This window comes from Helicoverpa zea, chromosome 4, assembly GCF_022581195.2.
Source record: "Helicoverpa zea isolate HzStark_Cry1AcR chromosome 4, ilHelZeax1.1, whole genome shotgun sequence".
NCBI lineage: Eukaryota > Metazoa > Arthropoda > Insecta > Lepidoptera > Noctuidae > Helicoverpa > Helicoverpa zea.
This window is the reverse complement of record NC_061455.1, coordinates 10,880,547-10,941,741: the sequence shown is the minus strand read 5'-3', so window position 1 is coordinate 10,941,741 and position 61,195 is coordinate 10,880,547. Positions and strand designations below refer to the sequence as shown.

The 61,195-nt window shown below is 35.4% G+C and overlaps 1 protein-coding gene and 1 long non-coding RNA gene across 7 annotated transcripts; one reads left to right on the top strand and one right to left on the bottom strand.

The window, feature by feature from the left end:
* Nucleotides 1-7,012: 7,012 nt before the first annotated feature.
* Nucleotides 7,013-38,139, bottom strand: LOC124629918 (neuroendocrine protein 7B2). Of its 6 annotated transcripts, XM_047163590.1 has the most exons (7): nucleotides 21,656-21,881; nucleotides 15,469-15,491; nucleotides 12,164-12,254; nucleotides 11,655-11,878; nucleotides 10,069-10,226; nucleotides 9,487-9,671; nucleotides 7,013-9,173 (listed from the first exon to the last, which is right to left on the bottom strand). In XM_047163590.1, the coding sequence occupies exons 1-7, from the start codon at nucleotides 21,707-21,709 to the stop codon at nucleotides 9,099-9,101; spliced, it is 810 nt and encodes a 269-aa protein (XP_047019546.1). In that variant the 5' UTR covers nucleotides 21,710-21,881; the 3' UTR covers nucleotides 7,013-9,098. The 6 variants fall into 6 exon arrangements, with proteins under 6 accessions (XP_047019546.1, XP_047019544.1, XP_047019541.1 ...); XM_047163588.1 differs by lacking the exons at nucleotides 15,469-15,491; nucleotides 21,656-21,881 and adding an exon at nucleotides 38,121-38,139; XM_047163585.1 differs by lacking the exons at nucleotides 15,469-15,491; nucleotides 21,656-21,881 and adding an exon at nucleotides 34,939-35,458.
* LOC124629921 lies at nucleotides 12,981-14,175 on the top strand. Its single transcript, XR_006984359.1, has 2 exons — nucleotides 12,981-13,228; nucleotides 13,867-14,175. It is a non-coding gene; the product is annotated as an uncharacterized LOC124629921 (long non-coding RNA).
* Nucleotides 38,140-61,195: the final 23,056 nt, after the last annotated feature.

Here is a 61,195-nt window from a genome sequence, read left to right as displayed (position 1 = left end):
GTACAGCTCTTATTTAATTTTTTTTTAATTAATTTAAAAAACGCACGACGGACACACGTTATATATTGTTTAAACACATATATAAGAAACACAATGAACGAATAACAACAACATAGTTACTCCATGCCTTAGGCACCCTCTCATAACACCTTTCGTTTTTGCGAAACCTCTAAAATTATGATTAGGGATTATTAAATAGGTACATAACGAATTAGGTTACACAAATAAAATAATTACAGGACGTAATTATAAAGCGTAAAAGCCTTTTTATAACTACAAATGTAACAAGTTCAACTACTCAATTTTAAATATGTATTCACAATCGCCCATGACATTCAAAAACTTATTTCAAGAAATAAAAATCAATATTTTTGGAGAAATATTGAACCCGTACCGACTATTGCAAAATTTCGATAGAGAAAAATGTATAGGATAGTACATGGTAGGGGTAGAAAGAGGAAAATTTGAAAAATAATATTGAAAACGATCACTTTCGCATTCATTCACACTCATTCGATAAAATAATGGACGAACCGGTTCTGAAATCAAATTGAAGTGAATTATATGTTGTTGTAACTGCTTGATGGTAAGTTTTATCTGGCTTGCCTGAAAGTTTTATTCTGTGAGAACGTTCGAAATAGATTTTTTGATGTGATGGGCAAACAAGCAGCTAGACTGTCCGATGGTAAGGATGCTATATTTTGAAAGCTGTTCAGTATTTTTTGATGTTACTGTATATGATATTGGACTCTGGTAAGTCACGTATTTATTGGATGTTGTTCTTAATCGAGTTCTCATAAATTCCCATCAATTTGATATCAATACCAGAAATTAAAATGACATCTTAGGAAAGTAACTTAAGAAACATATAAGTAAATAAATATACAGAAGGAATCAAGGCGAGCTATAAATCCCTAGAGTCTTTCTAGCGGAGTGCTCTGCCCTTGATACTTGACAAAATAAAATATTTCACAAAAACTATCCACTCATTCAACTTAGGAAAGTAACGCAAGAGACAAAGTAAATAAATATACAAAAGGAATCAGGGCGAGCTATAAATCCCTAGTTTCTTTCTAGCGGAGTGCTCTACCCCTGATTAAAAAAATATATTTCACAAAAACCATCCACTCTCTCTTACATTATTGCAATACTTTCGTCCTTCAAACCTGGAAATTATATACACAGCTTAAATAATACCTACCTCACTACGTATAGGATATAAACCAAGTGTTTTTAATTAAATGACTGATGGTTCAATTGTGGTGTTTCAACCCAGTAATGGTGCTATCAATTGTTTTACAAGGCTTGAGGAAAAATCCTGACAATTTGCGCCCACTGGTGTGCTTGTTAGCACCTATCAAATCAACTAATCGTTCTGTAGTTTGATACAAATCTTTTGTTGTTCTTTTGTTTACTATTTTCTTACTTGACTTTAGAATCCAGATACTGGCAGTTGACTAGCGATATCTTGTTATTTTACTTTGTTGATTTTATTCCAATTTTGAAATTTTTCTTCTTCTTGATCTTCAAATTATACGGATTCTGCACTTTCTTTGGCTGTTTAGGTACTTTCATCAAATTTAGGTATTTATGTTGACGAGGTTAAAAATGGTTAAACAATTTAATCGTTAAATTCTCAATGCAAGTCGAAATCACATCATAAGAGACATACTTTCGTTCGTTCAACCCTCGCAAATAAAAGTTATCTTTGGTTTAACTGTACTTTTGTCTGAATATATTATCTAACTTAAGCTTAATGTCTTTTAGACTTTCTAGGCTATTTATTAAATACGGCTCGCGACCTCATCAGCGATGGCATATAATCCTAATTCAGTGTCTGTTACTAAATGTTTTATTATTTTATTCCGCGACATATTTACAGTTTCTTATTCGCCCCCTTATGCTTACAAACTATCTTTGGATCATGCTGTTTGTTATTTTTTTTAATACGGTACACAGTGTGTTACATTTTATTAAGGTATGTCTATTCTGTTCTGCTGAACTGTTTTTATTAACACGGGTTGTTTTAAGTCCGTAATCGTCTGATATTACCATTCGCTGCACCCTTAGTTGGGAAATTATTTAAGTCCAAAAAAATGGGTTATTTATTTTCTCAAAAATGTTTGGATTTTATTTAGTGTCTGAAAATTTGTTTTATTTTTTTATTTTTTAGGTATTCTCCATTTAAACGTCCCTTCAAACATTGATGATAAATTAATTTACAAATGAACTTTCCGTTTGATAATTACAAGTGTAAAGGTAATAATTAATGTCAAAAGGTCGACTTGTAAAAATTAATTGTTGCTATCTTCATACTTGTAATTAGTCGCAAGGTAAGTTATGTTAGTAGATTTTCGATTTTTTTATTTAGTTTTGTTAACTTGTGTGAGTTCGACCAAGCTGTTTTGGTCATTAGTGCATTTTTTTTGGTTGGTAAGATGTTAGTAGAAAATTGCACAAAATCTTTCATTTTTTACGATAAATATTTACGTTTACGAATACTTGATTATAATAAGTCGCATAATCTTTCAAAATATACTTTTTATGCTATGAGGGGGTATCACAGTACTGATAAAGTAAACGTACATCGTAAATCTTGGAACATTTTTATGCCATTTCAAATCTATTGACAATCAAACATTGTGTCGAATTTTCCGGTGGTAAAATCGATTCCGAAAACAATTCGAGAATCGATATTTCTACAATCGAGAACTTCAAACATCTCGTTTAAGGAAGGTCTCGTCTTTGTCACTTTGACATCGCATCTTGCAGCCATTTGAGCGCTGTGCGAGTCGTCCTGTGACGTCACTGGCCAGTTAGTACCACTTGTTAGAGCCACAGTGCAGTGCCTCAACGACCAAGCCTGTCCAACTCTGCAATAATAAAAATCTTGGCATCTCGGCTTGCGACTCAACAATTCTGTGGTGTACTGCCTTCGAGGACCTTCCAGACGTTAAGTTTCGATTTTGGGAGTCCATACAGCGCTTGCACAGGTTTCTCAAAAAGTCATCCGCCTTGTTTTTTTTTTTTTTTTAATTTTATGCCGATCGTACCAATGAGAAGAGATTACTGTTGGATTTGAATTAACTGCGTCAGCCCATATAGTCGTCCTATGTAATTTAGGATTGTAAGTGTAGCTAAATCCTGACTTTGGAGACACAATGTGTAATTTTGCTGATTTATTTTTTGGGTGCGTTACTTTCTTAGGAGATTTTTTATTATGACATCTTTGCTAGCTATTTTGTTTTCTGTGGAGGCTAATGTATGCTTCTATCGGCTCAAGATCCTGTGCCTGTCTATTGACAACTAAAATTGTACAAGTCTGTTTATATTTCTGATGTGTCAAAATGCTGTTTTTACTAGGAATATGTAAAATGTGGGGTGCTTTTTGTTTTTGTACATTGGTTTTGTACTCCTGAATTTTTTTATTAAAATGTTATGTAGTAGAAATGTACCGTTAATAGAAATGTAACAACTGCTCATCCGTTTGTGTCCTAATAACTAACTTAATTAATTTTATAACTAACTTATAATCCATATGGGCTACCTATATTCGACCGACTTAATAGTATTTTTCTATGACTAGAATATTCCTAGGACTAGAATATTAAATGACTATTTTTATTTCCTATTAGATCTTCGCCCAGCTAAACTTAATAACTACATATTTTACCTATGCTAGATTTTTTTGTTTCTTTTTTTTCTTTTTATTTTATGTTTTTTTTTTTTGTTTTCGTTTTATTTTTTCATTATTTCTAATTACAAGTAGGTAGGCTTAATTATATATACTACCGATGGGTGCTTGAGAAGTCGCTGATTTTAAATTATGAAACTTATAAACGTGCTTTTTTTTACTATTGCAGTATTTTTATAACTAAATTCATATAATGTGTATGTGTGTTGCGTTTGTACTAAAATTCAAAACTTACAAAATATTCCTACATGTTCTTAGCTTGTATTTGAAATTATTGCATTTTAAAAATAATTTAAACTGTTAAAAAACGTATAACACTATACTTATACTTGACCATAAAAAATATACTGACTAGAACATGTTTAACTAAAAATACGAAACCGATATTTTAAATACGCCACGATAATTATATCATAAATTTTAAAACAATATTATAAAACTGAAAAAAAAAAACACAATTGACAGAACTTATATAAATAATGTTTAAATAAACCTTGCGTTTCAAACTGTTTGAGAGGTATCGAGGTTATATTAATAAAACTGTTTATATCGACAATTTATTGTATTATTAAATGCTATATTATTACCCGTTAAAATTGCTATTGTCTCTTATCTGCTTGAAAATTACATATTTTAGTTATCACGACATTTTTTGTTTAAATAAGTTAATCTAGTATGGGTATTATGAGACCAATCTGTTACCCACTGTAGAAGTTTTGAGGTAGAATTTGAGATCAGTTTGGGTTGCCAGACATATTTTTTCAGAACGTCTTACTCTTCAGTTCTTATAACATATCTCTTATTCTCCTCTTTTACTTACCAATTTCTCTCAGACCTTATTTTAAAGTCCCAGTCCTGATGGGTAAAAAATGTGTCTGGCAACACTATTAGTAAACTAAGAACCACGATAGACATATTGTAGACCGCGTCTCGTCTCGGACATCGTTTTTATTTCGACAACTATTGCACACATTTGACAATTTCACAACGATAAATAAGCAATTATTTTTGCAATCTTATCTTTCAAGTTGGGATACTTTATTCTGTTTTTTTATAGGGGTAAAATTTATTTGAATCAATATTTTTTTCTGTTAATCTTTTTCAGTGAAAACTATATGTTACCACGCAATAAATAAATATTAAACTATTAATTATTGCACTTGTAATTCATTCAATTTCATATTTTGATACTTTATTCTGTTTTTTTTTATAAGGGTAAAATTTATTTGAATCAATACAATTTTTCTGTTATTTTTTTTCAGTGACACCTATGTGTTGCCACGCAATAAATTAATATTTAATCACGAATTATTGCACTTGTAATTATTAACAATAAACTCTTAGCGCCATCAAAGTTATTAGTATTTTAAATAATATTATTGCACGCGAATCGAGATATATAATTAAAATATAATAATAAGAAAATTTATAACTCTATAAATTATTACTTTTTATATACTCTTTAGTTCGAAGAAGTTCCAGCTGGGTACATTATTATTTTACATTTTTTTATATTATATAGGTAAGAGATTTTATATATATATATTTACTTGAAATTGTAGTCAGTTGAGATATAACTAGGAACTAGGTGACTCTGAATAATGCCAGTCGGGATATATACCGTTCTTTCGAAAGGTATTTACATTATATTGACCTAATTTACAAGATGAAAGTTACACCTCAACGTATAGAAAGACAGGCGTATGGAAAAATATATCTATTTGTTTATAAAAATATAATCCTTTCTTGTGTTTATTTGCTTTTCTGGGTTTTTTACAAAAATATATTTCTGTCAACTTATTTCTAAGATTATATTTAAACTATTTATTTACTTAAAAATAGCATGTAAAGTTCTGGTATTCTGTAGTAGGTACTCGAAACGAGTTCTCCGAAAGAAGTTGACATAGACTTTTCATTGTTATTTTCATAGTGAATATTCCTACTCGCATTAAGCTATTATTTCTCGATTTTATTCCCTATAAATACACGCTATATCAATGACTAGAGATACTCCGAGGATTTGGCCTTGAGGCTCGCATCTTAAAATCTAGAACTACTGAAGTAAAACTGTATTTATGTCGATATACTTAATTTATTTTATAGTTATTTATATTAATATATTCTAAGCTGTGTGCGTCGTATCTATGCAAGAGAGGTGATTGGTAATATGCGCCTTTTGATTCTAAATTATAAATTTAAACTTTTATAATAAATAATTTGTATTTCCAATATTTTTGATAAATAATTTTGTATCTGATTTTTACTTGAATTTTTTGTTATTTCTGTAACTAATATATACCATAATAATTTTATTTATTTGCATAAAATGTGTTTATTTTTCTCAAAGTCTTCTTTTAATATAATCTTGTTGATACTTTTATTTATAAATGCGATAGTTTCATATAAATAAATTGTATATTTTTTTATTCGAGTTTAATACTTTAATTTATAAATGCGATAATGTCAGATAAATAAATTGTATATTTATTTTATTCGTTTGTTTAATATTTTTTGACTAGATTTTTATTATTCTGAAGTTACGGATTTCCCGATGTTATCCGTAATTATGTTTTGCGCGCAAGCCTTCTAAGATTCAGAACATGAAAGCCGTGCTTTTTGCGTCTTCGAGGCGACTCTTTTTGGATTATGATAAAGTACACATAAATATATAACTACTTATTACTAACATTTCTATATACATGCTACTGAAACTTGGTACCAATCTGAAGTACCGATTCAATTCTAAACCTATATACTATAACCTATATATAATATATATATCAGATTTTTATTTTACTATAATATATTTACTCGATAGTATTTTTAAACGTCCGATATTTAAATTTTGCAAAACATCTCAGTTATTTGGTTCAAACTAAAATGCAATCTATTGATTTTGGAGCCATCAAATTATAATCATCACTCTTCCGACTAGAAAAGATTCCTAGAATTAATTTTATATGTTTAAAATATAATAAATAAATATGTACTATTTTCAAATAATTATAAATATAATTTAATAACTGTTTTATATTCGAATTAAATGATTATTTTTTTAAAGTTATAAATACCTATATCTATAGAAAGGCGCCTGTATGTACATGCCTTTCGCTTTGTCTTAAAAATCTATGTTAACGCTCAATGATGCTTTTTTGTTGGATATTAGCCATTTTCATGCTCACCAAAGTAAATTATAGCTAAGCTTACATATTAGTAATATAGTTAGTGCCAAAACTCCCTAGGTTCTGATATTTGAAATGACTTTTTATTAGAAATTAATATACTATGTGTTGTGAAACAAAATTCTTCTTTTTTCTCTTTATGAAATATTTGGTTTGATAATCTTTTTGATAGTTGTATTTTAGTAATAAATGAATAATATTTGTTTATAATACAATCTTCATCTTTTTCTGAAGTTGGTTAACTAGGGAGCACCTATTAACGTATTTACAGCATACTTTGTTTTCGTGAACCGGTTGCGATGAAAGATTTTTTTACAAATTAATCCTAATCTATAAATAAACTTAAGTTTTAATAACTTTAAGTAGTTTATTTTAAGCTTATGTTTATATCTAAGTGCAATCCTTGTACATCCGTAAGGACATTCTACGTAGGACACTTCAACAAAACTATTGCAAATCAATATATGAAAAATAATAATTATAATGAGTGTCCATACGACTAAGGATATTAACGATTATATATATATATATTACATATATATTTTTGAAATAATTTCTTCACAATATATAAATACTAAGGAAGACATTTATTGGAATTATATCTATAAGTAGTTATTTTTAACCGTTATGACGAAATTTTCCCTATATTTTTTGAGATATATAATATTGATTATTGTTTTGTGATCATGGGAATTTAATTTTTTAAATAATATTATATTCTAATTATTAAGTCTAAACTACGGTTTTCGATAGTATGTAACTATGTATATGAACTCTAGCTGACGCGCTCAATATGAAAAATAAGTTATATACCTATTTGCTTTTTATATAATTTTAAATTTTCATACTGTCTGATACATTATAATTTGAAATGAAGAATTCAAAATCTCATCACAGCTTACACTGGAAATAGATATTAAATTATTTCATTTCTATGATTAAAAAAAAAAAATCAGCAGCTACTTATGAATTGCGCGCCAGATTGATTACATTAGGTATTTTTAAATAATGCAATTAAATTGCTAAGGTAGAATCATATATACATGCACAAATGTTTATTCTTTTTACATCAATAATTTTTAAATTATATTAATTTCAATGTTTGGATATTATTTATTATATTTTAATTAACCTAATGTTGGCGCCGTATGGGAAAGAAAATCCATCAAATACCTCATTATTAGCTCTTGTCTTTAAAAGGCAATTTTGTCCCACATCAAAACCACAAATTCCAGTGTATATTATGTGGCATTCTAAATTGTATTACTTCAATACTTCAATAACACTATTTTTATGTTACCAGGTACCTTTTGATTTCAAACTACTTCTTGCTGTAGAAAGCAGTGGATGCGGGTTTCTGAAGGTCGAGCAAAGTGACAATCCTTGGGGGAGACTTTTGTCATGCAGTGGAAGTCTTTCAGCTGACACGAAGACGATTTACGTAGGTTGTTGGTTCCAAATAGATACCACTTTTTACATGAGCTAATAAATGTGGTACATTTTTGTACATAATATACTAATTTGACTTAAGATACTAAAGTAATAAGTGCTCTTGGAATCCATATGTAATAATTATATATATACACGAATTGGCCCTTAATTAAATTAAAAAAATATAATTGCACAAAAAGGAAATGCTACTTAATCGAAATTGTATTGGTGTCATTAAAGAATCAAGGCCTAAATAATATAAAAAAAGATATATTTTATTTACCGTGTAATAAAAATAAAATATAATTGTAGCTTGAAATTAATATTATAATACAGCTTAGTAAAGAGTAAAATGACGTATGTACAACTAACGAAATTCACAGCTTCAACGTTTATACTTATTATGACGATTTTCACGAATCACAAGAATTTATCCAAATTATTTATTTCATTTTAATACCGCTTGAAGGATTTTACCTCCAAGAAATCAAAGAAGCGAAAATAGAAATTTAGGAGACAGTTTATATTTGGATTACAAAAATATAATTTTATATATCAATCGTTTTTTTTACCAATACCATTTCCTTTCTCATGTCATGTCTATCCATTTGTGTGTCTGTAAAGATGTTTCAACGACATACGTCCGTTCTAAATGAGGTTGTAACAGAACTTACTATTAATATAAAGACAATAATTATGCCAAAAAGAGTGGGCTAAAGGTGATACTACGCCCACATTCCCAAAAGGTAAATACTAACTAATATAGTATACATCTATTTAAGACTAGAGACTTAGTACACATTGACATCAAAACCTTTTTTAGCTGCGATCGGTAAACGTTCGCCCGTCAGATAAGGATTTTCTTCCTGGAAAAAGAAAAACAATATTAGAACAACGAAGCCACATAACACACATATGCACGTAGCTACAGCTCATGATAATACATTTTTAAGACTCTCAAAATACATTTTGTGAAAATTATTTTGTATAATTTCCATTTAATCAGTAAAGACAATAAATATTTGCTGATGTATATATTTTTTTCACTGGAATAATGTCCAGTTAGAAAAAGACTAGTCTTCACGTCTGTATGTCTATGGTAATAACCTCAAAAAAAAAACAACTGAAAATGTCTCAAGATTCCTTGTAAAATTATTCCAAAAATCGAGTCATACTAACAGCAGGCTTATACTTCTTCGCGGCGACACTCTTGTGGTGCTTCGGGAAGGGGAGATCGAGGTCTGCGCCGGAGTCGGGAGGGCAGCTGAACATGTGCTCTTCGTCACACATGCATCGCTGCGCCAGTTGGTACTCCCGACTGAATGCGGCGGTGTTCTCGAACTCGCTGATGCAGCCTTGGTCTTCTGGTAGAAAAAGGTGATGAGTGAAGAATAAGGAGTAATGTGAATTACTGTACCATTTGCGCCTTGATATGAACTTGAAATCACAAGTTTAGTATATAGGGCCTAATATGTCAATATCGAAAACGAAGAAAGCAAAGTCGAAGTAGGAAATAAGAGTCTAACATTTAGATCACGGTCAGGGTACCATAGGCAGTCAGTGAAGACATGTACCTATAGGTATAAGAAGGTTCTGAGGGGAGACAGTTACAGTAGACCATCCGTCTCTATACTGTTACCAGACTCATAAAGACTCTTCGTCACCCGAATATCTGACCCAAGGGTCACTTCCTGACCCAGTCACACATAAGATTCAGGTGGGTAACAATCAAATATTCATGCCGTAAGGCGAGTGACCTACCAGAATATCCAACGGGGCAAGGATTAGGCGGGTTGCAATAGGCCGGCAGGACTGCATCAGTCTTCACGCGCTGCCGGTTGGCCACCACTCCTGAGGGTTGAAGGCGCTGCTCACCCTCACCAGCGCCGCCGGTCACGTACTGATGGCCCCACAACGAACTGCACAAGTATGGAGACGGTGATTGGGAGATCTACAACGCCAGCTTTTCCGGCTCAGTTTTTCTCGCATAGCAAAAGTGAGCGCATACGAGCGACATATACCGATATGCAAAATTTGTCGCTCGGTTTTTAACGTTATTTTTTGTACTGATAGTTTTAATTGTCACCCGCCCCTAAGAATCGAACGGTGTGGCTCTGAAAACTCGATTGGAAGATCCGCCAGTGTGAAACTGCTGTTAAGGTTCAATATGTTTTCAGTAGCCTTACTTATAGTTCTAAAGCATTTTAGGTTTATGCGAATGCATGAAATATTTCTTTGGTGAATTTTAGTACAATAAAGAGGTTATGGAAAGCTTGATTGTTTGTATTATTTATTAGTATTTTAACAAAATAACACTAAAGTAAGATACCTAGCTCGGCTATTGTTTAGCTGGCTTGCTTTAACTACAACCTTATAACATGTGTTTTAGTGCCTACATAAAGAGATAAATAAAGAAGAATGACATTGTACTATGAAACGTCGTATAAATGAGTAATTGAGGTTAAACATTTTACCTAAAGATATAAACAATTGTTTAAACGATTGTTCTATTTACTAGCTATATTTAATAGGATCTTAGCACAGTTAAGTTTATGGTCAGAGCTAAAGGTCTTATTTCAGTGTCAGAAGAGATAATATTCTTTTCATTTGCTATATTTATCCAAGTGATGGTTAGACGATTTCTCGATTCATCAAAAGCAGACATTTCGACTACTTTATTCCGACCTCTTTCGCGATATCTCGACTGGCATACGCGATAAAGTCTAATGTGAATGATGAAGCCGCTGCCAAAGCGGAGAAATAAATGTCGATACTCGTAAGCTATAAATAGCTTAGCTTGCGGTATTACCGTACCTCAATGGGATTGTCTAATCGTGTTATCCGTCAATCTTAATGTTGTTAATTCGTTCTAATTTCTTCGTCTAGACTTGATTTGTCTTTTTAAATTAGGACAACTTTAGATAATGGACCAGTTGTATTGTTATTGAGTGTTTGCACGTTAATAGTTTGTTAGTTTTCAATTGTTCTTCAAGATGGTTTAAATACAAAACAATTGAACCACGAAAGGTTAAAAGATTTTTAGGTGCACTATGAAGAAGTAGGTATTAGTTGGTTGTTGGATTCTATGTTCAAGTGCAAAACAGCTTGGAGTTTGAACTCTTACACTAAATGATAACCCTTATTCCTACCTTGTTTTGGAACCAAAAACTAAGATAGTAAAATATTGGTGTACAAAGAAAATTATCAAGCTATCAAATACTTCATACAGACCTATTAATTAAACATACCATACAGCACATCGCCTGTTAATGTGTCAAGCTCAGAAGCGATCGAAGTGGCCAAGTCCGCGACACACACACAAATATAGTTCCATATCATCAACAAACCTGTGCTGCAGATACTCCTGATCACGAAGGCTCGGATTCGGGTTCCCATCGATAAGCGAATCATAGTCCAACTGCTCATTCTCCAGGTCTTTACTGGCGCGGGCCATGAGCGCTAGATGGCGCTCACTGGCTGGATACTCCAGGTAGCTGGAAGCGGCATCGTTGAACTCCTTGCCCATACGTTCCACCACTTCACGAAGCAAAGCCTCCGTTAGCATATGATCCTGGGTGAGTGGAGGTGAGGTTAGTATTGGAAGTTTTTTAGAATGAAGGTTAGTATGGAGTTTTATGGAACTCTCCGGTTGGATTGCTGTCCTATCCAGCTATAGGAGCAAAGGACCTCTGGAGAGGGCCTGTGTCTGCGCAAACGTGTTTAGTAAATTCAATGTTCAAAGTAATATTAATTAATTATCTTTAATGCGTTAAGGACTGTTAAACAAATGACGATCAAAGTATCATTCGCTCTTATTAATAGATTGACTATTAATAATAATTGATGTCTCACAAACCTTTTCCCCAATAGAACCATGGGGGATAAAGCCCATGGCCCCTACGATGCTTATCGCCATAATTAACACTCCTTGCCGGTCCATTGCGAATCTGCAAAGAAGGAAAACATATCAAGCAAAAACATTAACATTAATCATGTTCTCATAAACCCAGCGATGACTTTCAAATGTTTCGGAAATCGTGTAAAAAACATTCATAATCCATCAGTATTAGCAATTAGTCATCTTTAAAATGCAAATTAAGAAGGTTTTTATTAATGATTTTGAAGTACAATTCATATCAATCAAACGATACATGACATAACATTATTGTTTGGTGATTTTGTAAATAAAAAACGAGTTGGTCCATTGTGTGAGGCTGCGTGGGCGGCAGATTAAGATGCTATCAAAATGTTTATACCGGCGTCCTTTGATCCGCTTAGCGTCAACTACGTAATTGATTTAATTATGTTTTAATTAGAATTTTGTGCACGTGCTTCTTATGTTGAATGATATTTTTTATCGAGGGTTTCTATGTGCTTTTCGTGCATAATCCATATTATGTCATATCACCAAGAAGAAACCAGTAATTTATAAACATCACACTTTGAAGACTTACTAAAATATTGTAGCAACAATAATGCAGTAAGTACCTATACATACCATTTAACCCTACATTGTTCTCTGGCATATGAGTAAAAGAGCGGCTACAAGGGAATCATCATCTACGAAAAGGCTAGACAGATGATGAAAAAAATACACTATCGGAACAAAAAGCATTGGTCACAATATTATCACTACATGTATAATCTATTTGCATATTATTCTGTTCACTTGATTCATTTAGATTCAGGTTTTGTCTTCCCACCGTCAGTCTAGTCAATTATTGTTGTTAGATCAATTTATTATTCATAATGTGTTCATTTCAATCTGTATATCGATGTTCTAATTACTTTATGTTATTTGAATGCTATTTTTTTTCATTTTTGTCTGCGCTTCCGAATAAAGCCGATAGCTTCCCTTGATAAATGGGCTACGTAATACTGAAGATATTCAAAACGGCATGTAGTTACTGAAATTATCACGGTAAAGCAACCATGTAAACCTTCATCGTAACTTATTTACAAACGCAAGTGAAACCCCGGAAACGACATCACACTTTCAATAAGCAAATAAAATCGTTTTTAGAATTGCACCAAACTGCAAGAAAGCAACGTTATAATAATACCAATGCATATGGCCTAAGCGCAGATAAAGTACCGGTCTGGGCCAGCCGACGAACATGGCAGACATGGCCTAGGCTCGAATCAGGCCTGTACGATGTCCATTCACTAGTGTTCATTCAAGCTTTCTACTGGCAAAGAGTAGGTGTGCAGAAGCGCCAGGCCATATATCTTGCCAACTACTCGAAAGCTACTTAGCTTATTCAATGATATGGAAAATATCCTTTCATTACTTAAAGAAGAGTAAACGTAAAATGTAGTTCGCACTTTAAAAAATAATGAATTCTATAACTTGTTTTGGATTGTCTACTAGATTGTCTTTGTCACTCCAGTGCTTCAAATTGATGAGTCTAAAAAATAAATTCAAACTGGGGTTATTTCTTCTAAGTGATTTAGTGTCTCAATATTTCTTCTTCACTAATTACTAATCTATTTTAAAAGTTGCTACTACCAGAAAAAGTAAAACTATATTATTTATTCTATGGTCTTTGCGGGATGTAGGGGGGCGGGGCGCACCTGCGCGGGCGCCGCTCGTGGGCGGACGATCAGTCGCCGCGTCCACGCGTCCACCGCCCGCGGGCCACAAGCAAGATTTATGAGAAAAAGGTTCAAGAAGCTAATCAATTAATTAGTTAAAGCCCTTTGGCGAAAATATTGTGATAAATTGAAGAAAAAGTTGGAGTCGAATAAAATTAGATATAATGTGTGTGTGTGTAATGTATAATTCTTGTCATGTAAAAGATACTTTTAAATAGTAAGAAGAATATTTTTCTGCAAAAATAAAAGTGATTTTCTAAATAGGACAATGTATTATGTCTTTCCTTAATACAACCTTCATTTTTAACTCGTAAAAAAGGTTGAAATAATAAAATGTATTCTTATTTTATTAAGCTTATTAATTACTTGCTATTTACTTGCAGTTAACCTTCTGCGATAATATCCTGTCTATTGTTTACACCTTTATCATTGTCAACCTATACTTGCATTTTGTTTTACATTCACTAACACGGACGATGCACCGATCACGATTTATTTTCACGAAAGATTTTTAATTTATTTTGAGAAAAGTAAGGAATTAATTAACGACAGGTTTTTAAGCGTTTTTTGTGTAGAGGAAAACATATTTTGTTCTAAGTATCTAGGTTGACCCTGCCGAAATAACCTATCTCTAGCTAACTGTTTCCTTACTACCATGATAACATTTTGTAAAGGGGTATGGCAAAACAACATAAAACATTTGAATACCTAAGTAAAGTCGTAATATTTCTTTTAGAATCGAAACTAAAAAGAATAATAAATCCAAAAGTATCTGAGGTCTTATCGCAGCATAAAAACTAAATATGTAGGTGCATATTTACCCTTATTTAAATTTAATATTAAAAGATACTGATCAAAATCAATAAGCTATAAAATGTACATAAAGCTACAAAAGTGTGCTTGGACCAGGGATCTGGGTAATGAGTGTGGGCGGCGTACGATTTTGCAAAATAAAAAAAGTAAAATCCTGTAAAAATGGATATCAGATTTTTTTTATTTCACGATAACCCTATATTTATAAGGTGAAGTTTTGTAGCCAGGTAGCTTTCTGAGTTTTTATGACATCAGCAAAAAAGAAGGTTTAAGTTTATGTTTTTAAATGGGATAAATTAGAAGTTACAGGTACCTATAGCTATTTCAATTGAACTGTGATCTACTGGTATGTTTCAAAAACCAAAAATCCATAAAACCAGAGTAGTGCATTGTTCAGTGTAAAACTAGGTCGATAAACTCAACGAACAATGTCAAACCGTTTAATCGATTGGAGCTTCCATTTCTAGATCGAATTAGATATAGCAATGCGGGGTTACACTCGATGAATGTCGGTGAGGTTTACAAATTGCAAAACTTCTATGTGAAATACTAACTTAGGATTTTCACCAACCAAACTAGCCTTCAAAATAAGAGGCTCTTAATGTATTTTCAATTCTTTTTAATGAATAATAGTTAGGATTATAATGTAGGGTTTAAGCTTACTGGATTCGTATCTAGCAGTTGTTATTTTAGCTTCACACAATAATTAAACAAAAAAATATCTAGCGTTCTACTGTCAAATGACAGACTTACGATTTAGGTAAGACAGTTGAAATCTGAAAAACAATATAAAAATTAAGTTCAACAAACTGCACACCACAAAAAATATTTTGTTATTTTCTTTTCTAATTGTTCTTAGTAAGTAATTAAATAATCTTGATAATTATTGTTATTGATTTGTAAATTCAATTACCTCCCTATTTCATTTCTGTCTCCACTCAAAACTGGAGTTTGTTAAATAACTTACACATTTTGGTTTACATAATTCGTTTAACACCAAGATCAATACCAAATACATAAATTACCGCAACACAAATATACATACATAACTCAAGTAAAAATAGAAGTGACAGATTAAATTAAACAATTGATCCCGGATCCCGGAGCTGAACGAGCGTAGTTCGCAGCCTGAATAATGATTAGATCCGCCAACTGATACACATCGATGACAAATAATGTGCTAAACTTTAACTCTTTGTAGAATGAAGATGATAGATAACAGTTTGGGAGAATACTGAGGTGTTACGTGATGAAAGCTGTTATGAATACGTAATATCTACTAATATAATTTTGATCCACAAGATACAAGCTGCGCTTAGTTTGTGGCTCAACAACAATGCAAGGTATGTAAAGTTACTTTTTGTCAATAAACATTGTTTTATTTAATTTATTTTTTAAAATAAAGTAGGAGAAAGTAAACAAGTAACATAAAAAAATATTAATTTTGATTTGATTCCAATCATTGATTTAATATCTAATGTTTCTTCAAGCCAGAGGTTGAATCCAAATATCTGAAATAATTACTAATATTCACGAAAAATCCAAGAAACCTTATCAGGAAATACAAATACTTTTTTAACAAATAAACCGAGAAAATTTAAAGCAAAGTTTTTGTTCAGTTATCCTCCATAATTGTTATTTTTCTATAATTAACAACAATAATATCTAAAACCGTTACGTCCTGTAAACGTTAATTACTTGTGACACAAATGCCTCTGCTGTTGCATGAAATTAAAGGGCGGGACAATCTAGCCGTTTAATTGAGATTTATAAACACTTTACAGTCCATTGTACTATTTCTAAGCGCCGTTAATTAATGTCAACAAAGTCACAGATCAGAGGAATGTGAATAGGAAATAATTTTTTATTTTTTATTTATTTATTTATTTATTCCTTTATTTCAGGCAACTAGGGCCCATAAAAATACAAATACACATATATCGTACATTACAATACTTATAAACTAATACATAAAAATTCACCATATCAATATATATATACAATACTATATCTATAAAAACTTAAACATACTATATATAAATAACATACTATAATTTTGATTGACGTTTATTTGCCGTCTAACTGTTGCTATGATTTGTAACTTAATAGTTTAATTGCTTTATTTACGAATCAAGAAAATGGCTAGGCAGATATTTTATTAATCAATTTATAGGTACTTAAAATACACATAAAACTAGCTACACAATTCAACTTGTTGACATTTACTTCCACTTGGAAACTCGGAAATAAAACAAAATGCTATCAGCATTTTCAAGTTCAATGACCTCATTGGATTACCAGGAGTGATAACGCAATGTAAACTTTATATGCATTGGAGAAAATGTCATCATTCCTTGATAAGATACCATAAGCTTTCTGAACGCTATTTAAAAGTGTTAAACCCTTAAAGTTCTAAGCTACTTTAAAGCCACGTTTTCTAAAATTTATATAAATTGTTCTTGCTTGATATAGGGTATAATGTGAGACGTATCGACCGGAAAACAATGAAATATGCATACGGATAAGACTTAAATAGATCGACCAATGATAGCAGCCCAGTGGGCGGAGAAGGGTGGGTAGACGCCGAACGAAGGGGAGGCGGGGGACGGGGTAGTTCCTAGGAACCCTATGAAAGCTGGATTTTCATCTGCGCACTAAACGGAGCCGGAACTGCGCAGGTCTAGACCGAATCAATAAAATCTAGGTACCTCACCTGTATTGATTTAAATAGACACCCACTAGCCGTTTTCCCGCGGTTTCACCCGCGTCCCGTGGTAACTACTGCTCGTGGATAATGTAGCTTTTGAATGGTGAAAGAATTTTAAAAAACGGTCCAGTAGTTTTTGAGCCTATTCATTACAACCAAACAAACAAAGTTTTCCTCTTTATAATATTAGTATAGATTTATATCTCTATAGGTACAAAAGTAATGATAGGTTGTTCCTACATAATTGGCACATAAAATTGACATTATTCCCTTGACGATTAAGCAATTAAACTCAGTATGTTCGCAAGGTACTTTGAAATTACGAAATTGCAGTAATTAAGCAATCCTGTTTGAATAAGGCTTGATAAAAGGGAATTATTTATTATTCAACAATATGGCATATTTTCATATTATTTTTGACGTGCTAGTCATATAAATCAAATATTGAATTGATAATGACTCTATTAGGTGAATAGATATGGTTGGATTAACATACCTTTAGTAATGGTTCGTTGTTTGGTTTATGAACTAAGTATTTATCTCTGTTTGAGTCAAAATAAAACTTATCTCGAGCCGACTTGTTGCGTTCAAGACGCGACGAATGCTTCAGGCTTTTTCCCCAGTCCAGAGCTTTTCCGACTATTGATCGTGAGCTATATTAAACTCTATTGCTATGTGATAGAGTGCTATATCGTTCGCGGCCGTGATAGAAGCCTCTGTGCAACGCGCAGGCGCGAGATATTTCGAGATGTTTCCGTATCTGAAGGTCTGTGAGGCGTACTTAATTAAATTTTTCATTACCTCGTCATACTATTATTCCGCGGTAGTTAATTAATATGATTTAAATAATATAAAATTATATAAAAAATATGTTTAGAAAACAAGAAAAAATTTGATTTTTAGAAAGTTTTAATTGTTTCTAAAAAATATAATAAAAGAGTTGATAATTTCAATAACTTACACGAACTCTGACTAAGCTCGCAACTATTATGATAACGGCCACTGCAAAGTACATTATCACTTACAATTTCAGATTAATTTCATAACAAATTACTAGTCCGATTAAACACCATATTTAACCATACAAATTTTCACCACCCGGATAACTTTATTCATTCGAGTATTAACTGTGAATGATGACCTGCAACTCTCTTAATGCAAGCCCGGTTTCAGGAACAAAGGATCACATCTGTCAGTTGCGTACAAAATTGAACTTTATTACCACTGGATAGAGTTTCCTGTTGCGTGTTACCGTATAAGAGGCTTTTGGGCAACGCGCAAGCGCGGGAGGCTGCATTCGATTGAAGCCTAATTAAAAGCTATATCTAGGATATGCGTATATGAAACGCAGATTTTCAGATATATGAGAAAATAAACCTATGGTTGGACAATCAGAATCGGTATTAATATCTTAAATTATATGCAATCTGACCGTGATCAAGTAATAGTAAAGATATATTTCTATTTCATCTATTTGTTAATCTTTATTAAAGTATTTTTCATAAAATATTTTGTAAGACCCGAATCAAAATGGTGGCTATAAAGTTTTCTGTAGGCGCGCAGCAAACTCAAGGAAAAAAGCTGTTGCATTAACATTTGTTTATTTATTTATTGTTACTGCTTCTATATTTTTAGAGCCCCTGTCCAACAATAAATAACATGAATATCAAAAAAATCAATGAAAAAAAAAAGCCAAAATATTCAATGAAAAACTCACATGTATCCTTAGCAGACTTGCTATTATGACGATGAGGCAAATTGCAAAATACATGAACCCGTTTTAGTCAACAGCTTTAATTCGAAAAAAACTTTCACTCAAAATTAAAATTTCAAACTGGCGATTGAAAATTTATGACGCGGTATTTTTCACTGCACCGTAAGTAGGTGAACAACAAGCAAAATTGATATTTATTAGCTGCTAGATAAAGTCTTTATTTGAATGCAACAGCGCAACAAACTAGTCAACGCGGAATTGTTGCACAAAGTGACGCGTTGCTCGGTGCACAACTATGAAGCTTGGGCTGGGAAACGCAACTATCGATCGCGTGCTATATTCGACCTTATTTGCTAGGACATACAGCAGTATGTGGCGTGGCAAGTTGTTAGAGGCTTCTGTGCAACGCGCAGGCGCTCGCTGCATCGAGTTGATGCCTAATTTAGAGCTCTGTCCAGGGGCCTAAGTACCTATCTGAAGTGAATATTGATTGAAGCTTGATGGCTGTATGTACGCTATACATCAACCTGTATGTCTATGTTCAAGTTAATTGAATTGGTATCGAAAACGGAGGTTCTCAATGTGGTTTAGGAGACAAGACTTATTTGTACATATTTTTCACGTAGCACGAAAATGAATTCATCAGAAAAATCGATGACAACGCGAAACATCCATAATAAATATACTTAAGCACAGATTTGAGATGTAAATGTTTCTTGTGCAGTTAGTTGTGCAAGATTAAAGTCTTAAGCACTGTAGGCAAGGTTATCAAAATACTTCTAGAACATAATTTTTATTTGATACTAGCTTTTGCCCGCGGCTTTGCTCCCGTCAACTGACTTCTATACTTTACCCTATTTTTTTTTTCATAAGAACCTTCTCCTGACAATAACAAACACAACAAAAAAAAAATTAGCCAAATTGGTCCACGCGTTATGCGCTTACCAACACATTTTGCGATTCATTTTTATATTATAGATATGTATTTGTTAATATTAATTAATTATTAGCCAAATGTATATATTTATTATTAAATTATATAAAAAATACTTTTTTTTTCTGATATTTGCCAGATATTCAAAGAGAGAGATTCAAAATATCTTACTTTTGTGTCTCGATCAGGAAACTCACTATCACCAACAAAAAGACAGCCAGCCAACACTCAAACTTTAAATTTCAAAACAAAAGAAAAAATAATAATAAAAAAAAAAATAACAAAAACCTATTTACTGAAATTATACGACCTCATAACTGGAAAGTGACCGTGAAACTACAGTGCGTTATCATGTCCGTCGCTGTTACCAGTGCACAAACCAACCTTTACTGTTGAATTTTCAACCTAAGTAGCTAGGTATAAAGTTGAGTTTTGTTTGCAGCTGTGTTAGAGGCTTTTGTGCAACGCGCAAGCGTGGTATTGCAATTGATTGATGCTTATATAATAATACAAATAGCTCTGTCTGGGGACCTGAGAGCTACCTGATAGCTTTATTGATCGACTGAAATGTGCGTTAAGTAATGTATTATGTTATGTTAACTTTAAGCTCCTGCATACTGTTTTGAGATAGTTTTAATTTTATCAAAAATGGCAATTAAAAGTTTCCGCGTCAGTTTCACGATTTTTGCACAGTCTTACAAAATACTCTTGAAACTTTGGCCCTTATTGTCTTCCGGAAAATACGACATGTATGTTTTAAATGTAAACATACCTATATGAATTTGAAATGAAATGAAACTGCTCGTTAGTATAATAATAGCACATCTGTCAAATATTTAATAAAATGCCTGAGATCTCATTTTTTTGATGTATGTATTTGCATATATTTAATAAAATAATGTACAGACACCAGAATTTAATATAATGGAGCAGTATAGGTACTTATTATTGCAAAGTCAAATATTTCAAAAAAGCTTAGTCAATTTTCAGAATGTACAAACTACGTTCCGACTAGTAAACAAAAGGAAATTTTAAATGCGAAGAAAGTGTTAGAGGTGACCGTGACTGAAGGTCATCTTGGCAGTCCTTGCGATAAACCCAGAAACGCAGTTCCCACTGACATTTCATATTCAACCCTATACACAGGGTATACAGTCGAAAGTTCTGTGGCAACGATGTTATAGGCGTTTGTGCAACGCGCAGGCGTGCACTTCACAGGATATGTATGAAGTAATATAGAGCTTTATCTAGGGACTTGTACCTGAGGGAAATATTGATTTATTGTGTACTTGATGGAAGTTGCATAATACCTACATATTTTTTGAAATAACGTACTTCTTGGTCTATTTTAAAGTTTTAAATTATTGAAATCCAGCTTTAATTTGGCAGACTTAAGAGTCGCGGTATTATTTCAAGACGCAACAGGCTTCCTTAAGACACAAAGAAAGTCAAAGTCGGTTTACATCACGTAGCTTATTTTGGATTTTATTGCATTGAAAACATGATTCATTTCCTCTATCTCAAGTTTTTTCTATAAAGAGAAAATAATTTCATATGCTTAAAAATAAGACAAAAAAAAACTTACATGTATCCTTAGCAAACTTGCTATGATGATAATGAGGCAAAGCGCTAAATACATGGATAACTTATTCAAAGGAAAAAATAAAATAAGAAATTTTTCATGAGTTTTATGATTCCCGTATTCTCAGGGGTACGTACTATAAGCAGACAAAAAGCAAATAGAAACCGTATTACTGGTCAATTAGTGTCCATTTTACAACGACTTCACATTTCAGGAGTCGCCGCGGAACTGTATCATGTTTACGTGTCGTTTGTTGCACAGATTTCAAAAACAAGGCTTGAAACGCATCAACCAAGCAATTGGGACTTTATACCTTATGTTCTAGCAAATAGGGTTAAATATTGTATGCGTAAATGTTAGATGCCTATGTGCAGTGCGCAGTCGCGTGGTACTTTGTGATTGATACCTATACTTCGGCCGTTCAGAGAATGCGTTCCTGACACCTATCAGTTAGTCACGACTAGTGATGGGCACAACATAACACTGAGTTCGTTACCGTTCCTTCAAAATGAACCGCCGCATTATTTTAAGATTATTTTCGTTTTAAATTGGCGGAATCATTTGTTTTATATTTTAGTTATTTAAGTGGAAACCAAAAAAAGGTAATATTCATATAATAAAATTGTTTTATTTATTCTTTGTTACAAGTACATTGAATTGAATGTGCGAACAGAATATTAATCAGACTCCGATTTGCTTGAGGAGGTGGTGTCTTCATCATCATCTTCGCCTACATGTATAATTATATTATTATCAATAACAGAATCAATCCTGATATCTCGGTCTAACAAAAGCCGGGTAATCAAATAAAAACAGATCGAAAACACTTGAAAAACGTGGTCTATGCGCACGAAACGACAACGGACGACTGTTTTAGCGTCACAAAATGGCGGCCCATAACGCCATTTGGGGTTACCATTTTTAATCTATACATATAATAAATCTGTAGAAAAGTAATTTTTGTACATTGAAGAAATTGACAGAAAAAATTGCTAGTATGTTAAAGGATAACTAACAGAACCCATTTCCATAATTTTTGTCATTTTTGTCTGTTTGTCTGTTTATCTGTTTGTTTGTTCGCGATTCACGTAAAATCTACGAATTAAATGCAGACAATGCTTATATACAAAAATTCTACGTAACTTGGGGTATTACTTAGTTTTTGTTTCATCGAAATCGATTCACTCTATCAAAAGATATGATTAATTTTGTGAATTCAAGATGTAAAATATTACGACACGCAATCTATTTGTCAAAACTGTACATTTGAATGTTGTACTTATATTAGTTGATCGGCCTATTATCTGGGGGCACGGCAGTGCCCCTGCCAAGTCTCGAGCAAAACGGGCACGGCCGTACCATCTTTTCTCGAAGCGGTTCGCGGCTGTTTCGCCCCCCCTATATCTTCGACGTGGACAAAGCTAGGAGTTTAGGTTTTCGGTGAATAATAGTAGGCATTAGAACAAGCTTAAGTTCGAAATTACACGCCAAATGAATTAATAGTTTAGGAGTTACGGTCGATCAAAGTTACACCATTTTGTCACTCACTGACTCACTGATTCACTGACAGATCATCAAAAATCTAAGGTACTTCTAGCAGACTTAGAAACTTCAAATTTTGCACCAAGATAGGTCATTAGCCACATATAAAGGAAAAATTATAAAAACATTAAAAAATTATATGCCATAGAAAACAATTTTATATTTGCGGTTTGGCAAGAACATTATGTATGGATTTTGACTGCATTGTTAACTTTGTTCGTTGTTCAAGTACCTATTCAATTGGATGAATACATACATAGAATAGAAAAGAATAATATAAATGTAATACATAGACTATCATTAATACAAATTAATACATAAAGTTCATTAAATTAATAAAGCTAAAACTCCATTGTATTGCGATAAATATTGTATGCGCGCTCGATAGATGGCGTTGTACCTGTCTGAATCGCGCTATGGTTTCGTTACAAAGCGCAGTGTAAGTAGTACTTCAAAATAATTCGATAATTTTCATTTGATAGCGCCATCTGTCTATGAAAACCCATTTCGAAACTAAATAATATTGTAGTGATAATTGATATTCGGAGAACTTTACGTGTTATTTAGTTTAGTTATAGTTTGTAAGTTAGTAGATATATATTTATTTAGTTAGTTATTTGTTAGTTAGTTTAGTTCTATTTAGTTTGCATATATATATAAGTTTAAGCCCTATTGTTATAGAAGTAATTGTAAATATAGTGTAATGGAACGTGAAATATTGTACATAAATGGCGACCTTTGTCCACACAGAGTCATCTCTATTCCTGGAGATGGGTCGTGTTTATTTCATTCGTTGTCATACAGCATGTATGGGAGTTTTCAGTCGTCAAACGATATTAGGCGTGCTGTCGTCCATTATGTAGTGGAGAATTGGGATGACATGCAAGTCTATACCTGCGACGAACGTGGAGACGTTTATATCAATGCAGATATGTATTCAGCTGCAATGCTGAAAACAACCACCTATGGATCCGTATCCGAACTTAAAGCGGCCGCTGCATTGTATCCCTTTATTTTCCAAGTTTACCAAAATGGTCGTTTGCAGGGATCATTCGGTGATGATCCTAGGAAACCAGTGAAACGTTTACGATTTACTGGGAATTTTTTAGGAGGTCATTACGAAGTACTCGTTCCCGATAATTACTTCATAGTATCAGATCTTCAGGTAGATGAAAATACTTCTGATTCTCCTAGCTCGACCCAAGCTAGTGAAAAAAATCGTAAAAGTGCGGGAAGGCCTAAAAAACTTAAACGTGGCAGGCCAAAAACCTCAAATATCTCTCGTTCTCAACAATTGACAGAAGCAGCTGCCCGTTATCGCCAGAACAATCCAGAAAAACGGAAGGAATCGTTGGTCCGGTACAGCCGTTCCCAACCGGAAATGCATCGGGCTGCTGTAGCTCGTTATAGTGCCTTGAATCCGGAAGTGAATCGAGATGCTGTAGCTCGCTATACTGCCTCGAATCCAGAAGTGCATCGGGCTGCTGTAGCTCGTTATACTGCCTTGAATCCGGAAGTGAATCGAGATGCTGTAGCTCGCTATACTGCCTCGAATCCAGAAGTGCATCGAGCTGCTGTAGCTCGTTATACTGCCTTGCATCCCGAAGTTAATCAGGCAGCTGTAGCTCGTTACAAAGATTTAAATCCTCAATTGAATCTTGAATCAGTTCGAAGGAAAAGATCAAACGATAAACTAAAATTAAAACTGTATAATTTAGAAAAATATACTCAAGCACTATCCAAAATACTTAATGATAGATTAGAGGCAGAGAAAATAATAAAATGGACAGTGCATAGTAGACAACAAGCTTTAGGGAATTTTACTAAAAACGTAGACAAGTTAAAAGAAAAAATTAAAATATCATTAGAAAAACTCAGTGTATGCCCCCCAAATAGTACTTTGACAGACAAATTAGAAGCTTTTCTGGGAAAATCAGAGCACCGAGATAATCAAGAGCCATATTACGGAGAAAAAACCTACAAAGTATACGGTACCAAGGAAAAAGCTATTAAAATAAACGATGCTGGAAAAGCTGTCTTTGGAGATATAGGAAAACAAGGTAAAAGTCTAGTTTGGTCTTGTTGTGATGATATATGCTCGCTAGATAAGAATATTATCGGAAAACTAACAAAAATATTTGAACACTTAGCGGACAAAACTATAATCCAATACTACGCGTTAATCGAACAAAAGGTAATATTTGAATACCTAACTTACATAAATACTGTAAAATCGCATTTTCCACGATTGAGAACTATTTCAAGATATATTTATCAAGTGTTAAGTATTTGTAAACTTTTGAATGATATAGATGAATCATTAGAAACAACAGATTTGAAAAAGTTAAAAGAATACGGAATACCAAAAACAATCGGCAGTACGATTCTGGACAATGAAGAATCGACTGAAATTGTTGAAGATGACATTATTAATAAATATAAGGTCGCATTCAAATCCCTAAAACTAAAAAGTCTTGATACTCCTAAGCATGAATGCATGTCTTGTACGAAACTTTGTTTCATAAGAGACGTTTCTTCTCTGAACCGCTTAAGAAATCCTATCAACACTACTGTTTGGAGTAATCTAGTTGAATATTATAACAAACATAATTTAACTCATAGTCCACAGATTTGCCATTTATGTTTACAAAAGATTAGAGCAAATCAACTGCCAGCAACCTGTATTTTAAACGATCTTTACATTAGTACTGTTCCACAAGAGATAAGCCAGTTAAATGACTTTGAAAAGATATTGATTCAACGTGCTAAAGCATTTCAAGTAGTGATGTCAATGAACCCCGTTGCAAACAAACATTTACCTCATCACCATATGGTGAAGAAAGTAAAAGGCCGAACTTTCCATCTGCCGTTGCCTCTTGAAGAAACAATAAAAAAGCTACCTACACCAGAAAATCCGCTTGCCAACCCGGAACTCTTTATCATGGTACGAGGTATGCCAACAAAATCAAAAATAGTGTGGGAAGATATAGTAGATGTAAATAAGGTTTACCGAGCATTGCAATATCTTAAATGTAAAAATGCTCTATATTCCCAAATAAATCTACCCGATTCTCCCCAACAATTAATTAGCCATTTAAATGACAATGTGCAACATATAGTTGATCGATCAGAATCTCCGGCAGATGACATGACTGTAGAAGGCAACAGTGCACTTCTTACTCAAATTACTTCTCAAAAAGAAATTGATAACTTTGAACAGTACACAATTTACCCTTTGAACGAAAGGAGAAGAAACGCTCCCATTTCGGAACTATACCAGATGCTCAAGGTAAACGCTGCTCCAATAGATTCACGAGATAAAGATTTAGATGTAAAATGCTTCCCTGACCTCTATGTAGAAGGCAAATATGGGCAGTCTCATGTCCGTCAGCAAAAGTTAACATCTAGTGAATTTATCAAAGCCAGACTAAAGTCGAAGCATTCTCAGTTTCGCCTAAATCAGCAATACCTTTTCTTTTTATTAAATGATGCAAATCTGCGTCAAATTAACTCAGGGATATTTTATAAAATGAACTGTGTCAATCAAAAGCACAAACTGACCGTAGAACAGTATTTTGATATGCTGAATAAAGAAGAGTTGGAAGGTGACCTGACAGCAATATTTGGCAGATTACGAAACACTGAACAATTTTGGAAAAAACCAAGAAACGATGTTAACTGCATGACACAAAATTACGGGCCTGCAACTTGGTTTCTAACCATAAGTCCTTCGGAATGGATGTGGGAAGATTTAGGTGAATATCTTAAGGAGGTCAATGGTCCTGAAATGGCGAACAAAAGCATTAGTGAGTTAGTTGCGCTAGATCCCGTTTCCACTTCCCGATTCATTGATAACAAGTTTAAAGCCATGTTGGATTTTATAATGTCATCCGATGAGCCACTTGGAAAGGTTATACATTACTTTTGGAGACGTGAATATCAGTCTCGTGGAGCGCAACATTTTCATTTAATGTTATGGGTTAAAGATGCCCCTATTATCCACGAGTCCTCACTTGAAGATGTTGCCTCATTCATAACAAAGTACATTACTTGTGCTATACCGGATAGAAACATTTCACCTACTTTGTACAAAAGAGTCACATCATATCAAATACATAAACACAATAGCTACTGCATGCGAAAAAAAAAGACTAGAAAAGGGTTTGTGTCAGTCTGTCGATTTGGGTTTCCGCGCCCAATCACAGAAGCCATTAGCATTAGAGACATCGTTGAATCAATAGCTGCAAGAAAAACACTATCCCCTAATAATCGACTTTACAATATCGTCCGGAAGAAAGAGTGGTCAATGGTTAATGATTACAATCCTGCAATTTTGCTAGCATGGAATGGCAATACCGACATTCAATACGTTGGCGAAAAAACAGCTATCTTGAATTATTACGTCACAAAATATACAACCAAAAGTGAAAAAACCCACACAACTGATTTATTCGAAGATTTGAACTCAACAAAATCCTTAAGAAGCCGCTTATTTAATATTGGACTTAGAGGGTTGTCTAATAGAGAGTGTGGAGCCCTTGAAGCAAGTGATACATTGCTTGGCATTCCTCTGTACGGCACTGACCCAAATACAACAATTCGATGGCTTGACGTAAATATTTATCGAAACCGACGCGTTAAATCTAAGACTGACATGATGATGCTTGAACCAGAGTCTACTGATATATATTATGAGTCTTGGATTGATGACTATTACCCAAATAGGCCTAAAGAGTTAGAGCCAATTAATTTATACAGTTTTGCCCAAAATTACGACATTGTTAGATCACGTCCAGTTTCTACCAAAGTTGAGTATTATGAGTTACATGACGGTAAAAAATTCTTAAAAAGGAGGAATAGACCATATTTGATTAATCACTATTTGTACGACGTAGAGCAGACACCAGAAAAATACTTTTTCTCATTGCTTCTCTTGTTTAAACCATGGCGCTCCCTGGATGAACTTAAGATGGGATGTGAAACTTATACGGAGGCTTTTAACGTATCAAAAGATGATCTCAAAGAGGGAGTCGACTATGGTAACGCAAGATTAGAATCGAGGTACAAGATGGAGAAAGCTTTTGAAATGATAGAAGTAAAAGTTGCCGAAATAAACCAGCACAAAGAAAACGTTGATGATGACGAGGGCCCCGAAAACCCATTACATTTTGAAGCTTTAGAGGCAGTTAATGCAATGGATGACTTTCAACGAATCAACCTAGTAGAAGATAAGCAGTCTGATGAAAATATTGAAAGTATGATCGCAAAGCTTAACGTTGATCAAAAGAGAGTATTCGACATGGTAACAAAAACAATAAATAACGCTAATGATAACGGTAATATTCTACGTTGCTTTGTAAGTGGAACTGGTGGCACTGGCAAAAGCTTTTTAATAAAAACTTTAAAAGCCTGGGTACAAAGCTTCTTAAATAAAAAAGTCGCTATTAGTGCTCCTACAGGAATAGCTGCATTCAATGTGAATGGCTTGACTATACATCGTCTCTTGCAGCTGCCTGTAGAGCACAAGCAAACCCCTCAATATAAACCACTTTCTGACGAAGTCCTTCAGGTGTTGAGATCAGATTTGAAAGATGTAGTGTTGTTTATAATAGATGAAGTGTCAATGATATCAAATGTTACACTAACGTATATTCATTTACGCTTGTCTGAAATATTTGATAGCGGGGAAGACGAAAATGGGTGGTTTGGAAAAAAACACATGTTAGTTTTCGGAGATCTCTTACAACTGCCTCCAGTAAGAGAAAGTTCTCCTTTTACAAAACTGACTGTCGCCGAAACTCATAAACTCTTAGGTTCTCTGAGTATGCCTAATCTCTGGGCTGAGTTATTTAACTATGACGAACTCACTATCAACATGAGACAGCTCAATGACTCTAACTTCGTTGAAATGTTAAATAGAATAAGATTAGGTGTTACTTTACAAAAAGACCGTGATTTATTAACTAGTCGATTAATTACTCTTAATTCTCATTCCAATGAAAACAGATTACGTGAAATTATCCAATATTTATCGAATCTTCCTGATGATACAGTTTGCTTATTACCTACCAAAAATATGTGCCAACAATTAAACAGTGCTATGCTTAATTCCCTTCCCACCCCCGAAATACAACTTACTGCCAGAGATAGTATAGATTGTCCGAAACATCTATTGAAAAGGGCTCGCGAATGCATAAGAAAATATGAAGATGATGCCTCTATGACAGCAGGCCTAGAGGAGAATATAGTTATAAAAATAGGAGCAAAAGTGATGCTAAGAAGAAATATTGACGTTAGTTTAGGTTTAGTAAATGGTTCCATCGGTATAGTACAAAGTGTAAAGTATGATCCTGAGGACCTAAAGAAAGTAAAAACAATAGTAATCAAATTTAGTAATGACCACTCATATGAACTTTGTGCTGTTAAAACTAAATTTGAAATTATATCTAGAGCGTATGTTCATCGGGAACAATTCCCCATATGCATAGCTTATGCTATAACCATACATAAGAGTCAGGGGCTAAGCCTAAACAATGCAATGATGGATATAGGTTCTTCAGTTTTTACCTGCGGTCAAGCATACGTGGCCCTTTCAAGAGTGACTAGTTTGGGTGGATTACATTTAATAAATGTGAATTTTAGTAGTGTCAAAGCTCAGGAGACAGCAATAGCTGAATATAATCGACTCCGAAGTATATATCGCCCAGACTTGTCTACCTTAGAAGTAACGAAGCCTCAGAGAAGAAATAAAAGAGATAGAGATAGAGAATGGGTTCTAAGCAAAGCAGTAGCTGACGTCCAAGAAATTGTGAGGTCACCTAAAAGTAAAAGAAAGAAACACACTTACAAAAAATAAATGAGATCCCACCAAAAACATTAAATGTAAAAAAATGCCAAGTCTCTCGATGCAGTCTTTCCATCGTAAAAAGTTTTGAGATCTCATAGAAGCCAAGTCCTATTCAAAATATTTTGTAGTTATAAATCAACATTTAGTAATTGTATCAATAGTTTTCTTTATATTATAATTATAGTGACTTGGCAATGAGCACAAATTAAAAGCTGCTTGCTGCCTGGAATTATGTGCAAATGTTACTGACGAGACCAGTGATCAGATTATTTGTTATGTGTGAATCATGATGGTCACTACCGACTACATGCTCCAATACAATAATTAAGAATACCTTATGCCATCGCTTTATGAAAGTAAATGAAAAAAAAAAATCGAGAGTGCACTAAGAATGACTGCCGTTGCCGAAATTCGGTTGGGACGACACGGATAAACCAAAAGAAAATTAATTTTGTGATATTAATGTTTACGCATGCGGTGTGTGTAACTTTCAACTCCTCCAAATATGCCGTTTTATTTGTTTCTTCTTGTGCTCATTGCCAAGTCACTATAATTATAATATAAAGAAAACTATTGATACAATTACTAAATGTTGATTTATAACTACAAAATATTTTGAATAGGACTTGGCTTCTATGAGATCTCAAAACTTTTTACGATGGAAAGACTGCATCGAGAGACTTGGCATTTTTTTACATTTAATGTTTTTGGTGGGTTTAATCTTTACACAGAAAATCACACCTTTATAAGTAACTTCGGAAGAAAAAAAAAATATGAAAATTTTGTTTAGCCAAGGTTAAAGTAGCTCCATCTGTGCTAAATCTGTGGTAAATAAAATACATCAAATTTGTCAAAGGAGCGAGGTGGTAAATGACAATATTACCATACATTCTTTATAGAGGATTATTATTTCAACAGATGGAGTTGTGTATTTTCCGTATTTCACCATATTTTAACACGTAGTGTAATTTTTCGATAGACATTTCAATAGTGTTTGTCAGTTTGCCGTGCCACATAAAAATCCAACTATAATTATTACCTTGATGAAAAGAAAATTAATAGTTCTCAGCCAAATTTAAAACGGTGCCATCTAAATTATTTTTTGAACATTATGTCAAAAATGATGACTTTAGTGGAACAATTAATTATCATTTAAAGTTACAGATGGAGTTCATATCAGAATTTTTTCATAAACATAGTTTAGCTTATCTTCCACTAATGTGGTGGCCTTAAGGTGATCTTCACACTGCCCCGCATCACGCTGCATCTTGCGTGTCGACGCACCTACGCGCGTTCCTGCGGGAGTGCAGATCTGCATCATCGTGCGGGTTTTTCACGCACTCACGCGCGTAGGTGCGTTTTGTAAATTCACGCACAGCGAGTTCCATTTTCAAATATACACGTCACGCCCATTCAAAATCACGCGCGGCATTGCGGGATTCAGTGTGCCATACCTTGCGTCTCGCCCCGCACCTACGCGCGGGGGTGCGTGTTTCTCCGCATGTATGTGCGTGATCCGCATGAACGCGCGTGGATGCATTTTCAGTGTGTTGGACTATGCGTGTTTTCCATACAAACGGAGATATTTCCATACAACGGAAAAAAAACGCATCCACGCACTACGCTGCATCATGCGGGGCAGTGTGATAATCGCCTAAGGTGATCTTCACACTGCCCCGCATCACGCTGCATCTTGCGTGTCGACGCACCTACGCGCGTTCCTGCGGGAGTGCAGATCTGCATCATCGTGCGGGTTTTTCACGCACTCACGCGCGTAGGTGCGTTTTGTAAATTCACGCACAGCGAGTTCCATTTTCAAATATACACGTCACGCCCATTCAAAATCACGCGCGGCATTGCGGGATTCAGTGTGCCATACCTTGCGTCTCGCCTCGCACCTACGCGCGGGGGTGCGTGTTTCTCCGCATGTATGTGCGTGATCCGCATGAACGCGCGTGGATGCATTTTCAGTGTGTTGGACTATGCGTGTTTTCCATACAAACGGAGATATTTCCATACAACGGAAAAAAAAACGCATCCACGCACTACGCTGCATCATGCGGGGCAGTGTGATAATCGCCTAAAACAAATTACTTTGAGTGAGTAGTATTAAGTAGACCTTAATTATTTTTTCTGATGCAAAATATGTAAACTTAATCCTAGAAGAAATGAGGATCTATCTCTCGCAAGCGCTGCTAAGCGTGAGGTAGGTAATGTAGGATTCTGTAGCTTTAAAAACAAGCCCAGATACAAAGTGCAGATAAGAAATAGGAGCTTTCTCTATTTAATACCATACACATGTAAAATGCTTTATGCGTCTGAAAACGTACAAATTACGCGCCGCATACCAGAGACATGCTTACTTTCAACTTCTGATCGCAAATACACTTTTCACGATTACGAACAGTCTCAGTAAGACCCGAGCCAAGTCTAAAAAAAACACCTTTTATATAAAACTACGTTTGATGTCATTTAATCACAAAGACAGAATTGTTCTCTGTTGCAAATCCTATCCACCTATATCCTATCCTAATCCAGAATGCATTGCAGGTGTGCATTGCACAAAAACCAATGGTATCCTATTCGAGAAGTCAAAAGAGTTGACCTGCCAACGTCAGCTTCTGCGCTAAGCAAGTGTTCTTAATAGTACCATCAGAATTACATTCATCGTTGAATGAGGTGAATAAATTTTCAGAAACCACAATAACAGTAGGAGCCAAAGCGTATTATCGCTTCATAGAGCTCTGATTGGCCAAGGTGACCAGGTCAGGTCTGATTTGTTCGTTCATCAGATCTTTGAATGTGTTTCGGTGGATACTTACTGTCGTCCTGTTTACGTGTGACACAAAATATGGTATATAAACGTCCTCCGCAAGAGCGAAATTTTCCCGTTGTGCGGTAGTGACGCACAGTATGCAACACTTATGTTTCTTTTGATTTGCTGGCTCCACCAAGAAATGACAAATTGCGAGCGTACATTTTGAAAATCTTGGCAAAACTGCAGGTTTCAAGTACGAACACATGAAGTGGACTCTCACAGATACGTACATTTTGCCTATTCGTGAACATTTCGATGAAGTCCCGGCTTAGGCCACCACATTAGGCGTGCGCAATCCTCGGGCGTATGAGTAGCGCGGGCGCCCCGCGTGCGTCGGGAGCGCGCTGCGTGAGCGTCGCGTTTTGCTGCCCTGCGGCATTTGTAGCGCGCTCGCGGCGCGCACGCGCCGCTCTCCTTGACGTTTAACTGCTAAGGCGTTTAGCGGGCGGCGGGGATAGCGGGCGAAGGGGTAAGAACGCAACTCGAGCGCCGCGTGCTCGCCGCGAGCGCGTCGCTTGCACTCTTCACACATGCCGCAGGGCAGCAAAACGCGACGTTCACGCAGCGCGCTCGCGACGCCCGCGCTACTCACACGCCCGATGATCGCGCACGCCTAATGTGGGGTCAGCCTTACCATAGTGAGTAAGTGCACAGAAAATCCCCGTCATACAAGTGTTTCTCCCCAGTAGTGAAACTATCCTACCCTATGCGCCTGCTGATGATGATGACTCATTTTATCATCCATCCAGCTATTCCCCAACTATATTGGTGTTGGCTTCCAGTCACCGAATCTGTTTGAGTACCAATATTTTGCTTGGAGCGACTACCTATCTACCTATCTTCAATCCAGTCAACTACACAAGACGATATCCATGGTACGACTGACAGACTTTCTGGCTTCTAATTAGTCGCCGCAGCTGCAAAAAATGTACAAATGACAGCTTTGTCAGACTCAAAGCATATAGACATAGATTATAGCTGTTTCCTGTGAAAATTGCTTACGCACCATACGTAATAATTTTCCAAATTGGCTGACCAGATCCAGAGATATTCACAACGTCACAAACTTTACTTCTTTTGTTTAGATAAATGGTCACATCCACAACACAACCTTGATCAATGAATCTATGCGACTGCTAAGTGCTAATCCTAATTATACTGTCACGTGAAAGAATGCACCTACGGGATAAGTAGTATTTTGACGATTCTATATTGCCCACGCAGACGAAGTTGCGGGCAACAGCTAGTCTAAGTATAAAAATGCGGTTTGGTCATAGTTTTATTTTTATATTTCATAAAAGTTATAATTAAGTCTTATAGTCCATTATTTTCCAATTCTTAAAAAGAAAATCAAAACGTATTATTTTATATTATAACTGTATAAGAACAGATTACGATACTTGCCTGTTATTTTTAGCACAGCACTACAAAATATAAACCGCTGACATAACCTTGTAATAGCGCAGTATAGATTTAGAAAAATATTGTTTACCAAGTTATTTGACACTCAGTTTGGCACAAAATTATAACATTCATTGATTATTGATATAATAATGTTGTTTTAATGCTCCTCAATTGTTAAAACGGTAAACAACCAGCAAAAATATTTTTATCGTAACTGCAACGCCATTGCAAAGTTACGTCGTCAGTTCAATCGCGACGTGTCAGGAACGCATTCTCTGAATGGCCGAACTATAATTATAGCTCTATCTGGGGTCTAGATAGTAATATTAATCAATAACATTCTAGAATGTTCAGTTTTGAGTCGTAAATGGCTTCTTTATATTTTTTCAGAGATCTGTACTTAATGTTTTTATTTTTATATGCATTTAAATTGTATGCTTCCTCAGTAAAAAAAATCTAAAAGTTTTTGGTTTTGCAAAGTTAAGTCTTAGCTGTCATTGGAAGTAGCTTAAGACAATGAATGTTGGGGTAGGTTCTCACTGTTGTTATCGAAGGTCATCTTACTTCGTGAATGAACAGAGGGGAGATTTGAAACTGCTATTGTTTACATTTTCAATATGACAAAATTCAGTAGTGAAATTAGGAAGTTTGTACTATAGTAATCTAGGTACTTACATAACAGCTAACGGCGTCGAACTAATACAGGAATACTCTTTGAAATCGCGTACAAAACATAACGACAATATCGTGAATGAAAAGATACACGCACGTAGAAATGAGAAGAAATAATAAATTAGAATTTGTAGCTACAGCGTGAAAGAAATGTCGCCAAAAATCAGTATTGACAAACTCCATGTTGTAAAAGAATTGTTTCCATAATTGCAAGTTAAACAAATCGCTATTAAAAATTAGGTTTTTCCAATAATCGAGAGTAAAAAAGTCCGAACAAGGGTTTACATTACAAAACTCAGTTACGAACTCGGTAATTTCATTTATCGTTCCCGTAGCTTCGTTTAAGCTGTTGAAAAAATAAGTAGGTACTAGCTCCATTCGCGAGAAATTTAACGCGCGAGTAAAAGAAAAGAATAAAGGAATTTGAGCTTTAAATCTTGATGGTTAAGGTTCAAATAAGGTTGTATAACACGGAGTCCGTACCGATCGACTGAACGCGACGAACTGTTGCACGGAAGAGCCCGGCTCAATTCGAGGGCACGAAAACAGGGATGCATTTAAAGTTGACGTACAAATTTGGACTTTATTGCCTCTACATAAATGTTAGTGTTGCATGAAACTGTGTTAGAGGCTTGAGGGAAGAGCGCACGCGCGTGATTGTGCAGGAGATAAGTACTGTATGCTTATTACACAGATGTCCTAGACAGAACAGAGGTGACTTTAACATCTATACTAACCTATGGTATTTATGGTGTATTTCAAAATTTAACTTAGGTTTATATTGGTTTCAGTAAAAAAAACTGGCCTCTCTTGTTGCCAGTATCGGAAACACGGAAAAACTATATTTGGGCTAAGATAAGTTAAAAAGGGTCTACTGGATTGTATGTCGCAAGCAAAATTTCCGCACACAAATTAATTTTGATTTAAACTAAGTTTAATAGTTTGATAATCAAATTCTACCCATTGGTACTGACACGTCAAAATAGCAATTATAGTATCTTTCAAAAGCACTTCACATCCAAAGAAACTGTTCAGACAGTTGTACTTATAAGTAGGCAAGGAACACTGAAACCTGTATCCAGCAATGACTGTTATTGGTAACGATATAAAAAGTCAACTAGATCACTATTAGTAAAAATTAATTAAGTGCACGCTAAGCAATTTTTGATGTTAATAAAACATCACAAGTCTTTCCTGAAATTTCGTAGTAATCAGTTTCGATTTGTGTCTGAAACCGTAATATCCTCGTAGCACATTACTTGTCGTAGCGCTACGTTGCTACGCGAGGTGAGATCATGCAATATTTTTTATCGTTGTTACTCGCAAATAAACATTAGTATCAAGCCCATTTTTACAAAAGATAACAAATAAATATTTTTATATAATAAATAAAAAACATCTTCAATAGTTTGAGACCTTTGTTCATAACACATTGCCAAAACAGGATTCGAAAGAAATATCCCGTTTACTAATTAAAAAAAAAGCTTTTAACCGATCGATTCGATCGTAAATAATGTAATGCCCATTTTCACCAACAAATACCTAAATTTAGGGATCTCCTAAGAGCATTTAGGGAACACTTAATACGAATTTCGTTTTCACCAAAGTTTAAGTGTCCCTTATAACCTTTATTATTGGGGGAGCCCTTATTCTACGTGACACTTAGTTAGGGAAACGTTAAGAGACTGTTGGTGAAAACGGTCATATGTGTACCAGTGACATTTTATCTCATTTTTGTGATTTCACACGAAATTACCTATTCAAACAATGATAACAGAGTCTTTCAGTATGTACAAAATACTTGCAATACTAAAATGAAATAAAAATAAAATTAAAAGGAAAGCTCCCTGTTTAAGTTGCAATATTTTAATGGCTACTTATAAAGGGTGCATGTGATGACGTAGACGACTAAATCCCAAAGATAATCAAGTGATTGCTATCAACCTAAATTGGTTTTAATAGGGCCGTAATAGAGTTCAAAATTGAGCGTACAATTTTAGGTGAATGTTTTACAACGCGCAGACGCGACCTTGAGATACTTTCCTTCCCCAAAATGAAGGACTGGGTTAATGTATTTTGTTTAGGGAGGTAGGAGATTCTGCATTGAAGATTTTTGACGAAAATGGATCATATTATAGCAAAGACTACAATAGTGAATAATTGTTATTCTTTCACGAAAAGATGTATAGACTTTGATGAAACTTGACAGTCATGTAGTTTATTCATCGGAATAATATGTACACTATTTTAAATCCGACTGCGGGAAGTAACTTTCTCATAAGCCGCGAGAACAACAAATAGCTCATAAATGAAAGAAAAACCTTCGACCCAACCAAACACACCGAAAAATTGTGACGTGGCATATAAAGCTTTTCACGAGCGATAAAATCGCAGATTATACACGCATTCAAATTACATACTAAATTGACTTCTATTAATGTACAAATAGAGCATTCATTTGTTTGCAAAAATATTGTATAAAAGCCTGAAACCCCCCTGAAAACAGTTTTCACTTTATTGGGTGACGTAATTCCGTATTCAGTATTGCAATAATAAAATTAAAAAATCCTTTAAATGTAGTTGTGTGGTCATAGTTTCGATTTAAAATTGCAGTTTGTTTATGAAAATCTTAGGATTTGCAAGACGCAACGCGCATGCTTGTCAACGTGGCGACGGATGGCGTGCAACATGTGGTTGTGAGAGTACACTAGGTATTTATTAATTTTATGTTATTTTTATCACTATTAATAACTAGATAAATTATCTTCAATATTGCTTAAATAACTAATATAAAAAGTTTGCAAATATTCGTGTTAAGGCACTTTTAGGATTTGGAATCGGAATGTGACATACTGTCTTATCTGGTGTTTGCAACAGTATGACGTATAAACAAAACTTGCAGTGGATTACGTGGCTTGACATTTTGCAAATGATAAGCAGAAATCAATAACTAACTCTTTAATACAAAATTTGCGTGCCTTGAACTTCAGTGAAAGGGACATAACAGAAAGTATAAGCGGACGAAGCCTCAGGTTAATATTCAAAATGAACTTACATGTAATCTGACCAAACTTGCAATTATTATAATTAACGCCACCGCAAGATACATGCACTCCTTTTTAAGCGTCTTTTTAATGGAATTCGTTCACATAGTCCGTACACGGGTAAATTTGTTGCGTACTCACCAATTTGGTAGATACCGGGCGAATGAGCCTAACTCTCTGTTGTCAGGGATCGATTGAGTCGCGCATGCGCTCTCAACAACTACGCAGGTGATTTTGAGTGTGACTGTACTAAGTATATGATTAGGGTGAGGACATTTTATGCTAGATCCGTCAAAAAAAAAAATGACAAGAAAATAAACTTATGAAAAAAATTTAAAGATTTTTCGTTTTCGTTTTTTTTTTTTTTTTTACTAAGGATAGTTTTTTTCTTTGGTAAATATCTGTAAATGTGTGTATTATTTAAATAAATTATGATTTTTAAAAAATTAAATATGAGAGTGTTGCCTTATAAGTTTTGAAAATTGCGAGTGCGTCAAACAATTTTCCGTTCGATGTTTCAGGGGCTTCTCGCCACGTGATCCGCTTTGGGGGAAATTTTAAAGGTCATACCGAATAGGTAGGTAATTTTCTACTTTCAGTACTGTGATTGCGTAAAAGGTAGTAATCTAGGGCGATGTGTTTTGATAAGGCATGGTAAGTTAACTGATTTTGTAGTACCTATTTAGTAGAAAAAGAGCTGTGTAAGAACACCATCAAGAAAATGAATTGTTAATCTTACTTATATTATAAATGTGAAAGTTTGTGAGAATGTATGGATGTATGTTTGTTATTCAATCACGCAAAAACGGCTGAACCGATTTGATTGAAATTCGGTATGTTATACCCTGATAGGTGATACCCTGGATTAACACATAGGCTACTTTTTATGAGCATACCACGCGGGCGAAGCCGCTGGCGGTAGCTAGTCATCTATATACTTTAATACTAAGGACTATTTCTAAATAAGACTTTTTAGGAAGTCGGTCAATAAAGAGGAAACATTTTTTTTATAGGTACCCTATAGGCTCGTCGTGGTGGCCTAGTGGGTAAAAGACCAACCTCTCAAGTATGAGGGCGCGGGTTCGATCCCAGGTCAGGCAAGTAACAATGCAACTTTTCTAAGTTTGTATGTACTTCTAAGTATATCTTAGACACCAATGACTGTGTTTCGGATGGCACGTTAAACTGTGGGTCCCGGCTGTCATTGAACATCCTTGACAGGCGTTACGGGTAGTCAGAAGCCAGTAAGTCTGACACCAGTCTAACCAAGGGGTATCGGGTTGCCTGGGTAACTGGGTTGAGGAGGTCAGATAGGCAGTCGCTTCTTGTAAAGCACTGGTACTCAGCTGAATCCGGTTAGACTGGAAGCCGACCCCAACATAGTTGGGAAAAGGCTCGGAGGATGATGTACCCTATAGGCTCTAAAACTACTCAAAAGATTTTTCTTTTCAGTGCGCGAGCTACTTTCTCTTTGAATGACATAGGGTATATTTTATGCCGGTACGGACATTAGCTTCCACGTGACGCGAGTGAAACTGCGGGTAAACGGCTATTTAAGACTATAGAAACTTCCAAAATGTTCGCTTTGTTATAACATCTGGGCATGGAGTTATTTTATTCGGGACAAAGAAAACAATAAGGAATTTCTTCGTAACTCGACGTTTGGGTTACACGTGATACTCCGTTACCAGCCAGTGTGGGTTGGAACCCTTTCAGGTAAACAACGTGACTAGGGATGAAATACCTACCTGTCTATTTTCACTTCAGAGTGAATAAAAAGAAGAGAAGATATTATTTTGCAATGAAGTGAATAGCCGTAAAAAATAATTCTTATATTTTTAAAATGCGACTGTAACAAACTAATCAAATGGTTAGGATTTTTTTTGACACTCATTGCCACCAACTGAGCACATTAAAGCAATAATTTAGTTAATACCATTATTTAAAAGATTTTACAGAAAACGGTACTATGGTTGCTCGACACGGGAAGCTTAAGCTCATCATAATCACTCCCAAGCATTTTTCCAACTATGTTGGAGACGGCGTAAGTTCATCTCGTAGAAATACATACATCGTTAAAAGTTTTAATTCTACTTTTTAATCGACAAATATGGAAAAATAAAAGTATCATGAAAAAACTTTATCTACTAAGCGACATCTGTGTCCCTATGACTGCACTAAATTGAGCACCCAAACCTTGCTCTACTTTTTAGTTACAATTAAAGTGAAAAGATGGCGGCACTGGTTGGCAATCGATTAAATTGTAAGCTCTACCTTGGTCTAGTTTAAGGTCTAATTTCTTAACACCGTGTGTACGTTTCAGTAGATACCTTTTCATGTAGGTGGCGTGCACTAAATGTTCAATTTTGAGAACATAGCAACTTCAGAAGACGAATAATAAAAGGAGAATAATAGCATCTTTTCACAACTTATACAAGTTCAGCTTTCTAGTTACGTTGGATTTTTATATCCTATATATTATACGATGATTTGCAATTAGTGATCGAATTTTAACATAAGCCTAATAAAATATACCTGTCTTTCAGTCTTAAATCGCAAATTGACGAATAAATAGTAAAATCATTGGTATATGATTCGCTTTTGGTCTTTGACTATAGAAAATTGATTTTCATAATTTCTCAGGTCAGTAGTCAGTATTTTTTCCACCTGCGCCTCTGTCTCCCAAAACGCCATCTCTGGCTTAAACGTGTTAAATACCACCAAACTCGTTTATTGTCCGTTTCTTGTAATAAAGTTTTCACTAACAATGTCTCAAGTCTCAGCTTTGTACATAAATTACGCTCTCTCCTAGCGCTGCATATTACAACACAACAGTTCATGTGATAATAAATTGCTGTGTAAGTAAATTGTCGGACATATGCACTGGGATATGAATTTATGATATCGTGCGGTTAGAATGTTATTAGCTTTTTGTGTGGTCGGTCTGAAATTATATCGCTTTCGTTAAGGCATTTTAGAAATGCACTAATTACATCATTGTTGTTGAAATGAAAATCAAAGGCTGAAGTGCACTAGTGGTTCATAATATTTTATTTAGAGAAAATATAAAATAGACCATAAGAGTAACAATAGCATTGCGATACAATCCATAGTTTTGATTCCATCTGTCTAGCCTTTTCCCACCTAGAATGGGATCGACTTCCAGTTTTAGCGGATGCAGCTGAGTAGTGCTTTACATGAAGCGTCTTCCTATCAGTTACCTGGGCAACCTGATACTCCTTGGTAGGACTGTTATTTCACAATTTAATGTATGACGAAGAATACTTACCCTAAGAACCACAATTTTCCTCCCCACCCTTACATGAGCCACCGTCATACGAGAAGGCGTCATCTCGTGCCAGTTTACATACGCCAGTGACAAATCGTGCGCTCCACCAGTCATTAGTTTAGTCTGCTCACTGAACTAGCTTGTCTGTTCCATGCGCTGTCATATACACTGATTTCGACGTGAATTCTGAACTAGATTCTGGTTTTTGATAGGTTATGTAGCAGCTATTGATGTCAATAAAAGCGTTGTTGTTAATTAGCTTTTATTTTGAAGAGGAGGTAATATGATTTAAGCCAATCAACTGCAGTTACTTATTATTGCGTTTAATTCATTATTAATTAGGTATGAATGTGTTGTTTCAGGGGGCTATGTTTAGAAATTGTGGGCGACGAGATTAATTGAATGAGGAGTATGATTCGAAAAAAGAGCACCTTGGCTTAGTACTTATATGCATAGGTATAATATAACCTATTTTGTAAACTATAGATTACTTCTTAAAAAATCTGTTACAAACAAGCATTGCCTTGAAAATTAACACAAAACCTTCAAAACGTGAATCCTTCATGATAATCGACAATGATGCAACAAGTTCGTTCAGAAATCTTCTTTGCCTCCATTTGCTCCGTTCGGCAACAACAGCGAATTGAATAAACAGGCAAATTCATGCTCAGCCCGGGTATAGACGTCGGCTATCAATACAGATGATAAATGGCGATAGACGGACCTTTGTCCGCGTGTCTATGCCGGACATTGTTGCCTTCAGTTACTCGTAAATAATCACTTTATTGTGCTGGAAACTACGCTGTGAGGTAAATTGAGGTGTGAGAAAACTAGACCTTCAATTAGGTAGGTAATTGTTACTAGCTTCTGTGAACGGTTTTATCCATGAGTATCGTCATATCGTCGTATGGTCTATGGGTTCATAAAGAATAGAGTATTGAGATTTAAGGGACATAAAGTAGCCTGTAGCCTTCCTCGATAAATGAGCTATCTTCATCTTCATCATCATCATCATCTCAGCCATAGGACGTCCACTGCTGAACATAGGCCTCCCCCTTAGATCTCAACAGATACCTGTTGGAGGCGACCTCCACTGTCTTCCGGCGACCTTTGTAAGGTCGTCTGTCCACCTTGTTGGTGGACGTCCTACGCTGCGCTTGCTAGTCCGTGGTCTCCACTCCAGCACTCTGCTCTGCGAGCAATATGGCCTGCCCATTGCCACTTCAACTTGCTAATCCGGTGGGCTATATCGGTGACTTTGGTTCGTCTACGGATCTCCTCGTTTCGGATTCGTATTCGTTCGCAGCGTGCGTAGTTTCCCGAACGCTGCCCAGCCGAGTTGGAATCGGCGGTTGACCTCTTTCTCGAAGTTGGACCTGCCTAATTTTACTACTTGTCCTAGGTAGATACATCTGTATAATGAGCTATCTAACATTTTGCAAATCGAAAACGAATTTTGCAAATAGGATCCACTGGATGGAGCTACTATTGTAGGTCCTGAGATTAGCAACTATACAAATTCTTCATTTTTCATTCTTAGTATTAGTACAGATTCCTTTGATGACCATATAATTTTATCTACCCAATACAGAGGATACAATTAACAACGATGTATTGAAGCTCCCATGAATGTATACTGGAAGTGGGTGCCTATTAAGAGCCCTTTTATAAACGTTCCTGCCCTCGGGTCTTTCTGTTCAGTCAATGTAACAGTTTAATCAGCTATTGATAAACATTTAAGACTCTATTGGAAGTTCAAGATGGTATTTAAATCTTTGACCGATGTAGAATAAATAAAGTTATTCTAATCTATACATATAATAAAATGATAGGAAAGTCAAAACTGTACATTGAATATTTTTTTAAAAGAATACTTGGGGGGTGATCTATTATCGATTCTGAACCCAAATATATAGTTTTTAGAATTTTTGTCTGTTTGTCTGTTTGTCTGTTTGTCTGTATGTTTGGTCTCACTGAACTCGAAAAGTACTGCATAGATTTAAATCAAATTTTGCATGAATATTACCTGGGGGCCAGTTCAACATATAGGATATATATTATCACGCTATCACCTACGGGGGATGAGCAATGAACTATAATTTCTGTTAACGTTTCTGCAACAGCGGGCGCAATAATGACACATATTTGAATGTTGAACTTTGTAAGTTTATCGGCCTATTATCAATCTTTACATAGAAAATAACGCTTTTATAAGTAACTTGAGCAAAAAACTGAATTTAAAGAAATGATATCCTAAAATTATAGATGAAGAAAATCATGCAGAAACAGATGTGCCATAAAACTGGTAGTAGGTAAAATATCAATCAAAATCAAAATCAAAAGTCATTTATTCAAAGTAGGCTGAAAATCAGCACTTTTTGAACGTCAAATCTACAAAAGACAGCCCCCAAAACGCCCGCCCTTCACCACTTCCTATGTGTTTTTGCTGGGAAGAAGAAGTGGTGGAACAAACTCCCCAGCAAACAGACAATGAAAACAGACTTCACTTTGTCATGGTATGTTCTTACTTTCAAGAAAAAAATATATGACGACGTGTGTATTTCGCTACTATAAAAACACTACAAGAAATATCAGCGCATCGTCAGGGACATTTTTATAATTCTTTCACCATTAGAAAGTTACATTATCTGCGAGTAACATAGGGTATATTTTATCCCGGTGCGGGCAGTAGTTCCCATGGGAAGCGGCACCCACGTCATGAAGAAATTATGAACTTCCCCACATTCTTAAAAACTCTACATATGTTGTTCTGACATAATATAAGCTATACCTCTCATAAACATGAATATCCATTCATTTCATCCAATAACAAACATGCATCACACTGAAAGTGCATTGCGAGTCTAAGATTTTATTATTATAAAAAAAAAACATTGTAATTAATATTCAAACATCCTTAAAAATAAGTTCCTGGTTTTAATACACTTTTTGAGTAATGAAGAATGTAGGCAAAATACGACCGAAACACATTGTGTCACTTCTAAAATTAACATCAATGGTTATAACTACCTGTCACAATACGTCAACAAGATGTCAACAGAAGACAAGAGTTCGTTCGTTCTGAAAACGTACAAATTACGCGTCGCAGGCCAGAAACATACTTGCTTTCAACTTCTGATCACAAATCATCGAGCTAAGAATTATATCACAAATACACCGTTCACAATTACGAACAGTCACAGTCACACGTTTATTATCATTGATATTATTCAGTTACAAAGACAGAATTACTATCAAACGTGTTTTCGCTAAATGTTCTATTAGTTTTTGCAAACATACATTCCCAACTCTGATCTCATGGAGGTGGCGCCCGGGTGTCACCACTGTGCGGACTGTGCGACCTATCGCACCCGGCCCCGGTTTAAACCATGAGCTGGAGCGAGAAGAAATGGGATGACAAAGAATGAGGCGGCGGAGCGACTGAAAATTCCCAACTCTCATCCCAGCCACTGCGGTAAGACACCACGAAAGCCGGATGTCGAGAGACGACTCCCGGCCACCGTAGGCGTGAGCGATTAGTTTTGAGTGGGTCATCGACCTTCCGGCTTCTGGGAGACCCGTTATTTCACGCGCCCCTCAAGGAGATTCAGCAAACCCCTGTGAGGCCCACTAGGGCCAAAGCCTGACACTCCCTCACGCTGCTCAAACTGATGGCTGAGAATTACGTAACTTTCCAGGATGCCATGCAACGTGTTGCAAATGCCCAGGCCTTTGGGAGCTTGGTAATCCTTTTCTCCACCTTAACTTGAGTTTTGTGGTGCATGAACAAATTAGAATAGTAATGAATTAGGTCATCTTCATCACGTATTTACCAACTCTTAATGTTCATCATGCACACCCGCTTCTCTAACTTTATTGAAGGATCACTAACATTGTTTCAGTTAGTTTAACTACGCTACTATAGCCCGTTGTCAAACCTTTTAATATCAATTCTGTAGAAGTGTGAATATCGAATGTGTAATATATCGAATTTCAGTTTGTGCATTGCACAAAAACCAACGTTATGATTTTCGAGAAGTCAAAAGAGTCGGCCTGCTAAGAATTATATTCATCGTTGGTTAATTGAATACATTTTCAGAAACCACAATAACAGTAGGAACCAAAGCGAATGATCGCTTCATAGAGCTCTGATTTTCTCGAGGCGATCAAGTCAGTTCTGGTCTGTTCGCTCATCAGATCTTTGAAAGCGGTTCGATGATAATATACCTACTGTTGTCCTGTTTACCTACGTGTGACACATAATATGGTATTTAAACGTCCTCCGCAAGAGAGCGAACGTTTGTGCTATTTATAAAGACGAAATTTTACCGTTGTGCAGTAGTGACGCGCAGTATACACAGCACTTATGTTTCTTCTGATCTGCTGGCTCTACCAAGAAATGACAAATTGCGAGCGTACATTTTGAAAATCTTGGAAGAACTGCAGGCTTCAAGTGCCAACACACGAATTGGACTTACTCTCTCGGACGTATACTTTGCGTGATCGTGAACTAATGCAAACATTTCGGTGGAATTCCAACATAACATAGTGAGTGAGTGCACAGAAAATCCCCGAAATACAAGTAGTGAAACTATGCGCTTGCCTGATGACTCAGTCATCATCCACCCAGCTATTCCTCAATTGTGTTGGGTGTTGGCTTCCAGTCAAACCGAATCTTTTTGAGTACCAATGTTTACTTGGAGTGCCTATCTGATCTCTTCAACCCAGTGAACTAGACACCGCGTTATCCATGGTAAGTAAAACTGTTTGACAGACTTTCTGGCTCCTGATTTGTCGCAGCTGCTGCAGAAAATGTACAAATGACAACTTTGTCAGACCTTTGTTTTCTGTGAGAATTACGTAATAATTTTCCAAATCGGTTGACTAGATCCAGAGATTTCCACAACGTCACAAACTTTACTTCATTTGTTTAGATAAATAGTCACAAATCGTCGACACCACCTTGATTGATCAACCCGTGCTGCTGCTAAGTGGTAATCCTAATTATACTGTTATGTAAAAGAATACACCTACGCTACGGCATAAGTAGTATTTTGACAATTCCAAATTGCCCACGCAGACGAAGTCGCGGGCAACAGCTAGTTTCATAAATAAAGTTCCTGTGGTAAAAATGTCTTTCTTAGTTATTTGTACTTTGTAAATGCATCAATGCCTGACTGATAGTGTATTAAAACATTGTAATTAAACTGAACTTAAAAAAGTCAGTGTTCACCTACCTGCGTTAAGAAAGCGTGATGGTTATTTCAATTTCTTTCCTGTATGAGAAAAGCGTGTATCCTGCAATAGGGCGAAAGAAAGGCTGATGACGATAGCAAACTTCAGACCGCGAGTGAAACCACAGGAAACAGGTAGTAATAGATAAGTCTTGAACTGTGTGGGATAGTTGTTAGCGTCCTATTGTCTAAGTTTGTGTAACTTGTATTAAGGCTCAGTGAATGATTGGGGTTTCTGAGCTTTGAATAATTATATCGGGTTAGTGTCATGTGAGGATTTGAAGAAAATTTTGTCACTGTGCCTTGTTTGGATTACAAAGATTTTCAAAATGTGGTGGTAGCAGTAGCTACCTCTTTTTATCTTGTTGTAACTTTGTAGCCACATATTCACTTCAGACCCGTATTTATTAATTACAAGAAATTCAATCCAAGAAAAATAGTCAAAACATAATTTGAAGTCAAGTTCTAAGTAGCAATATTCTTAAAAAAATAAACCTACAGGTAATTCTGTTAATTAGTTAATTTCACGTGAAACTTATTACACCTTAGAAAATAATGTCCATTAGGGCTGTAGCTACGACGGTATCGATATCGAGTAATTAATGTAATGGCACGACACTGGCCGCCATTACACTAATTTTCAAGATTACCGATAAGATAACTTAGATTAGCTATAATAGGTACCTATAGGCTATAGAAGATGTCTTAATGATATATAGTAGTTGTTTTTCTATATTTTAATTACTTTTTTATGTGTTGAAGACTGCACTTAGAATAGGATGGGGCTACGGCGCAAAGATTATTGTTTTTTTTCATCCAGTACAATTTTAAATAATCAAATCTTTCCAAGAAAAAGCGTATCATAATTTAAAAGTCCTTCAATGCACTTTCTATATAGGTATCACTTGATGTTGGTGAGTATCGGAAGTACAATGTCCCTTTGGAAAGTGAGTAGAACTGTAGGATTCAGCTAATATTGAATACCTAATTGAAATGTTCAAGACTATCTGTAACTGTACAGAGTTAATTTAGTTACACCACAAAGGCTCAATTTATGTGGCTATGAATATTGTTGAGAAACCTATCTAAGTGATAACTGTAACGTGCATTTAATCTATTCACAACAATGCTCTATTCTGCGGGTAGTTATAATACCCACTATTAGCTATGCGAAGATCTAGATATGTATCAAGATCAAATATATCTTAAGGTGTGATTCCATTGATGTACGGTACTGAGACGTACACAAAATACAGTCTACTCGGTCTTCTGCGAAACTGCAACCTTTGTGCACAAATACATGCTAGCTCGTTCACATCTTATGTTTGCGAACAAATGTGCACGAACAATGATAGTAGTATCTCGCCCTTAGGTATATCAATATCTAGTGCCTTGATTTACCTATGTAAACTCATTAGTGTGATTGAATATGGTCTGTGAATTCAATACAGTGCAAATTGCATATATCATACAATACAATATACCTACCTATAGAGTAAAGATTTACTGTGGGCAGGGGCCCGATTCTCCTAAGTTAATAATGTCAAAATCGAATAGAAATCGAATCGCAATATGATCGCAATAGCAGTTTTAACCATATCGGGCATTCTGCTAATAATAAAAGACCAATCGTATTCGATTGACATTTGATTGGTGTGCGATTGGTCTGCTATTTTGGTGATTTTGGTCTATACGGTAGTTTACTGTACAATCATTTTGCAATCGTAAATCATTTGCAGACAAAATGATTCATTATTGGATGACAGAAAAGGATAAAAACGTTTATTTTAAAGAAAAAATAGCGGAATGCCACATACGCTTCAATCGTAATCGAGTCGGGATTGGATCTCAGTCGAATTGAGTCGAACGTGAATCGTATGTTGCTTAAGTAAAATTAGGAGAATTGGGCCCCAGATATTTTACAGAAGAAATAGAAGAAATTAATATACCTTTTAAATCTATTTCTTCTTAAATAAACTCCTTTAAAAACCGCCACGGGAACGTACAGTACAGAGTTAGATAGACAGACATCTTGATTACTACAAAGTTCACGAATGTTGTAACTCGTCCGCGGACCGCTGGCTTGAATGTTAAATGAGGTCGTAAAGTCCCTCCGACCTCACGCCACACCCTCGGATTCAAAATAAATAAAATGCTAATCCGTTCCGTTTTACTGTCGAACTTTGACCAATAACTGTGATCCGAACTTCAAGGTGCCTTAACTGATATTGTCTAACTTCCCACCGTTTGTTTACTCTGTGGCACTTTTGAAATACCATTCTTTTTTTATGTCTAACCTCTTTTGTTTACCATAAAATGCGGATAATGTAAGGATCATTAACCGGGCACTTTTGTTTTGCAGCAATAACGGTTTCAAAGTTCATGGGGAGACCTATGTAACCCTTTTATTTTTGCATAATTGCTGGTGTGTTTATTTTTGGAACAGAATTTGCATAAATTATAGGCAAAGCTTCGTATGTTTGTTTTGTTCGAAAGTAATATACCTCTAGCTAAAGTGAGAAGTGGTTGTTTCAAACACTTCTTCCATTGAAGTCTTACATACAAGTTCCTCGAGTTTTGTGTTGGATTTTGAATACGTAATTTCCGCAAACACGTGCACAAACGCAGTGCGTAGTTATTGTAAGTGCTCGTATTGTCATTTGGTACAAAGCTCCAAGAGTTATCTATGTGCGGGGGTTGATCCAGGTCCCGTTGTAAGCGGGGAAACATTGGAATTGTGAGCTGGGAAATGCTGTTTTTTTTCTCGTTTTATTTGTAGCGATAGAAATGTTTGTGTGAAGCATTTAGTTTGCATTTATTTGTTCGAATTATATTGTTTTTTTCCTAAACTGTAGCTCCTTGAAGGTGTATGTGTCCACCTGTATAAAAAGTAGGTTTTTATCATCTTCAGAAAGTAACAGTCATTCATTCGAAAAATCTGCCTACACATTAGTTTCTAATAAACCAAAACTTAAAAAAAAACAATTTATATTCGTGTTATTTATTTATTTATTTATTTATTTATTTATTATACTTTTTGCACACATTTTACAAAAAAAACAATGTACAAAGGCGGACTTAACGCCTTAAATTAAGATTGTTAAGTTGTTAAGATGTGTTAAGATTTCAGTTGCATATAAGTTATATTTTTAAGTTCAAAAAGAGAAGAACTTTGAAATCGCTGATATCAAGACCTCGCCTCACACACAACGAGTGCCTTTCACTTTGCAGGCGTGTTTTTCATTTGCGAGAGAAGCGCTCTATTGTCGCCACGTAACTATTCACGAATACTTAGCCGAGCTCATACGACATGAGGACAACCCTCTGATCAACTGCATGGGATCTTTATGTCAATGGTATGTTGTATACCTAAATACTCTGTCAGTTCACGTTATGACATTAAAACTACTGAACCGATTTAGCTTAGGACCTTTTCAACCAGAACTGGATACTCGTTTCATTAGGAATTTTGAAAAGACGTAGGTTATTTTTTTACCGGGCGTGGGAAGTGATTTCCTAGCTAAAGATTCGGGTGGAGTTGAGGGGTAATTTTTCACATACTTTGCAAAGGCTTCGTTAAGGGTATAACCCTAGATATGACCTAAAACCTCCTGCATCAAAAGATATGTCCGAGGATATTAATAAAATACCCCTGAGCTTTCATACAAAATTAATATAAATATATTCATGTAATTTCAGGAGCGATCTCAATATTTCCTATTGAACACCCACGCTCAGATATTCGTCTTTCCAGGTAGGTACCGTTCCTATTGTAATATAGCACAAAGAAATTTCTTTCCCATCTAAAATTGATTTATTTACCTTTGTCATTACAATTGGCTTAGCAAACCAAAGGGACCGAGTACCCCGTGAGTCCTCTTTATTCATTCCTAATAAGCTATTTCTACGTCAATTCTATCCTTTATGTTTCGTAATTTTTTGATTTCTCGCTCCGACGGCACTGAGTTGTCGCAATAAATTTTAAAATGCGATTAATAAATATGCTATCTCGTATTCTCGGCTTTCATTCGATTTCCACGTTTTTTTCTCGAGTACAATTGTCATTTTTTATTTCTATTCCAAATGCAAATTGAGTTTGAAACTTCGTTTGGTGAATTTTGTGAGTCGAGTGCTGACATCATTCACGATTCCTTTGTGATGTTGTAGCTGATGAAACTTGCTTTTTTCTCCTCTTTTATTTTCTTTTTTTTTCGGCCAGTGTATTTAGGATTCGGAATTTTGAGGTTACTTTTCGAGGTCTTGTGTTGTGCTTTTGGTAAGCCCGGTTTTTGATGTAAAAGTTTAAGGAGGAAGTGATATTATTCTAAGCTTGTAACTTCTGGTTTGTGGGGCCAGGACTTAGAAAACATCTAACGCACCTTTCATTTTATACTGAGTTACTGGTATGACAATACGATTCGATTTTTTAAAATACGAAGCAATTATTGGTAAATGCTGCCATTCTATACTTGTAGGACTGACGTGTTAAATATTTGAGTCGCACTCAATACGTAATTGAAATCTCTTTCCCTCTTTCCTCATTTTAACGACAAAACCAAAACAAACGACAAAAAGGAATTATGTAAACAAACTTGACTTCAAGTGAAAGACTGGAAGTCCAAACTAGCAATAACGTGGAAATGTCCCTTTGTATAGACAAGTGCTTATGAAGGATCGCGTTCACGGCACGAGTCACGCCCGGCCGGCTCTCGGCCTATTCTCCCGCGCACGGATCACTGACTCCCCGACTATCTATCAAAAGTTATCTCTCGCCCACAGACCAAACTGCCCTCCCTTATGTTAATGACGTTATTTTAACCCTTCGCTTTATATTATTATGTTTCTATTAAACTAGAGTTCCTACACGAATACTAAACATTGTTGCTGTGTAACGAATTGTTGATTTTCCCTGTAACTTCAAGTAAATAACTCGAATAGTCGCTGTGGAAGTTACGGCCAATTTTCCTCGACCATAAAGAACATAGGAAACTTTTTGGTTTAAAATAAGAAAATAATTCTCGGTATTCGTGTTCCCTTGCTTTTTGGGTTGATGAGGCAATCAGTCAGCGGGAGTATTTTCTTTCTATTTTATGTGGACACGGAAGGGGCAAGCCAAAGTTAAATGAAGTTATTTTGTTTTGTTCAGTGTTATGATGGGGTCCAAAGTTTTGGGCCACCTCCGCGGGGCGTAGGTGTGTCACCTGTTTTATTCATTACCATAATCTATATGCCTACTTTAGTACGAGGTCATGAAATGATTAACATGATTTTTTTATTGGTACTTTATCTGAATGTTGACGTCAGTCATTTTAATACGAGTGAGTATTAAAACTCTTAATATTTATCATTTCCTTGCTCTTATTCCAGGAAATTACGTCTTTGAAATGGCATCATACTAATATATAGTACTTGGACTAAAAATGTGGTAGTTAGTAGATAATTCATAATTGGTAAAGGCAATAAATTAGAAAAGTTCCAACCAAGTTTAAAAACGTTAAAAACACATTGATTACACGCCAACTAATTACTCTGTCCGTAGTTTTAAAACTGGCACAAATTAACGACATTTTGTAAAAGTTACAGGAACTAACTTTGTACTCAGCGCTGCCCACGAATCTATACATATAATAAATCTGTAGAAAAGTAATTTTTGTACATTGAAGAAATTGGCAAAAAAAATAGCCAGCATGTTAAAGGATAACTAACAGAACCCATTTCCATCATTTTTGTCATTTTTGTCTGTTTGTCTGTTTGTCTGTTTGTCTGTTTGTCTGTTTATCTGTTTATCTGTTTGTTCGTTCGGGATTCACGTAAAACCTACGAATTCAATGCAGACAATGCTTATATAAAAAAATTCTACGTAACTTGGGGTATTACTTAGTTTTTGTTTCATCGAAATCGATTCACTCTATCAAAAGATATGATTAATTTTGTGAATTCAAGATGTAAATTATTACGACACGCAATCTGTTTGTCAAAACTGTACATTTGAATGTTGTACTTATATTAGTTGATCGGCCTATTATTAACCTTTACACAGAAAATCACACCTTCATAAGTAACTTCGGAAGAAAAAAAAAATTAAAATTGTGTTTAGCCAAGGTTAAAGTAGCTCCATCTGTGGTAATCTGTGTTAAATAAAATACATAAAATTTGTCAAAGGAGCGAGGTGGTAAATGACAATAAATTACCATACATTCTTTATAGAGGATTATTATTTCAACAGATGGAGTTGTGTATTTTCCGTAATTCACCATATTTTAATACGTAGTGTAATTTTTCGATAGACATTTCAATAGTGTTTGTCAGTTTGCCGTGCCACATCAAAATCCAATTATAATTATCACCTTGATGAAAGGAAAATAATAGTTCTCAGCCAAATATAAAACGGTGCCATCTAAATTATTTTTTGAATATTATGTCAAAAATGATGACTTTAGTATAACAATTAATTATCATTTAAAGTTACAGATGGAGTTTATATCAGGATGTTTTCATAAACATAGTTTAGCTTCTCTTCCACTAATGTGGTGGCCTTAAAACAAATTACTTTGAGTGAATAGTATTAAGTAGACCTTCATTATTTTTTTTGATGCAAAGTATGTAAACTTAATCCTAGAAGAAAGGAGGATCTGTCTCTCGCAAGTGCTGCTAAGCGTGAGGTAGGTAGGTAATGTAGGATTCTGTAGCTTTAAGAACAAGCCCAGATACAAAGTGCAGATAAGAAATGGGAGCTTTCTCGATTTAATACCATACACACGTAAAATGCTTTATGCGTCTGAAAACGTACAAATTGCGCGTCGCATACCAGACACATGCTTACTTTCAACTTCTGATCGCAAATGCACTGGTCACGATTACGAACAGTCTCAGTAAGACCCGAGCCAAGTCTAAAAAAACACCTTTTATATAAAACTACGTTTGATGTCATTCAATCACAAAGACAGAATTGTTTTCTGTTGCAAATCCTATCCACCTGTATCCTATCCTAATCCAGCATGCGTTGCAGGTGTGCATTGCACAAAAACCAATGGTATCCTATTCGAGAAGTCAAAAGAGTCGACCTGCCAACGTCAGCTTCTGCGCTAAGCAAGTGTTCTTAATAGTACCATCAGAATTACATTCATCGTTGAATGAGGTGAATAAATTTTCAGAAACCACAATAACAGTAGGAGCCAAAGCATATGATCGCTTCATAGAGCTCTGATTGGCCCCAGTTGACCAAGTCAGGTCTGATTTGTTCGTTCATCAGATCTTTGAAAGTTTTTCGGTGGACTTTTTTTACTTACTGTCGTCCTGTTTACGTGTGACACAAAATATGGTATATAAACGCAAGAGCGAAATTTTCCTGGTGTGCGGTAGTGACTCCCAGTATACAACACTTTTGTTTCTTTTGATTTGCTGGCTCCACCAAGAAATGACAAATTGAGAGCGTACATTTTGAAAATCTTGGCAAAACTGCAGGTTTCAAGTACGAACACATGAAGTGGACTCTCACAGATACGTACATTTTGCCTATTCGTGAACTAATGCAAACATTTCGGTGGAGTCCCGGCTTAGGCCTCCCCCACATTAGGCGTGCGCGATCCTCGGGCGTGTGAGTAGCGCGGGCGTCGCGAGCACGCTTCATGAACGTCGCGTTTTGCTGCCCTGCGGCATTTACCTACAGCGAGGTCGCGGCGCGCACGCGCCGCTCTCCTTGACGTTTAACTGCTAAGGCGTTTAGCGGGTGGCGGGGATAGCAGGCGAAGGGGTAAGAACGCAACTCGAGCGCCGCGTCGCTTGCACTCTTCACACATGCCGCAGGGCAGCAAAACGCGACGTTCATGCAGCGTGCTCGCGACGCCCGCGCTACTCACACGCCCGAGGATCGCGCACGCCTAATGTGGGGTCAGCCTTACCATAGTGAGTAAGTGCACAGAAAATCCCCGTCATACAAGTGTTTCTCCCCAGTAGTGAAACTATCCTACCCTATGCGCCTGCTGATGATGATGACTCATTTTATCATCCATCCGGCTATTCCCCAACTATGTTGGTGTTGGCTTCCAGTCACCGAATCTGTTTGAGTACCAATATTTTGCTTGGAGCGACTACCTATCTACCTATCTTCAATCCAGTCAACTACACAAGCCGATATCCATGGTAAGACTGACAGACTTTCTGGCTTCTGATTAGTCGCAGCAGCTGCAGAAAATGTACAAATGACAGCTTTGTCAGACTCAAAGCATATCATCATCATCATCAGCCTATCGCAGTCCACTGCTGGACATAGGCCTCTCTAAGTGCATGCCACTGAGATCAAAGCATATAGACATAGATTATAACTGTTTCCTGTGAAAATTACTTACGCACCATACGTAATAATTTTCCAAATTGGCTGACTAGATCCAGAGATATTCACAACGTCACAAACTTTACTTCTTTTGTTTAGATAAATGGTCACATCCACAACACAACCTTGATCAATGAATCTATGCGACTGCTAAGTGCTAATCCTAATTATACTGTCACGTGAAAGAATGCACCTACGGGATAAGTAGTATTTTGACTATTCTATATTGCCCACGCAGACGAAGTTGCGGGCAACAGCTAGTGTCTAATAAAATTGGAAAGAGTTTCGCAAAGAATTTGTTTTCAAAGCAAACCCTGCTATCCAAATGAAGAGGAAATTCTGAGGTTTTTTTAAACCGATATTTTACACTATAAAAAGTAGGCACCTGCTCTATGTTTAACTATAGCACGTCATCACAAAATGCAACGTGCTGTGTAAAACGGAAAATCATTTTATGTTACAAAGCAATTTTAAAAATAGAAAATGCGTTGACTGTAAAAAGTAATTGATGAAAACGCAACATTTGAAACCAAGCTTAAAATGGACAATATAGCATAAAAGATAACCAGTTTTATTTTGGAACATCATATTTTTTGTTAGGCAAAAATATATTTTCAGTTATCCGCTTCGTTTTATCAATTTGTTCAAACAGCGAATACATAAGTTAGATAAATGGATAAACAAAGCTCAGTTAGTCGCCGTTTAAAGTAAAAAGACAGGACATTTTGTCCAAGTAAATTACAGGAGAACTAACAATGGAGAATCCAATGCTTTGATTGGATACCTAATCGCCTTAATTGAGCAGCTCTGGGTAAATACTTTGTGAACTTTGTTCTACAAAGAGATCATTGACGTAAACCTTTTCTGGAACATTCGCGCCCTATTTGTGTAGCATTTGAATATCTGCCTACGCAATTTTATTTTTAATTTTTTATTCCATCCGTGAAGTATTAGTCCTTAACTAGCTATTTCTGTGTGGTTTTACTCGCATACCTACTTATCTTTGTCTTAACGCACCCATACTTTCTTTAGGACCTAAACAGATATAAAGCTCTAGATCGGCGCCGGCAGTTACATTAAACTATCACATTATGTTTAGAAATAAGTTATTGTACTAAAGATTTTACCTAAAGACTTAAAATAACAACGGTTGTTGGCCACGGCGGCGGCTGTAATTTCTGAGGAGATAATTTGCATGACCCATTCGCATTTTTAGTTCTCTGCAGACCCGGGAATCGAATCCGAAACTTTGTATACAGCAGTCGCTCTATTCGACTACTGCATTCCACTAAAACACTATTGTGAAAAAAGTAAGTCCTCAATACTTTATTCTCATTTTAACGGAAATCCTGGAATCCAAAACCTAATTATTGACATTTTCATGGAAATCTCGACAACTCCAAAACCTAATTATCGGTCCTGTTCAGAATACCCTAAGTCTTTATTAATCCTATTTATTATTCCTTCAAAAAGAGCACTATTCGCTGAAGACAGGTACTCTGACACCTGGCCCACGCAGCATCTTCCTAACCTCATTAAAGGCTCGGTGGGCTCGCCCAATTCCTGAGTTCCTTCATAATTTCATTTGGCGGGTAATCAAATTTTCTTAGTAGAATTATATTTGTATCGCTTTATCAAACCTGTTGGCTTTTGTTAGGAACATTATTATTTTGCTTGGCTACTGAGATTGTGTATTGTATAGCGATGCTACAGGTTGTTTACACAATTTGTAAGGGTGTGAATGTGTGTGATAGCTCTTGTGCCTATCATATCAAAAATTTTTGAAAAGGTTATCTATGATAGAATTAATAATTATTTCGAGAGCAAAAATTTATTTTGTAATGAACAGGTTGGTTTTCGTAAAAAGAAAACGATCGACAGGCAATATACAATTTTCTTAATACTGTATTAACATACATGGACAAATCTAAACAAGCATGTGCACTATTCATGGATCTTACAAAAGCATTTGACTATGTCGACCATGAGCTACTGCTAGAAAAATTATACGCCTATGGTGTGAGAGGAAACATGTATGACCTGATTAAATCTTATTTAAGTAATCGAAGTCAAATAATTCAGATAAGTAGAATATGCCCGATTGCTAAACGAGTAATAAGTCACTCTTCATCATGTAGAACAGTTAGATCAGGCGTTCCACAGGGAAGCACGCTAGGTCCCCTTTTGTTTATCATATACGTCAATGACCTGCCCAAAGCTACCAAACATAATACGGTTCTGTTTGCTGACGATAGCACAATACTTTTTTACAGGAAGTAACAAATCTGATATGGAAACCGGAATAAACTCTACTCTGAAGAATGTTATAAACTGGCTGACATCAAATAATCTACACATTAATCTAAGCAAAACTAATTTAATGACATTCAGAAGTAGACTGAATAAAATATCAGGTATGAACATAATTTACCAAAATCTCAATGTTCAAGTGTTGATGTCGCAAAATTTTTAGGCTTAAACTTTGATAATACATTAAATTATAAACAGCATCTTGAATCACTCTGCACCAAACTGAACAGTTATTCATATGCATTGTTTATGCTTAGACGAACAGCCAGCATCTCAACCCTTCTTACTGCTTATCATAGCTATGTTGCATCTCTTTTAAGGTATTGTGTTATTTATTGGGGTAATTCTACCGATAACGAAAATGCATTCAGAGCTCAGAAAAAGTGTGTGCGAGCCATAGCGAAGATAGCGCAGACGGACAGCTGCAAACCATTTTTCATAAAATGTAGAATCCTTACACTGCCTTGTATATACATACTTGAAGTTGTAATGTTTGTTAAGAAAAATATGCACTATTTTAGTAAATTAAAAAGTAAAAGGCATAATTGTCATATAAGTCTACCACAAAACAAAACAGCGCTACTCAATAAAAGTATCTTTTGCATGGCACCTCGGATCTATAACCATTTGCCAAGAGCTGTTCTCGAAACCTCACAGATCAACATGTTTAAGAGGAAAGTTAAAACATTGTTATTGTCAAAGGCGTATTATAGCGTAAGAGAATTTTTAGAAGATAAATTATAGAATTATAATAATAATTAGAACAATATAATTTGCCTTTTTTCTGTTTTGTATCCAATAGCTTAATTTTGCAAGCCTTATTGGTAGGATATGGTCAACGCTCCTTTTGTAAAATAAAATAAGATCTACATGTATGTACCCATATTCGCAAAATAAATAAATTTGAATTTGAATTTGTTGCTGTGTAAAACTGTTGGCAAAATGTTTTCGAGATGTTGACCAAAGGTTTTTTGATACCGTCTTTTGTCGCAATCATTCCAAGGAGTCAAATGAGTTTTCCTCGCAATTACTTTGAATCTATTCTATATCATATAACTTTTAAAACTCTTGTTACAACTCCAATCTGGCATAACATTGTGTGTATCATTAGGTACTTTTATTTATCATCATCATCATCATCTCAGCCATACGTCCACTGCTGAACATAGGCCTCCCCCTTTGATCTCCACAGATACCTTTTATTTATACCAACTCAATATCATAAAACTTAAGGTAATCACGTTCTTATATACTATCTACTTAAAAAGCGTTCTATGCTAAAATGAATTTAGTAAAACGTAGGCTTTTGATGCATAAATAGCTCTTAGTAAAGTAATGCTTAGGCCTTCATCGCTTCGATGCGGCCTCTGAAGTGCATCCGATTGAGTTCATTTTTACGCCACGGGTGCATTTTTCATACTGGCTGGCTCCAATATCTCTGTGAGATTATAAAAGAAAAAAAAATGCATCTTTGTGATAAATATATCGCCCTTTGTCTGGTGTAAAGTAAGAGTTTACGTTGTTTTGAAAATATGCTGTTTTTTTTTTTTTGTTATTTTAACAGTATATTTACACCATAATCAGTCCATATTTACACCGAAAGTACTTATGGCTACAGTTCTGAATATACCTCTTTTTTACCCGACTGCCAAAGAAGGAGGGTAATGTTTTTCGAGTGTATGTAAGTATGTATGTATGTCTGTTCCTTTGTGACCTCCTGTAGCCTAAACGGCTTGATGGATTTTGATGTATGAGGTATCGTTAGATTTGTCTTGATTACGGGAGTGTCATAGGATACATTTTATCCTAAAAGTCCCACGGGATATTTTTTCTAAATTTCCCTTTAAAAAAATATGTATGCGGTATCATTAGATTCATTTCAATCACGGGAGTAATAATTAATATAGGATACGTTTTTTCTCAAAATTCCCACGGGAACATGTTAATTCTGCGTCAACGCAAAGCAACTCATGCGTTAGCAAGCAAAAAGATAGGGCGTGGCCTGGCATGCGGCGCGCGGCGCGGTGCGGAGGGGGATATGCTCGAGTATACAGCCCGAATGCGGGCACACGCATAAGGGCACACGTCGTTGACGGTCTTCAGCAGTAATGACTCACCTAATTCTTTTTCTTCTTCACTACCAACAGTCCAGATTGGCGGTAAATTTATGTTGCGGAGTAACATCACTCGTAATCTAAAGCCAAATGTCGTCGAAATAATTTAAAATGGTACTTACATATACATAGTCTTCTACATCTACAACATTTTCGTTAAATAAAAACAGCTAAAAAGTTATAAATAAAAGAATTATTATTAAAAAAACAAAATACCCGACTGCTCACTAAAAAAAGAGTAAAACAAGCCCCACAATAATATTTAATTTATAAATATTGATGGAAAGCATCGCAGGCGGGGACCACCTTGACCGCCACCAACGAAAATTCTGCTAAATGGTGCACAACCGAAATGACTATAAATAAGCCTCTGTTGGTCCCCGCCTGCGATGCTTTCCATCAATATTTATAAATTAAATATTATTGTGGGGCTTGTTTTACTCTTTTTTTAGTGTGCAGTCGGGTATTTTGTTTTTTTAATAATAATTCTTTTTATAAATCTAAATGGTTGGGATGGATTGGGTGCTCCTTACCCAAGGGCTAAGTCCAACTTTTTCTTATATACAGACTTATTAAAAGACCCAGAAAACCGTTCTACGATAAACAGACAGATATCCAGATGAATTAATAAGGACAAAAAGTGATTCTCCTGCCAACGGTCTCCAGATAATCTTTTATTCACTTTTCACGTTAAGAGGTGGCCCCAAACGGTACCTTTCTCAACCCGTTATCACAATACAGGGGAAAATTGTGCGGAGTAGGGCCTCACTTTGTGTATGTCATAAAAGTTTGTGAAGTATGTTTAACGAGGTATACTTGGGGCTCGTTGTTTGCACACTTCTAAGGCTTTCGTGACGTTTATCTTGTGATGATACGCACACATGCATGTGGACTGTCTTACTTACATCTATACATATAATAAAATGATAGGAAAGTCAAAACTGTACATTGAATATTTTTTTAAAAGAATACTTGGGGGGTGATCTATTATCGATTCTGAACCCAAATATATAGTTTTTAGAATTTTTGTCTGTTTGTCTGTTTGTCTGTATGTTTGGTCTCACTGAACTCGAAAAGTACTGCATAGATTTAAATCAAATTTTGCATGAATATTACCTGGGGGCCAGTTCAACATATAGGATATATATTATCACGCTATCACCTACGGGGGATGAGCAATGAACTATAATTTCTGTTAACGTTTCTGCAACAGCGGGCGCAATAATGACACATATTTGAATGTTGAACTTTGTAAGTTTATCGGCCTATTATCAATCTTTACATAGAAAATAACGCTTTTATAAGTAACTTGAGCAAAAAACTGAATTTAAAGAAATGATATCCTAAAATTATAGATGAAGAAAATCATGCAGAAACAGATGTGCCATAAAACTGGTAGTAGGTAAAATATCAATCAAAATCAAAATCAAAAGTCATTTATTCAAAGTAGGCTGAAAATCAGCACTTTTTGAACGTCAAATCTACAAAAGACAGCCCCCAAAACGCCCGCCCTTCACCACTTCCTATGTGTTTTTGCTGGGAAGAAGAAGTGGTGGAACAAACTCCCCAGCAAACAGACAATGAAAACAGACTTCACTTTGTCATGGTATGTTCTTACTTTCAAGAAAAAAATATATGACGACGTGTGTATTTCGCTACTATAAAAACACTACAAGAAATATCAGCGCATCGTCAGGGACATTTTTATAATTCTTTCACCATTAGAAAGTTACATTATCTGCGAGTAACATAGGGTATATTTTATCCCGGTGCGGGCAGTAGTTCCCATGGGAAGCGGCACCCACGTCATGAAGAAATTATGAACTTCCCCACATTCTTAAAAACTCTACATATGTTGTTCTGACATAATATAAGCTATACCTCTCATAAACATGAATATCCATTCATTTCATCCAATAACAAACATGCATCACACT

Coding starts and splice junctions, on each gene's coding strand:
- LOC124629918 (XM_047163590.1), bottom strand. CDS start 21,709: ATGTATTTAGCGCTTTGCCTCATTATCATCATAGCAAGTTTGCTAAGG. Junction 11,879..12,163: donor ATGGTTCTATTGGGGAAAAG/GTTTGTGAGACA, acceptor CCACTCACCCAG/GATCATATGCTAACGGAGGC. Junction 9,672..10,068: donor TTGCCCCGTTGGATATTCTG/GTAGGTCACTCG, acceptor TTTTTCTACCAG/AAGACCAAGGCTGCATCAGC.